Source organism: Fundulus heteroclitus, chromosome 4 (assembly GCF_011125445.2).
Source record: "Fundulus heteroclitus isolate FHET01 chromosome 4, MU-UCD_Fhet_4.1, whole genome shotgun sequence".
In the NCBI taxonomy this organism is placed as follows: Eukaryota; Metazoa; Chordata; class Actinopteri; order Cyprinodontiformes; family Fundulidae; genus Fundulus; species Fundulus heteroclitus.
This window is the reverse complement of record NC_046364.1, coordinates 6320118-6392206: the sequence shown is the minus strand read 5'-3', so window position 1 is coordinate 6392206 and position 72089 is coordinate 6320118. Positions and strand designations below refer to the sequence as shown.

Here is a 72089-nt window from a genome sequence, read left to right as displayed (position 1 = left end):
TCTGCTACTTTCTCCTACTACTCGCCTGTTTTGCATTACTTGCTGTTATTTCAGCTTTTAACTACATCTGACCTGGTGTTCTGTTTAGCTGTGGAACCATCCTAGAGAGCTGAAGTACTAATGCAAACCTTTTTCTACGACATAGAAAGTACTCCTGGATCAGTACTTCTGTGTTTTTTGTGCATATGCTTTGCCTTCTGACCTCCAGTCAGCCGTGGCAGAGGGAACCTACGCATGCACAGGGACAACATGCAAGCTCTGTGCAGAATGATCAGAGGCTAACTGGGACCTTCTTGTTGTAAGTCAACAGTGCTATCAACTGGGCCACTGTGTTGTGAATTACCACTATATAAATAAACTGAATTGAACTGAAGTGAATGCAGTGCACTTTTACATGACACAAGGTGGAGGAAGTCCCCACTGAAACTGCTGCTACCACCATGCTTTACGAATATAATGAATACTTTCAAACCTGGTTATCCAGTGTGAGGGTCACATTGTCTTGTGGCTGGCTGTCTATCCAGACTGTCTGAGTTAAGTCTCAAATGTCAGTTCTAGTCAAACTAGTAATTAGCAGACCAAAATGTAAATCAAATTGAAATCTTAAACCATTTCTGTGTTATTTACAATGCTGCAGCATTAATTTCTGTTTGCTGCCCAAGTGGGATCGGGCGCCAGAGTTCAGCATCACCCATAGGGAGGCCCCCTTCCCTTCCACCCACCCACCTAAACAGTTGTGTGGATGGTGGTAAAATATCCTAAGAAATTCAGAGGAGAAAAAGTAAAAAAGTTAATGGCATAAACAACATCAAAAACATTTGAAAAGAAAAATTTGCAAAACAACAGAGCTATTACTGATGGGCAACATCGGCTGACAAATTACCAACGTGAAACAGGAAGAGTCAAAGAAAAGCAAACGCAGTGAAAGAACCTTAAAAAAAAGAATACATAAATAAAATTATGGACTGCAATTGAACTAGCAACAAAACATTATTATTCTTGCATCTATTTCATACAATAAGGGAAACAAGCTTGGATCTCCGATTCGATTTATTGAAAATGATAAAATGTTTTATTCTCTTCGGTAAAAAATGCACTCCGTCTAATTTTTATGACAAAAGCCCCAGAGCCCAAGACCTTTACATAGATCATTACAATTCTGGGATCTAGAATATTGTCAGTATGACACCCACAATGGGGAGAGATGGTAGAAGACCCATGTCCACAAAAGGAAACAGAAGTCTTGAAGCCACAACTGTAATTCCACTGAATTCACCTCTGTGATTTGATGAATGCCCTTCCATGCCCACTTCTTTCACACGGGAAATGTCATTAATTCTGCTACACCCTTGTCCCTTCTCAACACCAGACTTTAACACGTATGTGCTACTTTTAAAGAAACACTGACACCCTCTCTCTCACACACACACACACACACGTCCATAAGGCCCCATGCCTTAGGGAATTGGATATTGGAAGCTATCGCTTTTGGTCCCAGGCTCTACTGTGACAGATGAAGGCTTTCACTCACTGAGAGTGAGGATGTCAACTGGCATTTACTTTGGCTAAAATCAGATGTGTCTGCCTTATAGCTTGCTTCGGTTTGAAAATGCTTCCAGATGTGGATTCGTACCATTACCCAAAAAAACGTACAGTTATTTTTGTTTCATCCATCATGAAATGCAGAATGAGTTCAGGTAAATGTTTCTCTTAAATGAAGATTAATTCATAGTTGCACATGTTTGTGTAAGGAATTGATGACATCTGGTAACTACTACTAAATAAGGGTAAGAGAAGCTAAACAAAATGTTGATTTAAAGTAAACATTTATCTTCAAGCTGGTGTATGCCAATTTTATCTTATCTTGTCTGATTTGTTCATATAATATTTGAAACAAGTACATGACCTGTGTGATTTATTGGAATTGTTTAGTAAACTTAAATAGAAAGTCGGGGTGTTTATTTTTTCAGGGTACAGTTTTAAACAATATAAATAATTGTTGTTTATTTATTTATTTATTTTTACAGATGATTAAGATTAACCTAAAAGTAAAATATTGAATAAAATACCTTAATGAAATGTTTGTGAACAATATAAATACACATTTCTCAACACAAGGATTTTAAGTGGACACAAACATATTCAATTTTATGAAATTGTTTCAGTTATTAGCAAGTGAATGAACTATGTATCAAAACAATGACCTCTGCCATAAAGTGTTGGTAATGTTAATAACAGCTGCTGGCAAGTTTACAGCAGGCACCCCTGCTCAAGAAACAGAATATGCTCATTTTAACTGCATACGCTACAATGCAGGTTTAGTTTTTATGTTTTATTTTTTCTAAGCAGATTAGGATAGGCCTCAATGATGTATGGGAGATAACTGATTACTTGTTCTGAAAGAAAAGCCATGCAATAACTTAATGAGCTGACCAAGTGAGAATTTTAAAATAAGGCGTTGTAGAGAGGTCATACAGGCACGTGGAGGCCACACACGCTACCGGGCCTAATTTTGACTTGTTTTAAGGCCATTACATCAAAGTTGGATCTGCCTGTAGTGTATTTTTCCACTTTAATTTTGAGTGTGACTCCAAATCCAGACCTCCATGGGTTCATAAACTTGATTTCCATTGATCATTTTTTGTGTGATTTTTGTTGTCACCACATTCAATTATGTAGAAAACAAAGATTTTAAAAGAATATTTGATTCATTCAGATCTAGGATGTGTTATTTTAGTGTTCCCCTTATTTTTTTAAGCAGTTTATATATGTTCATACGAAAGAGACAGGGCAAGAACCACTGCTGAGCAAAATGAACATTAAGGCTTGTTTGAATTTTTCCAAGAACACATCTTGATGATCCCAAAGAATTTTTGGGAAATGTTCTTTGGACCGACGAGACAAACATTTCACTTTTAAGAAGGTGTGTGTCTCATTACATCTGGTGTAAAAGTAACATCACATTTCAGAAAAAGAGCATCATACCAACAGTAACATATGGTGGTGGTGGTGGTGGTGGTGGTGGTGGTGGTGTGATGGTTTGGGGCTGTTTTTGCTGCTGCAGGACCTGGAAGACTTGCTGTGATAAATGGAACCATGAGTTCTGCTGTTTACCAAAAAATATCCTGAAGGAGAACGTCCGGTCATCTGCTTGGGTCCTCAAGCTAAAACCCGCTTGGGTTCTGCAGCAGGACAATAAAGCAAAACAAACAAGCAAGTCCACCTTTGAATGGCTGAAGAAAAACAACATGAAGTTTCTGGAGAGGCCTAGTCAAAGCCCTGACCTGAATCCTCCTGAGATGCTGTGGCATGATCTTAAAAAGGTGGTAATGCTTGAAAACCAGTCAGCCACAGGCAGACTGGTTTTGCATTGAATGGGCCACAATTCCTCCATGGCACTGGAAAAATCTCACTGCAAATTATCACAAATGCTTCACTGCAGTTGTTGCAGCTAAGGGGGTCCAACCAGTAATTAGGTTTAGCGGGCAATCAGTTTTTCACACATGTAGGTTTGGATTTCTTTCTCTCTTGAAAATAAAAACCTCAACTTAAAAACTACATTTTGTTTTTACTTGCGTTGTCTTTGACTAATTTTTAGATTTATTTGATGCTTTGAAACACTGCATAAATAAACACGCTATGTTTTTTTTATGCAGAATGATAGTGAGGTAAAATAAAATCTACAAAATTCACTGATACAATTGTTAGCAGCGACTAGAATCTCTAAGTTATATCCCCATAACAGTGTTAGATGTCATATGCATGTCAAGAGGCTGAATGGGAGAAAAAAGCTTTTTTGTCCTCAAATCACAAGCATAAATATGAAGTTTTCCAAATACTATTGGAACATTCATCAAATAAAGAAAGAAAATGGACAAAAAACCTTATGCATACTACTCAGAACAGCAGAGCATATATGATGCTGTGGACATGTTTCTCTTCCAAATTCATTGGAAACCTTGTTTTAATGCAAGGCATCGTGTATTTGTTAAAATTCCACATTATCTTAATTAAGAATCTGATGGTCTCTGCAAAAAATCTAAAAATTGGATCTTTCAGTAGAATAATGATCCTAAACATGCAGTCAGATTAACAAAGAAATGGTTCACGATGCACAAAATCAGGCTTTTTTTTGTGGTCATCTCAGTCCCTGATCCTAAATCCAATGGAAATGATTTGGGAGTTTTAGAGAAAAAAAGTACTGGATGGGACCCAGGACTCCGGACCAGCTAGAAAAAATGTAGAAAGTGGGATTACCTTCTTTGAAAAAAAAATCTAATTTTAATTTACATTTTAAAAACCACGTCAAAATTTATTATATCTATATCAATAATCAGTGGAAAAATCTTTGTTGGCATTAAAGTAGTCAGATTCTTCTTATAATTGTTGACAAGCTTTTTGTATGTTTCCACTTGTATTTTGATGATTTATCTTTGATGATGAGCTCCAAGCTTTGAGATTGGAAGGCCTCACTGTCATCTCACTAATCATTACTCTTTAAAGATTACTTTGAACATGATACTGCCTGGTTTCTAGTTCTGGGCTTAACTTAATGCATCCTTTGGTATGTCTTGGCATGTCTTTTGGTGTGTCCACAACTATTTCTAAAACTGTGCTAAAATACCTGGCGGATGGAAATCTGTCAAATCTTTAAAACATCAAATGAAGCCTCAGCCCAAAAGAATCTTCTTCACTTCTCCATGCTGTAAACAAAAAAAAAAAAAAACTTCAAATAAAGAAAAAAATTGTGACTTCCAACACTGAAACATCTTCGCCGTCTGTTCTTGTTACTAAAGGAAATTTAATATTTAATATCCTGTTGTCAGCAGAGGAGGTGCAAATTATTGAAAGGCTGCAGTACAAACAGAGGCAAACCTCGGATATTTGGTCTTCAATTGTTGGCTCTGCATCAAACATACGTTAAAACATCTGGATTGCTCTGAATTCTTTAATTCACATTAAGTAGCTCAAATTTTTTTTTAAAACACGATTCAAAATGTTGAAACCGGTTGCCTGCTTTTCAGGTCACATTATTTTAAATCTCAACAAAACATAACACTGAACATGCAAATCTTTGCAGCAAACGCTGCACAAGTCTTAATTTTAAAAGGTTCATATTGAAGGAGCTTGTCTGTAATGACAAATTTATCTCAATTTTATCAGAAAGTCCACATTTTGGTTTAACCGGGGATGTTATTGCTTAGTTCTATTGTCGAGCCAACTACAGAAGCAGCGCAGAGGGATGACAGGCTGTCATTATCGAGACACGGCGGTGGCAGTCACATACACCTGGCATATAAGATCAGCATTTTAGCAGTGTAGTAGAAAATGGGGAAATCTGTGGCTTTTCATGTAGCAGGCTATTTCCTCTCCCACTTTGTGCCACTGCTGTCAAGGTGAAAAGAAAAGCTGATGCCAGACGCTCATCAACACAAATAGAGTGGGTAATCTGCTGTGGGAAAACCAAGAAGCAGATTCACATTTGTAATAATCACAAATTGCAGCTGTTTGTGTTTATTTTGTGTTCGATTCAATTCAGTCCAGTTTATTTATATAGTGTCGTCCCAAGACAACTTACCAAAAAACAAAAAACGGCAATTCAAGCAAATCATACAGTCATGGTTGGAAAAAAAAAAAGGAGGACTCAAGTGCAGAGCGTAATGGTGACAGAAACATAATAAATAAACGAAACCTTACAACACACACAGTGATAAGGCAGGAAACCCAGGAACTAGACATTGTGCATGGAGAGAAAAACAGAGAAACATGGAGCATAAACAATAGAAGAAACCAGCAAATGAGAAATGACTATTGGGCAGCTTATATAGAAGGATTGAAGAAAAACATGACAACACAGGTGAGAGTAATCAGGTGAGGAACAGCTGAGACCAATGAAGGCAGAGAACAGAGGGCAGGATAATACTGGGCAGAGTGAAAACAGAAAGAAGTAAGAACCTAATCCACAAATATATGAACTGAAATAACAGCACAAGAGAACATGAAGAGACACCGAAAAGTATAAACATCTAAAAGCATAGGGGAAAACTAAAGAAGGCATGATCCAGGAAACCAAACAGCAAACAAGATTCCAAACTACATACACAAAAGAACATTAAAACCTAAACACCTTTGGATTGTGACACATAAAGAAAGATTTCAAGTAAAGTACATACATACCAAATTGCTATCAAACAATACTGTCAAGTTCAGTTTATTTCCTGTCTTTGAAAATGCCAACTTGCGTTGAACAACTGACTTGCAGCAGTCAGTTCTGGATGAGCATGAAGCAACAGTCATTTGCATTGTGTCATTGATTTTGCAGCAATCCCTCATACTGTGCATGCATGTAGTGAGAGCGAAAAGCAAAATGCCACTTTAACAGAAAGAAACCTTAAATACAACAGGGTTCGGTAGGAACTGCCATCTACCATGAATGACTGGGGTTTGAGAAGCCAGGGCAGACACATAATAACACACACAAGCACTGATCCATATATGCTTTCTATGTGAAAGTAAACATTTAATGGCAGGAGAATCTCATTTAGTGGCTTAATCTGGGAGATAAACAGCTGAGCAGATAAACTCTACTACTGTTGTAGGCAGCAGTGGTGCATCTGATGCCACGCTCCAGGACAGTGTCAGAGCTGAACAGAAAGTCAGGCCAGATGTAGCTACAATGAAGAGAAAAAAACTGAGAGAACATAAAAGCTGGAATAACAGCAAATAATGCAAAAATATGAGAATAGTAGCTGGATGTAGCAGAGGGAAAGTGGTCATTATGTTGCCCAGTAGTTAGTTCAGACTTTTACTATGACAACTCAAAACCTCTTATTTTGTTTATTTTTGAGCCACTGGTTTGGATTACTGCTGAAAACCCGAAATGCACTTAAGCTTGAGGTAAAAATATTACAACCAAACAAGAAGTGCAGCAGTAAGCAAGGGTTTTAAATCTCTATTTGGAGTTAAACTAAGCATTTTTAAATCATTTGCTTTGTCAGTGTTGTTCCATTTTGAAGACTTAGAAATGGCTTTTAGCCCTCTTCAGAATAAGTGATTTCACTCAATTTCTTTAGATCAGGGCACATTGTGTTGCTTTTTGAGATTGTTTAGCCTACTTTCTGATTTCGATCATGTTCCATTTAAGGGATTAATTTTACAGGTATGGACATTTAACCAAAAAGATTTGGTTAATCACTGCTTATTCAAGTTTAAACAAAAGGGGAATCGTAAGCTGTATACAACGAAATTTAATTTTGTATACACTCTGTGCATACAAAATGACAATAAAGTTTGTCTAAGTCTAGGTCTAAAACATTCTCTTGCTAACAGTATTGTAGCGTTGCGTTGTTTACTTCTTCACCAGACATGTTCCTCCAAAAGGTGATGCTGTTTTGCGGTGAATTTATTCCTTTGCAAATATGCGCATACAATGTGACGGGTGAGAAGGGGAGGGGTTGCAGATGTAGTGGAGGTAAAGAAGAGCGTGGCTTGGTACACATCTTGTTTTGGTCTACAGACAAGGCGCTACAGCCCCACCTAGTGGTAAAAATTTGCTTATTGCTTCTTTAAAGACTCTTCTCAGGGCGCCTGTCAAAGTCACACCTCTGACAGCTTAGAGACAAAGGTGTGAAAGTCATTTGAACATACAGATTAAAACAGAAGAGTTAGACAACAACAACAAAACAGGAGCGAATGACGACAGTGTTAGAAAATGTCATTTACAGAATAATGATTGCATAAATATTTTGCTGGAGGAAAAAAAGTGGCTAAAGGAGCTCAGAGCGGACCAACCGGACTAGCAGCAGGCCAGTGACCATGGGTGGAGATGCACCAGGGGCTTTTCCTGCCTGTGCTATGCCAAGCACAGTTGGCTAGCTGAATGTGAGGTTGGAAATACTTTTTATTGTTTTCCCTGCTTGCTTTTTCAGAGCGTTGTTGTGGACAACAGTGGGGTTCAGAGACATCTCTCTGAATATTTGCAAACGGCATAGTGTTCCTGAATTAGTGCCATCTATTGAGTGAACTTAATTATTTTAGAGCTTAAAGTCAGATGAATACCCCAAAAATCTACTAATGTCATTTAAGGAATAAGGAGTCATATAGGACGTTGTTTTGCCTAAACAGTGATGAAATTCCGTGGCATCAAAAACACCTCTCTTTCTGTCTTCTATACAGGCTGAGGGCCACAAAACCTTTAAGTGATAAGACAGAGGGGAGGGGGGGTGTGGAAAGACTTTTAGGGGGTGAGCAGGGATCGCTGGATTGATCAGAATGACAAATGTGTTCAAGTCAACCTGTAAAAAGGAAACAAAGTGTTGTGGAACAACGGCAACCTTTTTTTTTTTTTTACAAACGGCGGACAGCTTTGATCTACAACATCAAGTTGAAAAGAGCAGGGCTGTGCTGATAAAATAAATGGAAACCTTTGCTCAAAAGTCTTAAAAATAACTAATAAGCGCTGAGGTTGACAAAAGGCACTTTTCTTTGGACTCGTGGTCCCAGGGCACTTTAGATGACACGAGACTAAGGGCTGATCAGTGACACTCACCAAAACTAAAAATCCCAACAGATGGCTATGATATAGAATAGGAGGGAATACAATAGGATGCAACAGAATAGTCTTCCTATACAATAAAGTATATTTGTCCATGGCTTTGCAGTAATCCCTCATACCGAACAAGCATGAAGCAACAGTGGAAAGAAAAACTCCCCATTAACGGCAAGGAAAACCTCCAGCAGAACCGGGCTCAGTACGGTCATCTGCCTCGACCGACTGGGGGTTACAGAAGACAGAGCAGAGACACAACAACAGAGACAAACAAGCTCAGAAGCACCCACTGATCCAGGAATCTGTTCTACATTATATGGTAATAGCAGGTGATCTGTCTTCCCTGGATGATGTCACAGCTAACAAAACGTCAGACCAGGTGTACCTTCTATGAAGAAAAAAAGAGAGAGAGCAAAAAAGTTAAAAGCTGAAATGACGTCCAAGCATTGCAAATTGGAGAACAGTAGAACTCAGTAGAGTGAGAAAGATAGAACCTGATGTCCTGCAGTAACCTAAGCCTATAGGCTTAGAAAACATTAAAAAATGATGATGTACAAATCATGCATGTATATGTGTACATAAAAACAACAATGGGCTTTTACAAGAATGCAAAACCTGTGCAAAACAGCATGGAAGTAAATTCTCATTGAGTTTTTATGGTGTTTTGTGGTCAGTCTGGCTGCTGAGAGGAGGCATATGCAAAAATGCTCCTTTGTTCACCTAGGATGCAGCAGTCTGTCACTGAAGGAGCGAGTTTAAGACATTGTCCAACAGTGATGGTATTTTTGTCAGGGTTTTGCTGGAATTACTGTCTCTCGCCACCTGCACTGGTATCCTACTTACTTACTTACTAAGATACTTTAAAGTAAGGGGAAATTCATAACATTCAATTCAATTAAATTTTATGTATATGGTGCCAATTCATGAAACATGTCATCTCAAAGCAATTTCCAAAGTCAAATTCAATCCGATTATACAGATTGGGTCAGCTATTGTGAAAGCTCTCAGTGTATTTTGACACAATTTTATCTGAGTAATTTAAATTTCCCAGGTCCACATTTTCCTGGATAAAAGGACCGGGTCTGGCAGAATACCTGGGGAGTATTGATGACTGGGGTTATGTGTTCAGCTGCAATGACTGAGGGAACTTTTCTTGCAGTGTTCTGATATCAACTCACCCGGCATATTTAAAGTCTGAGTGTTGTTATTGGTTTCTACTTTAAACTCATATATAAGCAAACTTTTTGTGATTGAAAATGGACCAAAGGAAGAGGACCAGTTTTTCTTTCTCCACCTTGTTTTGTGAACAAATGGCGGGACACATGCTTCTTGGCCAGGCTTTGCTTGTTTATCCTTTGGTATCTTATTACTTCAACCTGCTGGACTGGAGGTGCAATACTATTTCCCTACATGGTGTTGTGCAATTATACACTGTTTAAAGTTATTTAATATTTCATAAATAACTCTGTCTGTTAAGTATTGTCTGGTGATGATCAGCTTTTAAGCTGATATCAGAACATTGGTTTAAAGGGATGAATTTGAGCACTAGCGATCTTTTAACAGCAAACCCTGCACACACATAGAATAAAGAAGTGACAACTTCTTCAAGTTCAAGAATTTAATAACAGAAATAGAATGAACATCCAGAGAACATCACTATATCTGAATTAACATTATATTTCAATTAACAGATCCTCTCTACTAGGCTAGTGAAACTTAACTAAACTACTAAGCAAAATGAAGATAAAAAAGGTCCACAAAAGACAAACAAAAGTGGTTGATCATAATCAGAATAATTCAGTAAATTCTGTTCACTGCAGATCTGATCCAAAGAGCATGGAATGGAGTTAAATTACCTTAACTAATTTAGAACAACATTTGGCATGTTTTCAATCGATTCACAATGCGAATCCTGAGTAAACAAAAGGTCATTTGATGAAATAACATTTTGTTTAAGTTAAAGAACCAAGGTTCATCTTAAAGAACATGGAATGAGCTTAAATTAGCTTTACTAATTCAAAACAACATTTGGCATGTGTTTCAACCCATTCACAATGCAAATCCTGAGTAAACACAAAACATTATTTGAGAAAATAATAATTTAAAGAATGATTTGCATAGTAAAATCATTTACTTGAGGGATGGTAGATTTTATTTAAGCGATTCTACCTCCTGACGCTAGGGGTCACTGCGCTGATTGGTCGCTAAAATCGATTACTCCTGAGTTAACCAACATACCTTTAAACTGACATTAATATTCAATATTAATGCAGGAATAAGGCTCATAGCCCTATTGAACGACGGTGGAGCGAAACAAGCAAGCTTTATGCTTTAAAACAAGCTCCTTTTGAAAGTCCGAAACCGGATGTAACCAGGAACTAAATAGCATTTTGGCTAGCGGATTTTCGACGCTGACTTTAAAAGCTTCGGCTTTTATTTTAGTCATAATGAGTGGGGCGAATAACGTAAACATTAATATTCCATCAATGTATGAAGCCCCTGTGGAGATAACATTTGTTATAACCATAAAACACATTTGAACCATATCAGCAATGCCATGGAAGAGGATGCTAGCATAGGCTAATTCTGTTAGCCCCTTTGTTTAAAGCATGATGTGGACGCATCACAAACATTTTCTAATGTATAACCTTTCCCTTTGGGTCTCTCTGTTCAACCTGCCGGTGCCTCATGTGAGTTCGGTCCACTTTGGCCATCCAAGGAAGGGGTGCTGAAAGGCAGGGAAAATCATTGGTCTGTTCAGCAGCGGGCTAGTGTGCAGCTCTGCAGCTAAAACTTACCGACAGAGTGGTCGGGCAGCTTGGAGGCATGTAGCCATGAGCTTGCCGAAGTGTGGAGCATCGGTCGAGGCCTGGACGTCCTGCAACGTCTCTGACCCTGTTGCAGTCACAATTTCAGCAGGTTTTTTTCCCCTCAGCATGGTGTAGTGGGTCCTTGCCAGCTTTTCAGCTTCGTCTGGAGTCCGCTTTCCTGTAAAGACTGAGGAGAAATAAACAAACCTGTTTTTGGTACGGATGGATTTCTTCCTCCTGCGCCTGACGCTGAAGTTAAGACAGCAGACTTAACTCTGACTTGCCCGGTTAACAGGGATCTCTCCCAGGTGCTGGTTCCTGTCTTTTGGGCCTGTGAGCCCTCATGCTTCAGGCCTGTCTCCCTCCTCCTATGTTTGAGGCAGGAAGAAAGGTGAAGACTCGGTGGCAGCCTTTTCCTGGAGTGCTCCAAGGAGAAGTAGTAGTCGTCTGAGAGTCTGGTTAGAAGTGAGTGTCTGGTCAGAAGTGCTCTGACCTTTTGTCTTTGGGGTGTGGTTGACAGCAGACACCCTGCTGAGAGAGAGGTCGTCTTTGCAGCAGGTTGGTGAAATTCCTTCTGGTACCTTCCCATGGTACATGGTCAGAATTCAATCTGACTACAATTATTTCATTGTGGTTTTAAAATGGCACAACAACAGCATTAGGCTGGTTTAAATAAATTTACCAGGATCTTTCAGAGCAGTGGAAACAGAAAGCAAAGAACTTACTAGGGATTTATTTTAACCAGTTAAAAAAAACTCCCAGGTTTTTAAACCTTCATGGAAAAGGGGCTATTGTGTTTTGTAACTAACTGAATAGAAAGTGTTACTGATTAATCCCTTTATGTATATGATGATAAGGGCGTGGATCTTGATGAAAAGCTTCAGGGGTTGTTAAATGGACCCAGTGAAGGCAAAAATCTCTGCCTACCCTTACAACTTTCTACACAAATGTGGTTGAGAGCATTGATGTTGTTCAGCTGTAACAAGGCAGACAAGGTGCTTTTGTAGAGAATACTGATGGACGCTGAGAAGATTACTGGACAGTCTCTCAGTTCTGAGTCTGTCAGTGTCTCTGCAAGACCAGAGTTTTGAACACCGTTAAAGCCTCACACCCTCTTCGGCACCTTAGCTTCAAAAGCAGAACCACCAGACTGCCACAAACATTGCTGCAATCATAACTAATTTTACAATTAGACTTTATAATTGTAATTATCTGTTTTTTATTTATTTTATGTTTTTAGTTTTGTGTTTTATCTTTACTGATTTATTTTACACTACTCTCTTGAAGATCTCAAAGTAATGCTTTCTTGTTTCTGTAAACAATTAGATAAAGTATGAAATGACAAACTGATTTAATTTCGCTACACACCACTGCTTATATAATGAGAGAAATAATCTTCCGGAAGCCCCTTGAGCCAAATTGTTGATGAACAACTCAGAATATGCAGTAGTTCTCAAGCCCGCCATTTCAACACTCCTGTTAAAATGCCGGGAAACAATGACAACATGAAAATAATAAATTGAAATGTTTTCCACTTTTACTGCAATATATATTCTGAAAAAATCATTAAGGGAAATATGAAAAAAATTATGACAGCTGCAAAAAACCTGGTTGTATGTGTGTGCACACACCTAGACAAATTGCTTGTTTTATGCCTTTTTTGATTCAATCCCAATGTTTAATATCACTGGATGCACATCAGCTGCAGTCATTCTGATTAACCTGAAATAAAAAGACATCACCTTGTAGAGAGGTTACATTCCACCGAACAGATTCGATCAGTTTGTTTCAGTTTAATAGGTGGAAAATGTTCTAAAATAATTTATCATAGTTTTGAATATTACATTACAAAAATATTTGATGTTCAAATGGAGTCTGCACCCTTTTGAGATCTACTATATCTTAAGGGTGCAACTTCTTTTTCATTATTGCTGTTGTAGTTGTATTACATTGATTGTTGGATTGTAACAGATCCTAATGTGCTAAATCCTCACATAGCATGTCCCCAACATAAAATATCCATTGTAATTAAGCTGTGCTCATCGCCAATCTTACAAATGTGGTCATTTCTGAAACTATGGACTCATAAAGCAAATTGACTCTTTAACAGAGGGAGAGATACGGAGTGAGCATCAGTTGCATTAAACTGCTGTAGGTTGGACATTACAGTTGTGTTGTAGGAAAGCTTTTGAGCTTATATGAGGGGAAATGTGGGCTTTTTTTAACTCAATAAAATGTATTTATTTTACTTTTTAAAGTTCTTTATTCAAATTCAATATTAGTGAAGGGTTTAAATAAATCTTACAAGTAGAATTTTAAACATTGTTCTAAGTTTCAGTCACCATTCTTTGGGCTGGCTTACATAAGAAATCAACATGTTTTTTATGTCACTGATGCAGTTTTCTCTATAAGCTTCTTCAGTCTTTGCAGCTTATGCCAAGGGACCTTACATGCACATCTAAAATACAGTCGTAATCAATGAGCCGCTCCAAAATGAATTTCAATTGCAAATGAGAGCTGTTTGAAATATGACAGCTTGTGTGCTGCGCTGAGTGGAGCAGCAAATCACATGTTGCAACAAACAACACGCCTGCAGGAGTGTTCAAATCTTCTCTTTCTTCCTACCCTCATCTTCTTTGATCAAAATGTTCCAGTAAACAATGAACAGTGGGTTGCGTTTTCTCAGAGCGGTGAAATGTAACACACTGAGGAGACGCCTTCAGTTATTTGTCGGCTGAATGTGGAAGTTGAGTGACAGGTTAAATCACAGAGGGGACTTTATTGTTGAAACCTAATTTCCTTATCTTTATTGTTTTAAGCTTTGCAAAATGCAAAAAAAAAAAACCAAACAAAACAAAAAAGTTAAAGACAACAGCAACAAAGCAAAACAATAACATTTATTTATTGAATTATATGTTATACATTTCATGATTTATTAGCGATATATTATTATTATTGGCAAAGATACTATAATCCAATTGCATTTCTATATATAAATACAAAATCTGAGGTAGGGCCTCAATAGTTGATGATGAAAATAAATAGATGCATTTCACATTTATGATATATATATATCTTCTATTTTTTTACACATCACACACATTTTAAAACATAGTTTTATAATATATCTATACTTAATTTTTAAATTAAATGAATGTCATGGGCTGTTGGAGGCACATATCTATATCCATAGGCAGCAGTGCCTCACATCGGACACACGGAAATATATGACATTACTCAAGTAATTAGAAATTTAACCTATGCACTCATAGGTCACACAATAAAGTGCCGAAAAGACACAACAGACGTAACAATAAGAATACTATACCATATGAGACAGACAGCAATGCTGTGGTGTTAATTTTGAAATACATATAATAACTCTACTTTTTCAAGAACATCTATAAGGCCAATGGTTACCTGAAGATGTGTTGTAACATATTGGCAAACATCAAAGAACAGCTACATGTTATATGGATGGCAGTATCTCAACTTCCTATACGCAGATGATCCATTCCTTTCTTTTCATGTTATATTTCAACTACAGTCTCACATAAAGTACTCATTCTTTGGTTACTTACACTCTCCAAAGGTGACTTACGGGCCAAGAGATTTCTTTAGCCGATATATATATATATATATATATATATATATATATATATATATATATATATATATATATATATAAATTATTTTTTCTGTTCTCTACATTGACAATGACAACCTTTACTTCTGTATCTCTATATTTAACTAAAGGTTGCCTAAAGCAAACATGCACAGACTTATATTGTGTGGAGAAAGCAGATAACTACACATGGACATTGAGTTATAGCAACACAAACTGCTCATGCAAGCTCTTCATTTGATATATTTTACAAATATATGTGGTTCGAAGGAAACCCTCAGCGGATATTTTTGTCTATCCTCAAACCAAAGGCAAAGAATCCCCATTTAAAATGGTAACACAGGGACATAAAATGTATATGTATAGATCCCACCTCTGAATAAAGTCACTAAATCATTTTGGCTATAAAGGGTTTCATCTTTAAAGTCTTGCAAGAACAAACTAAATACACTCTTCATACAACGTTTGCTGAAAAAAAAAATGCACACAACCTTTTAATCTCTGATTAGTAGAGAAGCCATTGGAGTTTGTTTCTTTTTTTTTGGTTGTTTTTTTTTTAGAGCAGATTTATGTTTAAAGTCAGCATTACATAACTTCTCAAGTTTAGAGCTAGTCCACCTAGATTCTCTCATAGTCAGAGAGAGGTTTTCTAGGATCTGCTTGTAAATCCTCCCCACCTATTTCTACAATCTGCTCAGACCAGTCATGCAAACATTTGATTGACATCTACGTGGAGATTGATTAAACATACAGAGACAAACACGCACACGAGTCAAAAACAGACATACACTTTTTTTTTAATCACAAATAGCGCTAAACGCACGACGTAGTAAAAGGAAGACAGTGCAGCGAGCAAGCTATTTAACATTGTATATTTGTGCTCATTAACTGATTATGTTTTGTTTTCAAACAACCTCTTACTTAGTATCTGTGCTATTTTCATGTCAAGGTCATGAAAAGACATGGCTTAGAGAAGTACGAACAGAGAGCCTTAAACCTTCAGCGATTGCTATTTCATCCTCTGCTTAAAAACACTCCACAATTGAAAGCCTGCAGTGATAAAAGCATCATTACGCCAATCATGACTATGCTTAAGCTAAAAAATCTAAATCCGGTTGGTCAAAAGCAAAAGCCAATAATTGCTTATAAGTGGGTACATGGTGTTTCTGCTAAGTTAATAGGTTGGCAGGCCTCATTAGTGGCCTGTCGTGACATTTCAAGTCCGATCGCCTGGGAAGCTGCACTCTTTTAATTTTTTTCAAACCCCCAGAAATACACTCACAGCAGCTCAGATATGCGGATGATGTCAGAACACCATGACTCAAAGGGAACAGGTGCTAAATTTCACTAATGCAAATGATTCTGATGGATAATATTAAGACTGTGACAGGTCCCGAAAGCTGCTAAAAGCCTTTCAGCGTTATCAAACAAAATCTGCACTCAAAACTTTACATGTAAATTAATTTTAACAGTTTTCTGTTCGGTGTACACCAACATAATGACACCCTGCACACAGCTGATGAAATCGGAATGAGTCACTCCTCTTACTTTAGAGTCAAAGCAAGGTGCATTTAAGCAAAGGCGAGCATAAAGCGAACTTCGTGGAGGAGTTTCTCCAGGAAAATCATTTTGATACCAATCTTTTTCAGCTTGGTGTTCATTGTGATTAAACACAAAAGAGGCTCTAAATTTCTATATTTTTTTTACCCCAGAATGTATTATACCTGCAGCACAGTAGTCTGACGAATATACCTGAGACCCTGTTTCAACGAGGACACACGGAGAGGCAAGATGGTCTGAAATGACACCGAGGTCTCCAATAATCTATCACAAACAACGACAGACAAAGTGTACTTCCTGGAAGGAGCGAGACCATCGTCTAGTCTAAATCTTAGTTTGCTTGCAGATAGCAGTTGCTTCTATAGTGAGGATGTGACAACATACACTTATTACTTGGAAATATTTTTGGATAATGTTCTCATGAGGATTGCACTTTGTACAAAAAAATTACATTTTAGCAAGAGTAACAGTAGGGAATACTTCCACACACAAAAATCTCACTCTCTATTTTGCTATACATATATATATATATATATATATATATATATATATATATATATATATATATATATATATATATATATATATTAAAGAGTATGCATGTGTATTGATAAATTTGATATAGTTCCTCTATGTAATGTACATTTTTATATATGGCTTGACCAAGTCACAACACATACTGTACGCACAGTATCCAACAGACATTTAAAATATATGCACATAGAGTGACTATGAGGTCATCTTCGTGAACCTGAAAGAGTTAATTGGCCGAGTGATTGCCAACGAAAATGATGGCTCGACTATTCTGATAGCTTTCTACATTGTGCTGCTTGATATCTACAGATAAAGCAACATAAACACAACCTAATAAAGAGACAGATAAATAAGGTGTCACATTCTGTCCCTTGGGTCTCAGAGACAAAGAGAATCCAAGCTTCTATTCCAATGCTTAGCTGTTAAAGGCCAAAGTGCACCACGAAGAACTGGTAATCAGGATGCATTTACTACTCTACTGGGACATATGAGGCACAAATTACAGATTTAATCTATTTCTGACAAAGCAAGAGCGACTGAGCTGGAGTTGATATGACTATAAATACATAGCGCTGGAAACATGATAACAAGCATACGGGGTCTATTTTTTTTTTCCTATTTTTTGAAGAGACGGTATTTATATTTCAAATGGAGTTTTGTACACAGATGGACCCAAAACCAAGATCCCTACGAGCTTATTGAACCTCTTTTTTTTCTGGAGTTTAATCTTCTTTTTGTTTTTTTCTGTCTGGTTCCATCAACATGATTCATTATCTCTACACACAAATGTAATGCCACACACACAAACACACACACACACACATACACAACACATACACACAACTCCTTAGGGAGCAGCTATTGGGAGTCTAATATTGCAAGTGCAGTCTGACTTGTGTCATTTTATGACACAATCTTTCTCTTAGAATGAGTTCCCTGGGAGGGGGCTGTGGAGTAATCAGTGGTCATGTGTGGGAGGCAATGATAGGCCGTTAACCAAGTACCGAGTAGCAGCAGGAGGAGCAGACTCCACTTGGACGGCCACCCTTTCCTAAAAGAAGACAGGAAGTGGTGAAGGAGTACAAGAAGAGGAAAAGCCAGTTTCCACTTCCATGACAAAGGGGGATGCAAACAGAGTGGAGTACAAAGCAGGAGAAAAAACAGAGGAGGAGGAAGAAGAAGAGGTGGAGGAGAAAACTGCCTGGAATCAGGCATCCACCCCAATCCCAGTGCCCCCTGCAGAAATTGGAAGATGTTGCTGCCAGAACAGCTGCTACTGATAGGAACCTAGCTGCAAGTCCTTTGGGGGCAGTTTGAGACCCAGGGAGCTGGTTCCTAATGGGTCCATCATGTTCTTGTAGCGATTTCCACGGTGCTTCATCAGGAAAGGTCCCCAGTCAGGCTGAGGGGAGCAGACCAACTTCAGACGCTGCAAGAGAAAACAAAGTCCCTGTTGTAGTTTAAGCCTTGCATCATGGGTAAATTGGCATCCTGCAGTGTTGTCTGCTGTCAGTTTGTTAACCGTGTCTGTTTTTCAGATATTCTCCTGCGTCTGCTTTATTCCACCTTTAAATATTGCCCACTAGAGCTAATATGATATTAGAAAATCATACAAAGTCCATGTTATAGGTAAATCCTGTATATTGGGCACTGAAATCTGTCAGATGACGGCTTCTAATGCAGTGACACTCTATTCAGTAAGTAGTTTGTCTTCTTTAAATGAAAAGTGGGTATTTATAACACTTTCCAAACTGTGATATTAACAATGCACACATTTACAAATTACACAAAGCGGCTTGAAAATTTGGGATACCACTTGAACTTTTCACATTTTGTGGTGTTACACATCTCATCTTTTTTTTTTTTCGGCTCTTATGTGATAGACTAAAACAAAGTAGTGCATGATTGCTAAGTGGAAAGAAAATGATACACATTTTCACACTGTTTTTACCGAACAAAAAGTGTTCTGAACACTTGTGTTCAGACCTCTGAACCAATACTTTGGAGAAGCACCATCAGCTTTAATCACAGCTGCAAATCTTATGGAGCATGTCTCTACAAGCTTTTCTCATCCAGAACTGATTCCATGGCAAATCTGGCTGTATGTTTAAAATCTCTAAATACTCCAGAATAGAGAAATGTGTTGTCTCTTCTGGGGGTAAAAGAAGAAAATAACCTGTCCCTGGTTTCCAATCTTGCAGATTGTCCTTGGCACATGATCTGGTTTAACTTTTCTCCTTTTCCCATGTGGTATCTGAGAACTATTGGAAATCTGAGGTGGGGTTGGTACTGCATTGACCTATGCTGCAGTGGGAGGGACCTGTGTGGACCTAAACAGAGTTCTGCACCAAAATTCTTGTGAAATATGAGATGTACCGGGTGGAAAAGATTTGTTACTGCCACCTCGAGTAAAATAATAGATTTTTCTGTTCCTGGAGGGCAAGTATTTGCCTTTAGGCTCTTGGTCCTGATGGAAGCTGTACCTCCACCCCACTCCCAAGTCTTCTGCAGCCTCTAGCAGGTGTTATTCCACTATTTCCCTGCATTGCACTCTATCCATCTTTCTATCAACTCTGAGCAGCTTCCCTGACCCTGCAAAGGAAAGCACCCTCCCTGCATAAAAGCTGGCCAGGGTGGCGTCTTCAGTTCAAACGGTCCGATCTGGCCTGAGTGACTTGATACTACGTTTTTAATGTGTCCTCTACATTGACGCAGACAGACCTCCTTATTACTTTCCTTCAACAGCAGCTTTCTTTTTGCCACTCTTCCATGAAGCACAGATTTGCGAGGTGCAGAGCTAATGGTTCTCAACAGATTTTCCCACCCGAGCTGTGGATCTCGGCAGTTCCTCCAGCGTTACCATGGGCCTGTTGGCCGCTTCTCTGGTTAATGACCTTCCTGCTCAGCCAGTGAGTTTGGGCAAAGGACCATCACTTGGTAGGTTTGCAGTTGTGCCATTTTTTTTTCATTTCAGGGTTATAGATTGTACAGAGTTCAATGAGAAGTCCAAAGCCAGGGATATTATTTTATAACTGAAAAATGTTTTAAACTTCACCAGAATTTTGTCTCTGGCCTGTCCGGTGAGTTCCTTCATGATGCTTCCTGTTCATTAATGCCTTCCAACAAACGGTCTTTTCAGTAAAAAGCTGCATTCATGCTGAGATAAAATTTTGTGGATTGCAGGCCTATACCGCATAAAGGTTTAATAAAGTTTAATGCAGAGCTATGCTTTTGCGAGGATCTGCACATGCAGCGATAAACAAGTGAAATACTAAGTGGAATTACAACCTCTTTTAAAATTCAACAGAGGTTGTTTTTTGTTTTTTTTTGTGGCGATTCTGCACATTCACCCCAGAAGGAGTTTACTCTGAGGGTTCTTCCCACTGTTCAAAACGATGTTCATATGAGGCTGCTTAAAGCAGGTTTGGGAAATCATTTAATCATGTTTAAAACGTGCATTTCACACGCTTTTTGAAACAGTCCCAAGAATCAGACATCTCAGTTGGATGGGTCTAAACTGACAGAGAGCAGAAAAGGGTAGAATATGTGCAATCTGTTAGGTTTGGATAGAAAACCTTTTAACCAATCTGACTGTAGGATTTGATTGAATTGACTTTGTAAAGTGCCTTGAGATGACATGCTTTGAATCGGCGCTCTTTAAATGAAATTGAATTGAATTAAAGTTGCTTTGAATTATACAGAAGGGTGTTGGAGACATAACAGAGCGGAGGTAAATTGAAACTGATGGCAAATAGAAACATGGCAGCTTCATTGTTAAACTGGATATTAGAAGCACTTTGGCTGAGGGATGCATAGAGGGTAATACGATAATCAGGAGAGAAAATTAAGGAATGACTTCATTAATTAACTTTAGATCAGAGGAGAGCTTACATTCATGGTTATTTTCCAAGATAACAAAAGGAATCTAGACAAAAATCTGTAATTGATGCTCATGTCAGCGATATTGAGAAAACAAAGCTGTTTGGACAAAAAGCCTGCGATCATCATCGGCCATTAATCAAAGCGTTTAGAAGAGACTCGGAAGGCTCCCAGAAATATGAACGAATTAATCCTCAGCCTGCAGCTTGCCTCTCCATGCTAATGAGAGAAGGGTGAGACTATTGATTTCCCAGTGTGAATATGTTTGTGTGTGCATGTGTGTCAAAAACTAAAAAAAAAAATCCGAGACAACATCCTGCCACAGTTTCATCTTCATTATTACCTCGACCATGGTGCCAGGGGCCAGGTGCATCTTAATGGCAAACATGATGGGGATCCAGATCACTGAGCAAATAACCATGAGCCAGCCCATAACCATAGACCAGGTGGGGTATGTGTAGTCCTCGTATGTCATCACTTTCCACTGGTACAGACTGAGTCCCAGGATGCCCTGCACAAATAGCAAACCAGCGGCTACTTTTAAAAACTTGGTTTCGAATGTATTAAAGAAGTTCATACAACAGGTAATTATTTATGTATATGGCTATGTTCAGACGTATGAAACAAATCTTCATTAATGGTAAACAGTTTAATCATAAGGTTTTATGCAAACCTTTCTGGTTGAAATAAAGGGATTTTGGGGGCATTTTATTCTACAGTTAGAATGATTGTTCAGGAATAAAACATTTTCCGGATAACATTTGATGTCCCTTTCGAGTAGAGATCCTGTGAAAATCACAACAAAAGTCAGTGAATTTACAAAGAAATAGCTGAAGAAATAAATCGAGTTGGTGCAACAGCCCAGTCAAAGCACAGACCACTACTCGATTGAAATGCTGTGTTGAAACCTTAAGAGAACCAGATCTAAATCAAACCTCAGCAAACCGAGGCAACAAAGTAAAAAAAAACAAAAAAACAGTTGATCAGAGGTTTTTCTTTGTGACCTGAGAGGTCATTTAAAAATTCAATAAGTTTTAGCAGCTAAAGTTGGTTTTACAGGGCATTGGATTTTGTGGTGGACTTCAGTTTCATTTTGGCTTAATTTTCCTTAAAAAAATAATTCTATGTTGAAATCACAGTCGTCTGGTTGGCACATTTTTAAATAAAAGAAATAACAAACTGAAACTCAATGCTAGACAATTTCTCACCTCACAGACTAAATCTGCCAGGTGGTTAGGAAAGGAAATAATTTCTCCTTTTTTTGGATGCATTTCTTTGCAACTTTTAATATGATCTGAACAACTGGTTTCTTAAAATATGGATCCTAACTGAGTTTAAATTGAACATCCAGCTGTGCATTTTTGTTCCCCTAACAAAAGGACAATGATAGAAAAAAACGCAGCTGGGTAATGAAGGATAGATTTCACAAAATATAATGTTGCTTTTTTTTTTTACAAAGTACATTAGAGATTGCGACAGCTAATTCTGTTTTGCTTGAGGGCATTTTAAGTGGCACGGCACTTCAGTAGATTAGCTGACATTAATGAACGCAACAACTTTTCGCTTAGATTCCAGCTGTTTATTGTTTTAAACATGTTAGAGTTCAGCCTTATATGTTTGAACTACACTTTGGCTAAGATGAACCCCCCCCCCCCACCCCCCAAGCCCTGATGGATGGCAAAAATTAAGGAAATGTTGACGATGGCAAAGATTCTATTACTAACTCTAAATACAATTAATCTGTGTATATTTACTTTACATTTGTCATCTAAATGTTTCCATACATATTTGCTACTCATGTAATGAGAAAATGTTTTATTCTGCTTGTGGCACTTTAAATATTGATTTGCTACTTTAAATTGTTTGAACAATTTTTTTTCTCTTTTGACTACAGAGCAATGGTGAGTTTTTCTAACTTCTTCCCCCTAGCTATGACTGTAATAAGGCGGCGGTATCAGGTGCAAAAATGATGAAGGTAACTTGCAGGAAAGTCTTCGTTAGAAGTTTTCCTACTTTTAATCAGAGAAAGGCGTCATTGGGACTGGAAAATCATCTTAATTTAATACAGAATGGACCTATAGTCATGATTTAGGGTTTGGCTTCTTTGTTTTGGACTTTTCTGGATTCAGCTCTGTCACCTGTCAGCCACAGAAACCATCCAATTAGCTCAGTCCACTCCTCAGTCATCAGTCCAGACCAGCTCCACCTGATGCCACTAATGGTTCCTACCTGCTCACCTGTTCCTCCAGCCTTCACACACCTGCCTCACTCAGCCACTCACGGTCAGATCGGCTCGTCATCTCGCTTGTGCTCTGCTGCCGTGATACTGTCAGTTCTTGTGTGCTCAGTCTGCATCTATCATTCTCCATTTTTCAATAAACCCTTTTTAACGTACTCTGTGTTGGCTAATTTCGGGTTCACACCCCCTAACCTGACACCTCTCCAAAAACCACATCCATATTTCAATGTTGCTAAAGTTTCCTAAGCTCCATGGACTTTTCTCTCATAAGGATTAAATATGTTCCTACAGCAGTGTAAAAAACTTAAACTTACCACTGGGTGGATGTATGCAATTAAAAGAAACAATTAACAAAAAGAAAAGAACTCTAATCGGTTTTCTTGTGTCTTTTAATGTCGATAAAAGAGTCTGTGCACTGAAATCAATTTTTGGGAGGGTAGGTTGCAACTTTATGAGTTACAGCAAAGAAAACTGACCTGATGCTGTTCGATATGTAACAAACTATATCTAAATAGAGTTTGATTAATTATACAGTGAGGTCTGGCTTTAATCCTTATAGTTACCAATGAATTTAATCACGCCAAGAAACAATCTGTTCATCTGTTTTCTAGACTCCAGTTATTTTGAAAGCACTTTGAAAGCACATATTATTTCTTCCGAGGCATATGTTTAATTTTTTTGCTATATCATGACTTATTTTTTATTTAAACATTGGAGAGAGAAAAAATAAATAAAGTCCCAAACTGTTCAACATGACTGAGTAATTTCTTGCATGTTTCTTCCAAACTTTTTTGGAGGAGGTTTCTGTCCCATATGCCAAAAACAGAATGATGGATGGTGATGAAAACAATGCATTAAACATTTTATTTTACATGGAATTTGTGACTGTATTGATAAACAAATCAATTTAGCCAATTTATAAGTGAAAATGGAACATGTGGAAAACAGAAGTCAGTTAGAAATGGATCAGCTGCAGGAAGTTCATAAATAAGCAGAGAAGCAGGACAAGCAGGCAGTCTAAGTTTTGCTCCATTTGTCAGCATCAGCTCTGCTAGGATGGTGCAGTGTTTTTTTTTTTCTTATGTTTATGTAAATTATACATATTTATTCAGGCCAGGGTCCAGCTCTGACATATTAGCAAAATCTGTGCAAGAGAATTTACAACGTCTGCTGGACAGCACCGAGAAACCAAAGCAGGTCTCACAGAAAGTATGCATATTTTACGCAGATAAAACTGTTTTCTGCTTAGTCCAAGATGCTTAAGTAGAACGAAATCGGCAGCTGCAGTGAAGTAGGTGTGTTTAGGTAGTTGTAGAAACAAACATTTGAAAAAGTGTTGGCACCACGGGAACAGGAAGGCGGAAGCCTTTTTCAGCTCCAGTGTTTGAGTAGCACTTTCTCACCTGTTACCTGTTATTGAATGCAAATGAATGCACTTGGAAGGTGAAACGCAAGTGTGTGTGTGTGTGTGTGTGTGGGGGGGGGGGGGGGGGGGGGTCTGGGGGAAACGAGATGATCAAAAACTAACATACCGTCAGGATTGTCGGAGTCACAAAGGCCCAGCACACTCTCCAAAATCGGTTTGGCTGGAAACCAATCATCATTTCGATGTCCTCGCAGAACCTCTGCAGACCTGTGCAGCACAAAGAAAACACGCAAAGAGAGATAAAATCAAAGAAGAGAAATGATGGGAAGACGGAAAGTGGAAACACAGAGAGTGACCTGGGTTTGATAAGGTCCCTTGAAAAGTAGATCAGCAAATTTTCTGTGTGTGTGTGTGTGTGTGTGTGTGTGTGTGTGTGTGTGTGTGTGTGTGTGTGTGTGTGTGTGTGTGTGTGTGTGTGTGTGTGTGTGTGTGAGGGAGCAGATGGCTTCATTCCTTCGTCTTTATTGACGGATAACCGTGAGTGACATGAAGAGGCCGAGTCACACGATCATTTCAATATGTAACCTGTGCTGATGCTCTGACACGCTGGAGTCAAGGCTCTTGCTTGGTAACTGCCACCTGACACACACCTGAGTCCTTAGCTCCTTTTACATTTCAAGTTGCACATCACAACAGAGACCCCTGGTGGTCACACGGGTAATGTCAGGGGACCAGCATGAAGGACGGTGGGGCAAATCCCAATTTCCGCTGAAAGGCCAACGGTAATCACAAAAGTCTCCCGGCTGTAATTGGTGTCCCTGCTGAAGTGTTCGGCTGCGTGTGTGTTCATGATGCCTCAGGCTGGAATACAAACAAATAATTGGACCAAACTCTGGTACACCACATGTGACCGTGAGGCGTTCGCTTCTCCTGGCACCCCTGGTAAAGATGTGTAAAAACACCTAAAACAGAGCTGCTTTGTTGTTTTGTTTTTGCTGTATGAAAATCTCACAGTGGGGATTTTGTTTTAACTCAACCTTTAATATGGGAACATTCATACTGTAGGAGAAAAATCTAATGTTAGAAAAGTAATTGTTTCTAGCAAAATACCTGGTGTCATAAGTATTTATAGCACTAAAAATCCCTTTAAAATTATCTAAACTTTTTTAAAGAGTGTGCTTCAGGGCTGTCTTAATTAGCCAACTACTAATTAGTTGATTGGAAGTGGAGATTAAAAACAATTTTCTATTCTACCGTCACAAACAGAATGGAGTTTGATCAGATTTTATGCGGAACCATGTGCTTTGATCAATTGACACCAAGATGGAGCTTTTCAGGCCCTCCAGGTGTTTTTTTTTGTGTGTGAAACACAGGATAAATATGTGGAAAACATGCTTATGCTGCATGTTTGGAGGTGGATTATGTGTGATGCTGCAGGCCTACTTCTCTTTCAAAGGCTCTGGGAACCTCGCGTGAGGTCACTCTTAAAAATACCAACAGATTTTAATATAAAAATCCAGTGGCCTTTACCGGACAGTTGAAACTGGGTCGTCATATCGGTATTTCGGCACGATAATGATCCAAAACAGAGGACCAAATCAGCACAGAAATGATTCACTAAACACAAGATCAACCTCCTTTCAGGCAATCCCACTCTATAGAAAACTGGAGGGATGAACTGAAGAGAAGAGCCAATGACAGGAGCCAGGACTTCAGGTGATCTTGAGTTGAGCAAAGAGAAATGACCAAAGATTCCTCTCTCTGAATGCTTCAACCTCGTGAAATGTTACAGGAGAATATTAACTGTCAAAAGTATTGACAATAAGTTGGAACTGGTTTTCTTAAAAAAACATATTTCTTAATGTGAATTTCTTTCTATATTTAGCAGTGTCAGATAATCCTGCTGTAAAAAAATAATTAATCTTAATGCCTTATACACATCTTTGTCAGAGGTATTACTACAAAGAAGTCACTACAACTAAAGATTCTGTGTATTGCTTTTCATTTTCTTGGACTCTATCTAAATGACAAAGCAGTCTTTATACACAATTATTAATAGCAAACATCATAAATCTACTGTCCTTGTACCTTTTTTTGTTGTTTTATCAAAATAGTTATGTGCCCTTATGCAGGGGTTATCAGAACAAGTCAGCTACAGCTTGCACACAGATTTGGTAAATGTTTTTTATGTCGGACGTCCCCTGGATCAACGCGGACTTAACCCACTACACCACAGAGAGACTTCTTTTACCAAAACAGGCCTCCTTTATAAATGAGATTTTGTATCTAAATAAGACAACCTGTCACAATAGGAGAAAAAACAATGGTTATAAAGTACAACACTACTGGTAACGAAATAACCCTTATTAAATGCTCACCCTCACAAAAAGGATGTAAAACTAAAAAAGGAAACTAAGTCTGGTGTTTCTGGTGCAACTCAGGAGCCACCAGCTGATCTATAACCATTCAGGCTTGTTGCTTAAAATGCAAAAGCATAAAAAGGTCCTGTTGCAGGTCATTTACTCACCGTAGAGGTAGGAAATCCCAGTGAGCTCAAAGATGGCAATGATGACCAAAGAATAGGAGGCTGCGTACGTGTCTACCAACTGGAGCATGTACATCCCGCTCTTTAAAGGTTCACACACACACACACACACACAAAAAACATTAGTAAGACAGTTGAGATATCCGTCTACATTAAAACAAATCTCTTTTAAATCTTTTTATTGTCCTTTCAGGTCAGTGCATAATACAACCAAGGACATCAAAGGTAAGAGCCCTCCATGAGACTGGATGTAGCATCCTGGAATCCTGGGCGCTAAAGGCCGTGACTTAGATATACATGCAGACAAACTTATGCTTAAGTCATACCTCCGTTATCATGGGAAAGCCCAGGATGAAGAAGCAGAGGCAGCAGATCAGCGTGAAGACCGGTTTATGTTTCCTCAAGTATAAGGGGTACTCGTCCGACACGGATGTTACGATGGTCTCGATGGTGGCAAACTGGAAGCGGTTTGAGGAAGAGGAGGGATAATGTAATGGGGCGGCAGAGAAGAGGGAATGAGGAAGAAGAAAAACCCATCACATATTTTCTCTGGTTGTCTCTCCCTGCTGCAGAATTGCCGGCCCGCAGCCAGCAAGTGCGGCTCATTTAAATGCGAGCAGCTGCTGCTGTCAAAATTTCCGCATCCAGTGTTGTGAAGCATTTTTCTTCATTTATCCAATAAACACTTTTTAAAGTAATTTAATTCACTTCCAGAACAGTTAAAAAGAACATTTATATAACTCTGAGCAGGAGAAGAAAACAAAAAAAAGAAGAAGAGAAGTTTGGATTACAGGGAAAGCGACCTGACATGTGGGAGTCAGCCTGGAGAAAAGCAAATATGACATAATGGTGAAAGAGCCTCTGAGCCCAGAGGAGTGCAGCGGATGAATATATAAACAGGCAAATTTAAAGAGGCTGGTGTTGTGAGAACATATGCATGAGAACACAGTGAAAACGCAGCGACACGGAGCTAGATCTGCCACTTCCCCGTTCCTCTCCTTCCTTCTGAGCTCCCAAAACTAATTTCCTGTCAACATCCCAAGCCTATTACTGCTGAGCTGCTTCCTACAACAAAGCCGGCAGCCCTCTCCTCCGAGCTGCCACTGCCAAGGCAAAATAACATCATCATTTACTGTTTCTGTTGACTCGTGTCCTAATGTGCCACTGTGCCCTCTGCTCCTCTGCTCAGCTCAGGAGCATCACAATGCACTTAAAGGAGGTGGTGCATTATGGGGGCCGTGTTTGCTCAGGATCATACTTGGAAGTACTCTGAACTCTAAAAAAAAAAAAAAAAGAAAGAGACTGAGGTGTTTGTTCAACGTAAAGTCAGGTAAATTAGCACGGTCGTTCACAAACATCCATACATTTTATACCGTCTTACTAAACTGTTTCTGTTTTAGATCAGGTAATATGACCGAAATATTTCATTTTTAATATTTGTTAAGTGAAATGTAAATAGGGCAAACCTATGGATGCAAGGCAACACCTCAGTCACGTATACTTCCTCCTTTTGCGACATCATGGGAAAAAATCAAAGGAAATCGGCCAAGATATCAGACAGAAACTTGTGGACCTCCAGAAGTCTGGTTCACCTCGGTTAAAACATTTATACCCAAGTAGAGGATTTCTGTTTTCCAGAAATGAACGTCATATATATAAAATAATCAACAATACCTGAAAATGTTTTTTTTTTTTCTTCTATTTGTTCCTTTTTTGTTCCCATCACTCTTAAGTCCACTAGATAACAGAGGGCAATGATAAATGGAACAAAAGGACATGTAGGTGACGTTCACAGATGAACCTAATTCACTTTAACGGTGATGTGTCTGTGCAGATTCTCAGTTATTCGGGTGATCGTAACAGCACACAGGCCTAAATCGGAGGCAACCGGACTTTCGATCGGTTCTTTCTGAAAACGTTTTGACACCTATACAGGAGTCTTTAACGGTGAGGTGTATTTTACTGCTTTTTAAAAAACTTTTAGATCTAATTAGCTCGACTCCTTCTAATCACACGCAGACAGCCTTTGTTCAGCTACCTGGAGAGTTGGAGCTCTTGAGCAGACAGTCACAGCAGGTAGCGTACACGGGTAATTATGGTAATTGGGTCAATGCCTGCAGTGTTTACACATCACTGGATGTTACCTGAAAAGTTGAAGGTTTACTCTGGAGCAAACAGAAGTTGGGAGATACATAGAGATAAGTTCAAATTCAAAAAAAAAAAAAAAACATTTATCGTCTTCTTCCCTAAATCCTGTTGATCCCATCTTTAATGCAGGATTCCAAATAAAATACCAAAGGTTGCCTTAACCGGGTTTGAAATTTGTCAAACAGGTGGGGCTATAGACAAAATGATGCATTTTGGGTAGAAATAAAAACAATTGTGAAAAGAAAAAGGTGCACCAATCAACGCTGGAAACCATTTGGAGTTCAACAGACTAAAAGTTGAAACATTCAAACTGTATGAAGCAATAATTGTTCTTCATAACTTGGGAAAATTGTCTCCTTCATGACATTCTCTTTTCTCTAAACAAAGAACTTACAAGTTTCACTGTATAACTTGTTTGTAGAATTAGCCCCATCTGTGACATAGGCTTCAACACACAATGACATCAGAGATTTCTTAGTAAAAAAAAATATATTAATCTCATTTGCTCCATTATCCACTTTTTACCATTGTTATTAAATCACTAGAACCATGAAGGGAGATAATGATCAAAGGCATCTATTAGGTGTTAGTTTGAAATGGAGAAATCTTAATTAATAACTTATCACTTAAGGCTAACAATAGTCAGGAATCTATTTTACTTTCAATTCTAGATAAACTTCATACAAATTATCTAAACACCTCATTATTACTATTTAAAACATTATTTCAAGCATTGTGGCAGTTTCTCCACTTGCTTTTTATCACAAAAGGTCAGCTCTGACTCATTTTGACTCTTTCCTAGCACTTCAGGAAAAACACCTATTTAAGACTTGGCCTAAATCGTCTCTAAATATACCAGGGGTGCCTCTTATATATTAATATAATGAGCAATATATATATATATATATATATATATAAGATTTTTTGTCACAATTTTTGTAATCTTTCATTTTAAATTTCAAGAATCACTAAAATAAGCCTTTTAATTTTACAAAAACTACAACAAAGAAGAGAACATGCTGCTATCATCAGTGTCTTTCTGGTCAGACCTAAATAACATGAAATACTTTGAATGACTTTTATTGCACTTGCTACTAGTCACTTCAGACAAGTATTTTTTTTTAAGTATGATTAATTGAGACAAAAGCTAAATTGAATAAGAAGTATTAACTGTTTGTTGGGGCAGAAACAATTTGCAAAGGTTAGTTTAACAAAGATTTCAGGGACTATGTGTAATTTATAAAGGCTGCTAAGTGCATTTATTTTTTTAAAGATGGTGATTAAAATATATGTTTTTTGAATACTTCATAGTAAACATGTCGAGGCTTGAGTCACACAAGCAGTGTTCCTCTCCTGTAATCAGTTGCCTGGGATCTTATTATCCCAACCATATCACTGAAGGGATGTTTTGTGTGAAGGTCAGTTACTATTTTGGAACAATGTTGTAAAGCTTTTCTGCCCCCAAGTGGCTAAAACAATCCCTGTGCTTTTTGTCTTCTGTTTCACATCTTTAGATGGCAATACTGATATTGACCTGAACACCGTTGTTTCTTAACTGTAGATTTATGACCATAAATTACACGGTGCACTAAGATAGAAAACCTTTCGCTGCAAATTTTAATTTTACAACACGTTTAAGTTTAAATGTGATAAGTGTACAATTTCTTTTATTCATTCATCTGGTATTTTGAGGACATGTAAACTGCAAATATGCGGCGCATACAACAGCACAAAGGAAGTCAAAAATGCACAGTTACCATGGTATCAAGTCCAAGAGTCAGGAGCATGAGGAAGAAGATGATTGCCCAAAAAGGAGACAGGGGAAGTCTGGTCAGAGCCTCAGGATACACCACAAAGGCTATGCCTGGACCTGAGAAAATGCACCGAAACATATAAAAGCACGTTTGGTACGCAACATGAACACAGATGTTTTTACATGATCTCCAGAGGAGATTAAAACAGGGGAACATGTCTCACTGGGCAGCATTCATCACCTGTTTCTGGCTAATGGCTCGGTTATCTTACCCTCATCTGCCACCTTCTCTATTGGCACCTTCAGTTCCTGAGCCATGAAACCAATAACAGAAAAGATGACAAATCCAGCAAATATACTGGTCGCACTGTTGGTACACGTCACTATAATGGTGTCCCTGCAAGAAACAAAAAAAAAAACAAAAGCCAGATGTAGCATAAGCAGATAATATTTTGAACTTGTAAAAGAATTGTAATAGTCCAGTAGATGCTGGAGCATGATGGGGGCCAGAGGTCTGCAACCTGTGGCTCCGAAGCCGCATGTGGCTCTTTAGACCCTGCACTGTGGCTCTTAATAACGTTGGCCAAAAATGCTGAAGAACCGATCAAGATTTAAAACGGAAGATCATTTTAGAAAGCTAGCTTTAACATGCATTTAGTCATGCAATATATGCATAACATTTTCACCAAGAATGACATTAATAGTGTATAGAATTACACTTTTTTATCAAGTATTTTCTTTAACAGTAGGTTGCAAACGACGTGTTTTTTCATCATTTTGATGCCACTTGTTATAACACAATGTGCTAAACCCAAAAATAATAGTAAAATTGTTGTTCTTTAATCTAAAAATATTAACAAATGTGCTACATTTAATATAAAAATTAGTTCTGGAGTTTCAAAGAGATGTGCAACTTTAAACAAATCTAGTTTTGCTGGACGGACGGCAGATGTGTCTCTTAGTGTTGTAAAGGTAGCGACCCCTGAGATAACTTAACAGCTTTAACAGCGCCCTCTGGTGGCAGATGGAAAAACGTCGTGTAAATCAGAAATGTGATAGTAAAAGATGACCACTAGGTGGTGCACCACCTCAAGCAAAGACATATTTCTGCTGCTTTGTTCTACTACTCGAGCCAAACCAGTAATTTTCCTTTGAACAAAACTAGTTTAGATTAGTGACAAGTGAAAATTGTGAAAACTGTGACCATTAAATAAAGAAAAACCACTGAACTATGGTGACTAAAAGTGATATATTTATTGCAACATTTCTATCACACGTACAGATCATGCATCTGTGGAGTCAGGTTTAATATGTCTAATAGATGCATAGTTTACCTTTTAAGTGTTTACCTGTAGCAGTTATTGTGGAACTTATTGTAGGAAGAGAGAGTAATGAGGCCTCCCCATGCAGCTGACAGAGAGAAGAAGATCTGAGTGGCAGCATCTTTCCACACCTGAGGAGGAGAAGAGGAGCTACAGGTGAATAATTTGTATTCATTTATTCTATTATTCTTGCTGCAGAACCATTGTGTGTTGTAATAAAATAAAGGCAGGGACACTGTGTACCTTTGCATCATTAAGTTTTTCCCATTTTGGTGTGATGAAGTAAAGAATGCCGTCGGCGGCACCTGGGAGGGTCACTCCTCTGATCAGAAGGATGACCAGCACCACATAAGGAAATGTGGCTGTGAAATAAACCACCTGGCCAGAGGGAAGAAAGAGCAACATGTGGGAGGTGTGAACAGAAAAAGAGACACGAACACAAACCTTTACGTAGTAAAAGTACCCATACTTTCTTACCTTTTCAGATTTATCACAGATTTATTGCTTAAAACCAAAAAGATCTCAATGCATTTCATTTGGATTTTATAACCAACACAAAGCATCACATAACTTGTGAAGTGAAATAAGAATAATAATCTGAAAAGTGTGAATTCTTTTCTATTTAGCCTCTTTTACTCTTATCCCACTAAACAAAATCAGGTACCACCAACTGCCTTCAGAAGTCACCTAATCAGTAAAGAAAGTCCGAATGTGTTTAATTTAATCTCAGTTTAAATGCGGCTCTTCTGTGAAGGCCTCAGAGCGTTGTTGGAGAGCATTAGTGAACAAACAAGCTGGTAAAAACCAAGGAGCACAGCAGACCTGTAGGAGATAAAGTTTTGAGTGCAGTAGTTTATGGGATGGTTAGGAGCATCGTTCAATCTGTCATCTGAAAATGGAAATAATGCGGGGAGCTGTTTGTGACAGCAAGCAAATATGGCACAACACATTGAAACCACAGTGGTGGAAGCTACATACGGAGCGATAATGGAAGAAAACCTGTTAGAGGCTACAGAAGACTTGAGACTGGGGAAAGGGTCTTTTATAAACAATGTTAAATAAAATTGTGTTTTAAAACACTTGTAAAAAGACTAAAATGCACTCTGGGATATGATCCTGCAACCTTCAGGTCGCGAGCAAACCAGACAACCTTAAACCCTCTTTGATCTTCATGAAAGCTCACAAAATCATGAACAGAAGGACACGACTGTATAAAAACAATATCTAAGTTGTCTAGTTCTAAAACAATATTTTTTGCTGATGTGTGTTTAGCTTTTAAAATCTTCCATAACTTCTGAGCAGAAGAGCAGAGCAACAAGGTCGACTATCAGATGGGAAACACAAAACTGCCTTTGGACAGTCCAAAAAAGAATAGAACAACCTTCCTACTCAATTGAAAGTTAATACAGACTACACAATCTTTCTCAGGGGGAAATGGACTTTAAAACACGAATTATGTGATAAATGACTCTTCTTGAGACGTATTTTTATGTGGCGAAATGTTTATTTATTAAGATTAACATTGTCTGTCTGTGTGTGTTGTAACTTATCTTGAATTTTCTTTTCCTTCTTACCCACCAGAGTGGCTGCAGATGAAAATTAGCTTAAGAAGCAAAATCTGGTGCAGCTACGTTATTAGAGTTTAATAGTTTCTATACATTGTCTGTAATCAAATAAATAAATATTAAATATGATATCAAATATCCAAGACAACCACTCTAAACATACAGCCAGAGCTACAAGGGAATGGTTTAGATTCACTCATAAGCATCTGTCAAAAAGGGCCAGACCTGAATTCCATTGAAAATCTGTGGCAGGACTTGAAAACTGATGTTCACAGATGCTATCCCTCCAAACTGACTGAGCTTGAGCTCTTTTACAAAAAGCATGGACAAAGTCTCAGTCTCTAGAGGTTTTTGAAAGCTTTGAAGCTTTTTGAGACATACCTCAAAGGTTAGAAACTGTATCTACAGCAAAAGATATTCACCCAGGGGGGGCTGGATACAAATACATGCACTTTACAGCCATGGACTGTTTTGTGTTGGTCTGTCAAATCCTGGTAAAATACACTGAGGTTTGTGGTTGCTGCACAAAAAAGTAAAAGAAATAAAATAAAATAATGTATGCAGTATGAATACTTTGGAAGACTCTGTTGAAAAACAGCTAAAACATTTTTATAACCATGCTTCTAATTTATCTGTATTTCTTTGTATGTGTGAGGACTTTTTAAACGTTCGCTGTAGTCTCTAAAACTACATTTTTATGGTGCAAAATATTTCGTCTCGAACTTTCTGTAGGCAAAATGATGTTCAACACTGCCTGACAAAAAAAAGTATGGTGGTGTTTTCTTGGAACAACTTTCCAGTATTTTGCATTTTTCAAAGGCCTTGTCTCAAAACCCTTACACCATATAGAAGCACTTTCTTCATTTAGGATGAATTCATGATGGTTAGACAGTTTCCTGCATCTCAGGAAAAAAAATGCAAAGACTTATGGCTGTCAGATTCTGTAAAAGTAATTTAGGAAGGAAGTTAGATCACTTTCATGCATATACTATTTTATCATTTCAACTTGGACAATAACACTAAAGTAGTTTCATACTCTGCACAAGGCATCATTGGGGCATCACTTTATCTGCTTTTCCTATGCACCATCAGTTAGGAACAGAATAAAATGTGACATACAGTGCTTTGCAGAAGTATTCACCTCCTTGGCTTTGACCTGTTTGCTACATTCTCGTGTCATTTAAATATTTTTTAATCTCACTTTATGTGATGGATCTGCACAAAATAGTCTAAATTGGTGAATTGAAATCAGAAAATATAAATATATATATATACTTTATAACATTTGTAATTGGCTTATTATGAAGCCCCTAAAAAGTTCTGGTGCAGCCAATTACCTTTTAAAATCGCATAATTAGTGAAGTGTGGTCCATCTGTGTGTAATCTCAGTTTCATATGGTCTGTCGGTATAAACACAACTTTTGTAAACGGCCCCAGATGATGCAGCAACATTAAGCAGGAGACATCGCACTATAAGACCAAGGAGCTCTCCAAAGAAGCCAGGGTCAAAGTGGTTAAGAAGACAATTCCAATTCCAGTAACAATTCCAGTTTGTGAGGCAACCAGACATGAAAAACCCAAAGGGGTGAATACTTTTGCAGTCTTTTTAGTTTTTCAGGATTCAGTCTTTAGGCCCTCTTACAAGTTAACCTTATTACTGATACTGACGATTGGTTTTCCTACAGGCCTTTCCCTTGTAAATCTAGGGCGGGATGTTTTTAACTATCAGCGACCAGAGAGCTGTTAGATTTGTTTGCTTTCTTTGTAGTAGTAGACTGAAATTATGAGGGTTTATTTTATTTATTTATTTATTTATTTATTTATTACTCTTCTAAATGGTCTGATGTACAGGGCCATGTGGTTTTAACCTGAACCTCTCAAACAATTTCTTCTGCCTGTGTTGTATTGAATAGCTTTATCCACTAGAGGGCAACATAACACAATCATTTTATACTCTGCCTGATTCTTGGCTTGACCAGACCAGGGTATGGTGTGGATCAATGATTTGGTATTTTATTTATTTTAAACAGCTATGATGAGGCTTTTACAATATGCAGTCTGAGTAATAAAGCCAATTTATAACTTCTCAGATGCAACAGAAATAATCCTAAGATCTAGACAAAGGAAAGTAATCAGAGGAAAAGTGTTTTTTAGTCTGTCTTTTTACTTTGCCTGATGACTTGATTCCTTTGGCTAAAGAAGCGTAGACAATGAGCCAGGCGAGGAGGAGGCAGCCTGCCAGAGGCCAGCGGATGTCCCCTGGGTACTCAATCCCTTTGGAAATATGCAACACGTTGTACCTGCAGGTGTAAGGCAACACATTAAACTCAACTTCAACACAGCTTAAATATCTAATACAGATAAACAATTTTTTTTAAATGTCAAATTGCAAATGTGTTTATGTTTTAGGAAGCCATTCCCATGGGTAAGTCCTACAAGTCAAGAAGGATTTTCAAGAAGTTTCTTAAATAAATCAGTTTGATGCAAATAAAAAATATGTAAAATGTCACTTTCTTTAACTAAAATATATTTGATTAGATTATTGTATTTTAAGGTTCCATTAAAGTGCCTTGCAAAAGGATTCATATACCCCCTGAAGTTGTTTTTTTTTTTTTACACGTTATAACCACAAGTTTCAATTTAGGATTTAGGGGCGTGGATAGCTGAAAGGTGGGAGGTGGAAGATATATGGCTTAATTATTTTTTTTATTACAAATTAAATTCTGAAAAACATGACATGTGCTAACCCTAACCCTAACTCTTTTATTCTGAGACCCTTAATTAAATTCCAGTGCAACAATTGCCTTTAATAGTTACCTAATTCAAAATAAGCATCCTTGTGTGTGTAATTTACTGTCGGTATAAATGCTGCTGTTCTGTGAAGGCACCAGAGAATTGTGAGAGAACATTAGAGAACAGAGCGCTCCGATGGGAGAATTTGCCGACAGGACAATTGTTGGTTGTGCACTTAACAAATCTGCCCTTTATAGAAGGATGGCAGAAAGCTACGACTGAAACAGTGCTCTGGTTAAAAAATGTCCTCTTTGGAGTTTGAGTAAAACTCGTGGTAGAAAGCTGATGCTGCAAATCACTTTAAGCAGACTACACTCTGGAGAAATATGGTGTTGGAGCATCGTGATGTGCTGTGGGAATTCAAACTTTTGGCCTTTAGATGTCTAAAACTGGTGAAGGTGGGAGTGCAAGGTATTGACTCAGGGGGGGAAAAACAGATATGCAGCACACATTCCATATATTTGTTTTAAAAAATGTATAATTTTCCTTCTACTTTCTTGGTGTATCACTTGAAATCTCAATAAAATAGCTTGACGTTTGTGGCTGTAACGCACCAGAATGAGAAACTTTTCAGTGGGTATAAATGCTTTTCGCACTGTACATATTTTAAACTTACAAAAAAAAAAAATGCCTGTGCCACAGAAAACAAATGATGTCTGTCGATGCACAGTTTTGTTTTAATTATTCCTGCTTTTTTTTGTTTGTTTTCATTTTATATGATTTAATGGTTCTTTGAATATAAATTTGGTTGTGTTTCTAAAAGTCCCAAAGTCATTACACTGGATTAAAACTAAAATATAAGAATGTTAAAATTTAAGCCCCTAGTGTTCATCAATCTTCATGTTAAAACCAAATGATGCTCTTTGTATTGAAGAAATCTTTTAATACTAACAAAAATAAATATTCGCCAGTAGATAGCAACCAAACTTTGCTGAGAAATTGAAAATATTCTCTGTTAGAAAACAGACTCACTTGAAGTATTCCTCACTAGGGCTGACGTAGGTCTTGTTGCTGTCCACTGTCATGTTAAGCAGCCTTGTCAGGTTTCCCATGGTGTTTGCGGACAGACAGAAGGTGGAGTTCTTGATGGAAAAGGTGTTTTTGTCCCGCAGGATGCAGGAGTCTGTTCCAATCAGAAAGCAACACATTTGAACTAGCAGAGATGTGCACAGAGGGCTGGAGATTGCTGCTCAGTTTTCCACGCAGTGTAAAATGGGAGTGAACAGATGGATGTGATTCACGGGGGGAAAATAACCGATATGAGACTGCTGCAACATGGAGTTGGTGATGTGAAGCCTCTGAGGCACAGAAAGTTAGAAAGAACTTAAATGCTTCCAGGCTCTACTTTTAACGCTTAACGTTTAGGTTTTTTTCTCAACATCTGTTGCAAAAAGTTTATCTTTTCCATTTAAATTAATTTAAATGAATAATGAAGAATAATCCTTTACCCACAATGTCAGGAGCAACAGACATTACTTGAAAATGTATAGAAACATTTTTTGGTAACATGCATTTTAAAATTGCACAATGTAATGAGAACGTGTTTTGCAAACCATGTGCATCATATTGCAGATCCTGCACAGAGAAGACTACAAATTGCATCCTAAAATCAAATGAGTAGCTTTATTTGTTATTTTTTTTATCGCCAGGAAATACAGTATGTGGCTTTAAGCAGGCACTGGTTTTATTCCGCCAGCAGAGGTCAGTGTCGGGCTCACTGCAGCACTGCAGCAGCTCAGTCCCGTACAGTAAATTTGTCAAGCAAGCAGTTTTACTGCTGAATTCACAGAATCGCAGAAGGCAAATATTACACTAAATCTAACCAGTTTTCATGTTTATTCGACGCACAACGGCGTGAACCGACTACATGTTCAGTTCTTGGCAATTTCCTTGCAGCAAAACGTAGTTTTATTCATGGTTTATCTGACAATTGCGACGTTTCAGACTTCTACAACTGCACTCGGCCTGTTTAAACATTAAACATTAGACCTGTTCGAGAGATTACCACACCGGGGAAGAATTTAAAGCACAGTTCAGTCGAATGCACCGTTATTAATTTGATCTAATACACGGAGGCCTCCGGTACATGTCCTCATCAGCCTGCACCCCATTAGAAAGGCGTCAGACAGATGAGTGAGCAGCTCTTAATTTGTCACTGAGAGCCACACACTGCAGAAGATCGCAGGTCAGGATTCATTATACTGCAGGACACCTCGGCTGAGGGAGTCATGACGCATTGCGCATTGTGGGGAGAGAGGGGGGCTTTTGGTGAACGTGTGTGTGTGAGTGAGTGTGAAGGTGTGTGTCTCACCTAACAGCAGCATGTCTTTGTCCTTACATTCCAGCGTGTTCCACTCATTCCTACAGTTAGCCCATGGCAGTGAGCCCTTCAACGAAGCGAACAGGTAGTACAGTGTCCAGCACATTATAATGTTATAGTATATGGCTATCAAGACAGATATTATCAACATGGCAATCCCGCAACCTAAAATAAATAAACGAGACGAAATATATGAATTACTCTTTAGGGAATTTGAGAGATTCGTGGTTATTGTTTTTATTTTCTGGTTATTATTATTTTTTTACAGTTCATTTTGGTTCATTAGTGGCGCCAGTTTACCTTGAAGAGCGGGAATGCACTTCCAAACCGATACGGGCCCCTGGCTGGCAAATTGGCCCAGCGACACTTCCATCAAAAAGATTGGGATCCCAGCGATGCCCAACATTGTCAGATAGGGAATCAAAAAAGCACCTGGGAAGCACATTAAACAAAGTCAGAAAACAAGCCCCCAAAATATATGATTTAAATGGAGTTTATGTGTCAGTAGATGATCAGACCAACTGATTTGCAACTCAATCTGAGTTGGTAGGGTAAGAATTGCATTATTATCATTTAATTAAAAATCTATTAAGTATTTTGACTGTTTTTTAATAATTTTTATTTTATTAAAATAATTGCTTCTTGGAAAAACAACCCTTTTCTCACCGTTTCACACTTTAACATTGCATATGTTATGTATGTTCAATAAATTTTACTGTCCCTTTTTTAAACAAATATATAAACTTAATTCCTGGTTTTAGGCCTTCAAGCATATTTCAAAGTATTTTTAATGTATTTTAATGTGTATTTATACAAAAAAATCTAAATCCGTTTATGTTATTTATTTAACACTGAAAATAAACCTCAACAAAAACCTTTATAATCCTTTAATAGTTGAGCAGTTTTTTTTTCCTCTTCTGACTCAGAGCTCTTACCTCCACCATTTTGGAAGGCAAGATAAGGGAACCTCCACACATTTCCCAGTCCGACTGCATAGCCAACCATGGACAGAATAAAATCCAGTTTATTGGACCAGTTTCCTCTGGCCTTATTCTCATCACCACCCTCATCATCATCATCATCGTCATCCGCCTAGAGAAAAAAAATGCAATCATTCTCTAAATTAAAAATAAATAAAGCCGTAGCCAAACAGAACCTAGAGCAAACTGCATGCTGAATAAGTAATCAGCCAAGGGTCTAATCTGTGGGGAGTTTAGTTGTCAGTTCGATCAGTTTAATTAAAAAGCACATTTAAAAAGAGCTGACCAAAGCGCCATAAAGCTTGTACAGTAGCAAAATAACAAAAGAATAACATCACAGACAGAAAAGACATCAATTTAGACAAGTACTCCACAAGAATATAACAACATAAACATATACTACTCAAAAAGAAGGCCCTTAATTTGCAAGAGATTTTGGAGCAAAGTAATTAAGTAGCCTCTTAACTCTTTTTGATAAAATGCATATTAAAGGGGCAGAATTACTTGTCTCAGAAAAGTGTCGGGTAGCCCACTATGTGCTGTAGAGATAAAAAAAAATAGTTATTTCATTTTTGTGACTTGTTAAGAATATTTGACCATAGGAAATTTTGAAATCAACATTTATATCTGCGTTCTTTTAACGTCAGCTTCACTATTTTACAAACTGTTTTCTACCACTTAAGAACATAATTTGGGTGCAAGTTTTTTTTTCTGCTTCACAACAGCCAGCAGAGCGCAAATGATCATAATTATAAAACTAAATGTTAGAATCAGACCAGAAATCGAAATAAACCCCAGCGTACGTGGAACTGTGTGTGAGAGGGATGTCCCCGCGGCGACGGGGTGACGAGCCGCAGTCTCACGTTCTGCCTCTCAGGCGGGAAACACCTGGGCTGCTGGGCTGTACCAAGTGCGTCTGCTGACAAATACCGCGAGAGTACGACACCAATACTGCAGTCCAAAGCGCTTTTTGGCTTTTCACATGTAGGGAAAATCTATTATAGCATGTTAACCGAAACAGAGATGTGATTGTAAAAGGGAGGTGGGTATTGTCAACAGCACCGAGTAATTGACCAGATAACAACCTCGGTTTTTAAATGCACGTTTTCTGCTGACCTAAGCGGGATTCAAAGTTTTGCTTGCATTTATTCTCGTGCAAAGGGAGTACGAAAATAAACGAAGAACCAACTGAGGAGTCCTAACTAAAAAACAGTCACAGACGCGTTCTAAGATTTAAGCATTTAAAAGCTCCGTGACCAGCCTCTACCCTGTCCCAATTACGCAGATTGGATAGTTTATCATAAATACCCGTTACGTTGTGGCTTCATAAAATCTCGAGTTGCGGCTTCATGCAAACTGAGTAAATCAAGCCTAATTGAAAACGATGTATTCAAGAATTGTTTCTAGATAATAATAAAAAACATGATCATTGACTAATCTATACATTCAACCGTGTGAAGACAGCTAAGTATAAAACAGAATCTGATAATGAATCACACGCCTCCTTTAATTGCTACGGTGTCACAGCAAAACGGCCAGATCTCAACCTGAACAACCCAGAAATGGCCCAAAGCCGCACAAACTCTGAATGTTAGAGCCGCTGCCAAAGACTTGGGATCCATTCATCTTTCTTTTCCATTTCAATCAGGAGCATCCGCAGCGCACCTGCCTCCAGCAGCCGCCCAGCTCTCCGTTAAGGAAACGGCTCATTTAGCAGACTTACCCCCGCTACAGTCCCGGGCTGAACAGACGTGTTCCCATCTGTTCCCAGTATGATGGTGGTCTGGCTCATAGCCGTCCAGGTGCCCGGGGTGTTGTTTTGTTCCGCGGCGCCCATGAGCGGGTCGCCGGACGAATCCTTACCGAAGGCCGAGTGGATGGCCACCGATCCGGGGACAGGAGGCGCCGGCGTGCTTTTAAACGTCCCATACTCCTTATTGGAGTCCGGTTCTCCCGGTTTATTTTCCGTGGGACAAAAAGTTTTACTCTCGTTGCACGGAGGCGGCGGCTGGGGCGCCGGGTGATGGTGAGGGGCGTGGGGTTGGCACGCCACCGTGTTGTCCGGTTTGTGTGCTGTAAGTCCCGCCGCTCCTTCTTGCTGCTGCATTGGGATGTAGCCCGCAGGAGCGCCAGTCGGTTGTTTGGCCATGTCTCTCTGCTCAGACAAATCCTGGAACAATAAAATAAATAAAAAAAAGTGACAAATCAGCGACAGCAACGGCAACGCTTAGGTAAAAACCATGAAGCCTTGAAGCTGCTGCCGCCCATCTCTGCAGCTACTGGGGTTAAAAATGCCCAACTCTCTGCAGGTTTCTTCCTGCGGTAGGTTTTAGGTTTGGGTACATTTCACTTTTAGGAGGTGCGTTTCTGTAGCCTATGAATGCACAGTATTTGTGTGTGTGTTTTTTTGAAGGGGGAGGGGGGGGGGGGTTGCTTTGCATTGCTTCTCCAGTTCTCGCTTTCTGCAAAATTCTTTAATTTTACGCCCCATTTCCCCCTCGTGTCATTCACACATCCACTGATTTTTATGGCCAATAGACAAGCTGCTGCGGGTCTCCGGGAGGCTTCGCTCTCCCCCGCAGGCATGCGAGATCACCGGCGTTACAGGGGTTGAGCTGGACCCGGGGCGGCGGAATTAAAAAATGGCTCCCCGGGATTTAACGTGGAGGGGGCGGGAAAGCAACCGGAAAATCCTCCAGATAAAAAAAAAATGTCGATTGATTAATGCTTTGTTGTGTCCGTGATTAGTGAAAAAGGTAACATTTTTTTTTTTTTTTTTTTTTTTTTTTTTTTTGCAAAGTTTCCCCTCTTCATAAAACGGAAAAAGACAAAAACGCGTAAACAACGTAAACTTCCAGATCCGGTTCCTTTGATCGGGACTATTGAAAACATCATGCGGGTCTTTGTAAAACAGCCTCAGCGAAGCGCCGACTGAAAAACAACGAAGGAAAGTTTTCTGCGTTTCAGCACCGAGGACAGCGCAACTGTTTCCGCGTCGAAAACTACTTAGAAAAACTGGCAGGATCATTTAAAAGAGCCGATAAAAGAATCTCAGCACGGATTCAAGCGCAGGTTCAAAGCAGAGAAGGTGTTTTTTTTTGTCCACTTACCATCGCATGCAGTACTCTGAGGTCTGGTTGAAAGCAGCTGTAAAAAAAAAAGCAGGAGAGGACTGGAAGCCGAAGTGGTTATTACCGCGCAAAAGCAGCAAGTGAAAAGCTTTTTCTACGGCTCCGTGGGAAAGATTGGAGTAGTTTGCGTCAGTGCAGCGCAAGGTGCCCTTCGCGTGACATTTTCTTGATAATAGGAGTTTGATAAATCATTAGGCTTGGATTCGGGATTTTTAAAGGGGACCAGCGGAGCCAAAGCGACGGGGGGCGCGTTTGTGCGTGCGCGTCTTGTATGTGTTCTGATTACGCACGTTGCATGCGTGAGCGCTGGACAGACATCGCTGAAGCTGATTAATACATCCGTGACTACGGACGTGTAGCTTCCACACGTGCATTGGGACATCCCACATGATCACAGGGTAGCTGCTCGACTGGGATGGCTTCTATGAGTTTAACGCACGAGTTTTAATTCAATGCTGAGACAGGATTTCGGGTATGGGCATAGGGCCTTTTTTAATAGTTGTTCTTTGATGGCATCGGCACCAAGCGTTCTCGTAGATTAAATTAGAACATACTTGGGGGCGGGGGAGGGATTGAGGAACAATAAACATGACACTTCAAGGTTTAAAAGTATTTAATTGGGGTAAAATCAAGGGATAAGTTCACAAAAAAATGCTGAAGAGCAAAAGCTAAAAATGAACTGAACTATAAATAGTTTCTTTCCGCCAAGTCGGTTTTACGCACAGCGCGCCTGAGGTTAGACGCGTCACCAATAGGAGCATTGATCAAGTAAAAAAAAAAAAAAAAAAACTTGGCAAGGTCTTTGCAGAGCTACTCATTTGTTGAAGGCTTACGCAGGAGGGAGATTTTTTTTTTAGGAAATCTCGCGCGTCAGGAGGAGCTAGAGCCAACCACTGGAGCCTTCACTGGAAGCAGTGACAGCAGAGCTTTCAGACACGTTGTAGATTCTAAAACACTGCATTGCGCATACTATTGTCCTGGTCTCTCTGTTACTTGAGGATACAAAAGAAAAGCCAAGAGGCCTTTTGGGATGTCTTTATTTTTTGTCTTTGTCTTATGACTTAAAAAGAAATGTCTATAGAACAATCGCCTCTTTCAGTCATAAACACAACAGGCTGTTAAAAAGTGAAATATCTACAGCAGTTGCTGCAAAAAAAAAAACAACAAAAAAAACGTATTTTGTAAAGTTGACTTTTTACATTGACACAGAAAAAAACTATTTTAATCCCACAAAAATAGGTTCACTCAGTTTGTCGTGCGCAGTTGATTTTTTTTGTAACTGTCTCTGGGTCAACCCCCCCCCCCCACCCCCCACCCACGTTTTCCCATTCCCTCCCTCCCTACTGGCATTTCCTACCCATAAAAAAACATCCAGTGCTCATGTACTTAAGTCACTGCATCACTTGTACTTGCATCTGACCTGTAAATTAATCTACATTACTTTCTAAAGATTATTCGGTCTGATTCCATTTAGGGCCAATTTACTCTCAAAGACGACAGATTTGGATCCCAGACAAAAACCAAAATAGATCCAAAGAGCCTCATTCTAAAAGGATGTAATCGGTCGGACTCAAACAACCACGTTGCCGTTCAGCAGACAATGAAAAGATGTCAGAAAATTACTTTAAACCCTCGGTTGTCAAAATTGGCGTGAAACGTTGCCCTTCTGGATTCTGACTTGGTACTGGTGCTGCTGACTAAACGCACAGAGATGTCGGCTAAGTCCAGATGGCTCCGTTTGGTTTGGTATGAAACAACTACAACTACAAAGATACAAAAAGGCGAAGGAACAAAACGGCCAGTGCTCCATTTTCGTACCAGCATGCTACCATTTTGTGATTTCCAACTTCCTGTAAACCTTGCTGCGCGTGTTTTTTTTATTGCAATTGCTTAACTTTACAAAGGAGATATCATAAAAGTACTTAGCCTGTTACAGCAATTTATTTTAATAGTTTATTTTTTAACTGTAACGAAGCATGGAATATTATCCCTGATAAAACTATGATAATTCCAAGCAAGCTCTTGCCGGTAGATTTCGTACCCAGTCAGTTATAAAACGACAGAGCTGCAAAAACATGACACGACGAATAGTCGTAGAATAATAATAGTACTACCATCAACAATAATTACAATCATACAGTTATAATTAGGACTTCATGGGATCTGGGATCTTTGTAGTTGGCCAATTTCTATATTACTTTCAGATGTTGCGGGAATGGTGCGTCATTTAGTCTTTGTCGCGCTACACTCCGGAAAGTAGAATATTGTTTGTGAGTATTTATATGAAAAGCAAACAAACCTGTTTTTAACATCTTCAAAATATGTGCCCTTGGCATTCTCCAGTGGGACGTCCTGACTAAACCGCGCCGACCTCAGACTCTCTCCCTGCTGGCTCCGGTGGGGAGAGTCCCCCACAGTCCCGTTCGGGCCCCTGGTTCATTTACCACGCACGCTGCTCTCCTTCCGCTTGTAAATCTCCCTCCGTTCCAGATAAGAGGCAGCGGCGGCTGTATTAGCCGCCACCAGGAGTTTAATTACATTGTCAACAGAGAATAATTGTAATTGATTTCTGCTTCTCTCCCAAGGACCAATGAGCGTAAGGTCTGACGCGCACACCATCACCCGCAATCAGTTCTCTTATGACTCCCAGAAACACTTTAAATGTTTTATTCATCACAGCTGCAGAATGCGGCTCGCATTTTTTTTTTTTACTTCTAAGAACAGACGTAGCCTACTTGGGTGTGCTTATTTAAATGCATTAAGTTGCATATTTTTGCTTTCTCACGCAGCTAGATCAGCTTTTGTAGTCTGATGGTTGTACTGAAGTCCTGCATTGACAGCATGCTGATCCTGATCGAGTAGGCGAACTAACCGCCTCATGGAGGAGGAGGAAGAGGAGGAGGAGGAGGAAGGTGGGGGTTTCCAGTGTCCCCTCGCGCTCGTTAATTACATGAGATGGCGCCGTTTAATTGACCACTCTCACTGTCGCCTGAGAGATAAGCAGCTGCATTCATTTCCAGCGCATGGAAGGCGGTGATTCAGCAGAGGGGGTCAACCAGAGACGCCTGGTTGCCATCATCATCATCATCATCATCATCATCATCATCGTCATCATCATCGTCATCATCATCGTCAACACTCTCCCCTTCTTGTATTCCAAGTTGGTCAATTTTTCCAAACTTTTCCAAAAAAAACCTGCCTTTTCATTCTGATGGATTGTTGAGTTTCTTCTTGGTGTAGCTGAAAAATCTTTGTCTAAAAGCCGTAACAGCAGTATTTTGTGGGTTGTTTAATATAATTAAATAGTAATTAAAATAAGTAAGGTTTTCAGTGAGACTGGGTGGAGAGCAACTGTGAACACTAATTTTCAACGCTTGTACCAGTTCCTCAATAAGACTTGGGTCTGGACTTTGACTTGGCCATTGTAACAGAAATACGCTTTGACCTGCACTGTTTCATGGCAGATAGTCTTTTGCTGTTTCAAACAGGTTTTCTTCCAGGATTTCCCCATATTTTACTTCCATCCAGCTTCTTAGACATGATCAGCTTTCCTGTCTCTGTTGAAGAAAAGCCAACATGGCGTAATCATGCCTCATCACACGTCCTGATTGTAATGATGTGCTCAGGGGGATGCAGTGTTAGTTTTCTGCCTCAGATAAGCAGTATTTAGCTAAAAAGTGACACTTTAGTCTCATTTGTGTTTCCTACATGGCATTGGTCAAGCTTTAAACAGGACTTTTGTGAATTTCTTTCAACAATGATTTTATTTTGCCACTCTTCCATATAAGCCCGTTTTGTGGAGTGCATGACTAATGGCCTTTAGGTCAATATACTTTTCCACCTGATCTCTGCAGCTCCTCCAGAGTTACTTATTGGCTATTTCTATGATTAATGCTCTGCTTTCTGGGCCTAGCAGTTTGGGTGGATGGCAGTCATGGTAGCTTGGCAGCTCTACCACACTCTGTTCATTTTCTAATGACAAGTGTGTTCAAAATGTTGCATTAAATGTGTTAAAAGTAAATTGCCGTCCTAGATTTCTTCCACAATTAGTTATACACGGCAAACAATATTTTTTAAACATGACCTTTCAGCAATCGCTTGTTAATCAGTTTAGCTGGATGGTTGGTAGTTGCAATACTCTGTTATGCTATGATAGATTGAACGGTGCTCTGTGAGATGCATCAAAGCATCCACCGTCTATACCAGGCGACTCCATAGTGGGGGTCACGACATGATCCAAATGATTATCAAAATTCCTGACTTTACAAAGTAAACAATGCACTAGTTTTAATATATCAAATTTATCTCTTTAATCGTGGACAATGCACTCTTCTTTTTTAAGTATTTAAAAGGATGTATTATTTTTCTTTCACTTCAGTTATACATTACTTTGTGTTTGTATATCACATAAAAACCCTATAAAGTACATTAGTTTCCTGTCATAACGCGACAAAATGTGGAAAATGATTGAATTTGACTTTGTAAAGTGCTTTGAGATGACATGTGCTGTGAATTGGTGCTATATAAATAAAACTGAATTGAAAAGTTCAAGGGATATGAATACCCTCACAAGGAACTGTAACTACAAGCTTTAGTTAGTGCAGTTGTCTTGTTACTCTTAAGATATTTTAGTTAAAACTGCATTAATTAAAACTTTAGGCTTCTGTGTGGATAGTATGGCTTCATACGTCACTCATTCTAGCACCATCATGTGGTCAAAACTGAGGCAAAAATCAGGCCGTGATGAAGAATCAGCACTTTCAGGATGCAACCTCTATCAAGTGGATAGTTACTTTTAGCACATGGTAGATTTAATTTCATACAAAAACGCTGTTTATTGATTAATTCCTTATTTATACAGGTGAGTACCTTTGACATAAGTACTCACATATTAAAGAGACCTTTTTAAGCCATTCTAAAACTACAATTTATAACAGACAAATATCATTCAAATATTAAACAATACTGGAAATAAATGCGTCAAACTGGACAAATTCAATCCATCCATCCATTGTCTGTACCTGCTTATCTGTGCATGTGGCGTGCTGTTGCCCATCTCCAGCGGCCATTGGGAGGGAGGCAGGGACACACAGGACAACTATACCCACGATCACACCTATGGCCAATTTAGAGAGACCAGGTAACCTAACAGGCTCCCTCCCACTCCCCAAAAACTGGCCTCAGTACCTGGAGGAATCCCCCATATGCTAAGGGCGAAAAATGCAAATTCTACGTACAAATACTCAGGCAGGGCTTTGAACCTAGGATCTTGTCCCCGCAAGGCAACTGAGCCAAATTAACCATTAAATCATTACTAAATCATCAAAGGCAAGATAAGATGTTATCAGTGGCTTTAAGTGTTGTAAAAACTGAAGACAGAGTACCCAACAGAGCATTATATTAATGCTAAAAACAGATAAAACAATTCAATGTTTATAGCCCCACAATGAAAAACAATTGCAAAAAAATAATCAGATTTCTAATATAAGTTTGAAGACAATACAATAACATTAGAAATACATCTGAAAAGATGACAATCCAGACCCCTAAACAGATGAGCAGCCAGCTCGTCTGCTCCATCCCACTGTAGATGATTACACTCATCGTCTTCACAGGCAGAAAAGCAGGACAAATATTTAATTGTAAGCAGAGGTGCTCAATGAAGTATGTAAAGAGGTTTAAGTCAGCCTTTTTTTAAACTAAAGTACCTTTTAGCGTTGTCCCTGGAAATCCATGGAAGATGGATGATGGTGCCGGTGAAGTCTTACGCTGCTCAGAGTAGGACAATAAGAGGTAGAAATTCTTGGCAAAAGCACATAATCTCTTCACAAAGAACAGTCAGCCTGGAGTGTGTTCCCTTTTCCCTCTGCATTGAAATTACAACATGTTTTAATACCATTTTTTGCACATTTGTAGAACATTAAAAATACTCATGTTTTCAAAGAAAATAGACTGCTCAAAAAAAATAAAGGGAACACTTGAAGTTACATTGTGCTGTTTAAGTGTTCTCTATATTTTTTGAGCAGTATAGCTTTTCTTTTTAGTCTCTTGTTTTCTGTTTCAGGTTTGTGCAAACTAAAGATCTTTTGCTGATACCCAAATCACTGGAAATGACAGTTTTCCATGGAGCACAGCTGACAGAATGACTAAAGTTTTGATTCACTGGGGGTAAAATTGGCTATAAGCAAGGATAAGGAGTAAGTATAGCCACTTCCCATCAATCCGTCTGAACTCATCGTGAACGGAGGTCACTATATATAAGGAGATGGAAAAGCTGTCCTGGAAATTTTCTAAAAGAATTTTAAAGGACAAAGAGTGTCAGCGAAAACATATAACCAGTGCTCTTAGACAGCCATTTTGCCAACAAGGGGAATCATTTGTGTGCCACTAAAACTGAAATTGAAAATGGCAGTGATAACAGATTAAGACAGTTTCTTCAACAGCAGGGTGTGGCAGACTGGTTGGAGTTCAGGTGACCGATAAATGAAGCCAAACAAAGACCTGTATAAGCGTACCAGAGAAGATGGGTTGCTCCTAAAATAATATGGAGATCTAACTAACTATTAATATTACAACAAAGAGCAGAAAACGTACTGGGTCTTCAAATACTTCTGATTGGACTCGGATTTTTAACCACAACGGAAAAGGAGTAAAAGTAAAACCATTTTTTGTCTTTATTTAACTTTTTATGTACAGTTGTATTAAAGCAAAGCCACTCATCATTCCCCAGATCAATCACAGTATTTTATGGAAATAATATTTCTACATGTCAAATCATTTTTAGTGCAGGTGTAGTAAATTAATAGAAAACAACAGACCCAGCAGGCATGTTGTGCAGGCTGCTGGTTGTCTGTAAGTGAATCATTAGCTGTTCCTAAGACTGCGCTCATCTGGACTGAGATGTCTCATGTTTCTCCAGCTTCTCTCTTCTAAAGAGATTAACGGTGAACTTTAAGCTCCAGAGTGTCAGCTCGCACCACCCGTCGCTGTTTGAGCCAAAGTGGACTTAGTGGGAGATGACCAAAGAGGACACCATTAACAAATCATAAAAAAGCCCGACTGGAATTTGCCAAACTACATGCTGACGAGCCACAATGCTTCTGGGAGAATGTCTTATGGACAGATAAGGCAAAAATTTACTTTTTGCCAAGGCACATCAGCTCTTTGTTCACAGATAGACAAATCAACCATAACAAGAAAAGAACACCATCCCTACTGTGAAACATGGAGGCGGCTCTGGTATGTTCTGGGGCTGCTTTGCTTCATCTGATACAGATGAATCTCTGCAGGGTACAACGAAATCTCAAGACTATCAAGGGATTCTAGAGAGAAATGTGCTGCACAGTGTCAGAAAGCTTGGTCTCAGTTGCAGGTCATGGGTCTTGCAACAGGATAATGACCCAAAACACAGCTACAAACACCCAAGAATGGGTGGGAGGAGAACATTGGACTATTCTGAAGTGGCCTATGAGCCCTGATCTAAAGCCTATAGAGCATCTTTGGAAGGAGCTGAAACATGTCTGGAAAAGGCTCCCTACAAACCTGAGACAACTAGAGCAGTTTGCTCACGAGGAGTGGACCAGAATACCTGCTGAGAGGTGCAGAAGTCTCACTGACAGTTACAGGAATCGTTTGATTGCCTCAAAAGGTTGTGCATATATATAAAATTAATGTGTTAAATGTATTCTCAAAATAAGCTTAAAAATAAGTGAAATATTTTATTCTACCATCACTGATTCAAATAAATTTGTCAAAATGTAGAAACTGTGTGAAATGCAAATTGAATGGAATGAAACACAACCAACAATTTACAAAACAAAAATAACTTTACACGATCTATATATATTTGACCATTGATCCAACTTATCAAGAGCTTTTTTTTGTATGACCTGCTTTGGTAGCTTCACTGGAATTACAATTTGATTGCAATATTGATCCTTTTTGTTTGTTTTTTTATTCTTTTGTGCCTAGGAGTCATCTTGTCTGTTCCTACACAATCAAACAGTTTTGCTGTATGTTAAGAGCAACTGGACTTGTTTTCCAGTTGCTTTGTTTTTTACCTTTTTTTGGAATGACCATGACCTGGATGACTGAGAATCTTCACCAGCGTATGTTAAGACGCAATTTTTGCTTTGCTTTCTGGTGCCCATCCCCAGAAGTCAATGCAGGATAGGCGGGGGACGCCCTGGATGGGTGGGCAGTCCATTACAGGGAACCACACGGTACAAACAACCCTGCACACATACAGTCGTGCCATTTGACTCACCAGTCATGTTTCTGGACTGTTGAAGGAACCTGGAGTACCCAGTGAGAAATTCACACATTCACAGGAAGAACATGCAAACTTTATGGAGAAAGACTCTGGTGTGATTTAAACCTGGGATCTTTTTGCTGTGAGGTAGTAGTGCTGACAACTCCACCAACATGTGCTTCTTTTGAAAATAATACAAAATTACTACCAAATGTTGACAGAACAGATGTTTTGCATCCTGCTTTATGCACTTTCTTTTCTCAGTGCTATTATTGATAGAACAATGTATTGTGACATTGGAGATAAAATGTATGCAATTCAACTCCTTTATTATAAAAGAGGATCAAATTAATGAAAACATTACAACAAAGTAGACAAAAAGAGACTTACTAAATTATCAAAACTTTGTCCTTTATTTTGTTCCACCGGGTGTCAGCACATGAAATGTGAGTAAAAATGGCGCCACAATCCGTTACATGGACAATATGACTGCTGACATCATTGGAGGCTGTATGTCTGCTTCCTGTCTGGAAGGTCAAAGGTGACCAAGAGTGAGCGAGGATCCTTCTTGTTTTTACGCACACTGATCTTTCCCCGGAGCTCTTCTCCTGAAGCAAACAAGAAGACAAATAACACACCGGGTTTAGACTGAGGTATAAAAATATTAAAGGATTTTCAGTTCAACAATATAACATTTAAAGCTAAAGAAGTGCATATACAGTGCACCTCCTGTTGTTTTAAATGTTAGGAAAAGTCGGTTTATAACAAATGCTGTAGAAGAACCAGCTCCATTTGTTAAAAAAAAAAAAAAAAAAACACAGAAAAGAATTTAACATTTATACCAAATGGTATTTTTTTCAGGATTATTTTGGAATAAGTGAACTTTGAGTCAACAGAAATAAAACCCATTCGGTTGTAACTGGTATTTACCTTCTAACATAACAGCCTACGCATCCACATATCAGATTCGAACACTATGAAAACGCATCAAAAGGGAGAAAACACTGAGTCAGACATCGATCAGAATGTTCCTCATAAAATGAAAGTCTTCCTGATGCCCTGCAGCAGTCCAGGGCTGCTGAGCTCAGACCTCTGCAGCATGAGCGCACTGCTGCCTATGGAAACGATGATGTGTGTAAAAGCAATATGCTTTAATGTATCTTAATAAGCAAGATTGTGCATGGAAATGCAGATGCTCTCATATCTCCAGATGGCAGACAGAAGGAAACACACCTACAGGACGACGCAAGATTATGACGCATAATCACGCCGATTAACTTCCCGTTTGACTGCTGGAGGTAAATGAATGTTTAGTGAAACGGCAAACAAGCGTCCTCTCCCCGCTCTGCTGTTCCGCCCCAGCTCCGCTGCGCTCGTTGCTGCAGGTTAGAGGAGGACGAGAGGAGAAAAATGCTGACTGTGGAGATTTGGCCAACAACACCTTTGCCGTCCCTGCTGCCGTGTCTCACTCGTTACTGTGCCAACGTCACTGTCAGACAGCCGGCTGCTGGCGCCGCGCTCTGGGTCCGTCGCCCCACTGCAGAGAGCGCAAACCTCAGCGTTTGCAGTCAGGGCAGTTTCAGAAAAGCCAAACAGATGTTAATCTTTAAATTAAATCAAAGTGTTGGTTTGCAAAATCTTTACCTTTCCAATATGAGGACTTGTGCACATTTTTATTCAGCCTTCCATGCAGAGACTCAAACTGATGCCCGTTTTTGCAAAATAGTTCCAGCTCAGATTGGATCGTTTGCCAACTTTTAATTCTCACTACATATTTCAACTTGGATTTACATCTGGACCTTGACTGGGCCACTCTAACAAGGCTATTGCAGCTCTGGCTCTATGTTCAGAGTTATTGTCCTGATGGAAGGCGTGCCTCCATCACAGACTCCAGTCATCCCTAACCTGAATTGTCCCATGTTCATCCCCGTCCTCTGTCCCATAAACTCTGACCAGATTTCTGATCTATTCTGAAGAAAAGCTGTCCCACAGCATGTTGCTGCCACCGCCATGTTTCACCGTGAAATGGTGTGTTAAGGTCATACGTGTGGGGTTTATTCTCTTCTACACATAGCGTTTTGCATGAAGCTCAGAAAATGACATGATTTCATCTGACCAAATATCTTCTTCAACATCCATGCTGGCTTGTGGCACGCTGTAAATGTGACTTATGTTTTTTTTTTCAAAAACCTCTCCCATGGAGCCTGGATTTTTGGAGTGAACGTCTGGTAACAGGATCATTGTAGCGTCTCTGATTAATGCGCTTCTTGCCAGGCCTGTTCAGTTTAGGTGGACAACCATGTCTTGGTAGTTTAGCTTGATGTTGGTTCACCAATTTAAAAAAAACCCCAAAAAAACCAAAAAAAACTTATGAGACCTTCACATCTGTATTTATAATAGCACTAAATGACATGTGAGCTCTATTTACTGGTTAGGTGATCAGAATACATATGCACACACACCTAGTTTTTTTTTTATTGTAAAATATTTTAAAAACCATGTATTATTTCATATTTCCAAAATTTCGTACACAGTTATGCACAATTCAGTCTTGGCCTAACATATAGAATACCAAAAAATTTATTTTAGTTTAATGTGATAACATTTTGAAAGTGGTATCGATGTTTTTGCAAGGGACTGTACAGCGGAGCATCAACACAACTTTCAACTGTGTTGTAAGGGGAAAAAGGTGCCCTAAAAACGTTTTAAAATGCTTTTTTTTGACTGAACTCTTCTCAAGCTTGCACTACAAAACAGCAATCATGACAGCAAATCGACGTAGTAGTTTACCAGGTCTCCCTTGAAAATGAGAACTAGCATCTCAATGAGACTACCTTTATATTTCAAGGTTTAATAATAAAAATAATAGTAAAAACATTTAGGGCTAATGTGGTAAGTTTGTGACCTTTGATTACGTTGTCTTATGAGATATAAAAAAAAAAAGATGCTGCGACCAGAGACCAGCCTTTTGCCCTAAAACAACCTTGCAATTAGCTGTCCAAGTATTTCTCTGTGTTTCAGATTGAACTGGCGAAGCACACAAATAATCACTGACAGAGCGCGTTAAGTCATGGTGCAACTACAGCAGCCCTGCTGCAATCAGTCAAACTAAAGTCCCCATGGAAAAGGAGCCTAGGAGCCCTTGGTGAACTGGCCACTCAGATCTGAACGAGTTAACCATGTGTGGAAATGAGTCAAGGAATGGAGCCGGGCTTTCACTGCGGTGTCGTACATCACCATGCCAGTGTCATTAAGCACAGCCAGGCTACTGGAAACAGCTCGTCTCAGCCAAACACAACTTTGCTCCATGAAATTACAATTGGAATATACAGCCCTGAACACCGACGCATGCAGATTGTAGCCATTTATATTACAACCTCTTTGCACACAGTCCTACTGCATCTGCACCCACGTGGTTGCACTGGGTGTTATTTGAGGAGTCTCCCTTTCTGCTGTCACGACCTGCATGCTCGGTATAAGGGATTGCTGCAAAGAGCCAATGCGAGCAACTGTCCATTACGGCTACATGCTCCTCTAGGAGGAGGGAATGCTGCAAGTCAATGACTCAATGCAACCTGCAGAGTTTCCTCAGATTGAAAACGTAACAGCTTTGTTTGATAACCAAGACAGTTTATCTAATTTATGTATTTGACTTTGAATATGTATGATTTAATGGGATATTTTTATAAAGTGTCTTGAGATGACATATGTTGGATCTGGCTTCATATAAACAAAGTGAAGTGAAGTGAATATAGGGGTATTGGATGAAGCAGGATACATATACACCCCTCACCTGGTTAATGGTTTTCAACATGTGCCAACTCCCATATCGACATCACCTTTATGTATTTATTAACCTAAAGGCACAATTACTCAGTTTTACTGCATCCCTAAAGCTCTAACCCAGCAAGCATTTTCTTGTTGAAAATACATCTAAATGTCAAAATCTAGGCTACACATGGTCGATACCTAGTCTAAAAGAGAAAGCGTTTCAATGTCACGACTTAGTTTTAAAAGTTTTTCACAAGTCTAACTGTAGATGCGTTTTAGACGAGATTAACTAGCAGGGAAAAATGTGATTCCGGCAAATGTCAAACTTAAGACCTCTCCATTACTAATCAAAAACGTTCTATCTGAACCATTTGTCAAATATCTTCCACTGTGCAAGTTATTCAATTTCAATTACATTTTATTTATATAGCACCAAATGATGAAACATGTAATCTCAAGGCACTTTCCAAAGTCAAAATTCCATCAGATCCTCCAGGTTGGTCAGAAAGTTTCCTCTCTTAGGAAACCCAGCAGGTTGCATCAAGTCTCTCCAAGCAGCATTCACTCCTCCTGAAAGAGCGTAGAGCCACAGTGGACAGTCGTCTGCATTGTACATGGCTTTGCAGCAATCCCTCATACTAAGCATGCATGAAGCGACAGTGGAGAGGAAAACTCCCCTTTACCAGGGAGGAGAACCTCCAGCAGAACCAGAACAAGGCTCAGTGTGAACGCTCATCTGCCTCCACCCACTGGGGGTTACAGAAGACAGAGCAGAGACACAACAAGAGAGACAAACAAGCACAGAAGCACACATTGATCCAGTAATCTGCTCTACATTAGATGGTAATAGCGGACGATCTGTCTTCCCTGGATGATGTCACAGCTAACAGAACACCAGTCCAGGTGTACCTTCTATGAAGAAAAAAGAGAGAAAACAAAAAGGTAAAAGCTGAAATGACAACAAACAATGCAAATTGGAGAACAGTAGGAGAACTCAGCAGAGTGAGATAAATAGAGCCTGATGTCCTCCAGCAGCCTAAGCCTATAGCAGCATAACTATAGAGGTAGCTCAGAGTAACATGAGCCGCTCTAACTAGAAGCTTTGTCACAAAGGAAAGTTTTAAGATTAGTCTTAAAAGTAGACAGGGTGTTTGCCTCACGGACCAAAACTGGGAGTTGGTTCCACAGGAGAGGAGCCTGATAGCTAAAGGATCTGCCTCCCATTCTACTTTTAGAGACTCTAGGAACCACCAATATGATGGAGATTGATTATTAAGGGATTTATATGTTAGAAGAAGAAGAATTTTAAATGCTATTCTTGATTTAACAGGAAGCCAATGAAGGGAAGCTAAAATAGGAGAAATATGATCCCTCTTGTTGATTTTCATCAGAACTCTTGCTGCAGCATTTTGGATCAGCTGAAGGCTTTGAACTGCATTTTGTGGACTTCCTGATAGTAAAGAATTACAATAGTCCAGCCTTGAAGTAACAAATGCATGGACTAGTTTTTCAGCATCACTCCTGGACAGAATGTTTCTAATTTTGGCGATATTCCTGAGGTGAAAAAAGGAAACTCTGGAAATCTGTTTAATATGGGATTTAAATGACATGTCTTGGTCGAAAATAACACCAAGATTTTTTACTTTATTACCAGAGGCCAAGTTAATGCCACCCAGATTAAGTGATTAATAAGTTTATTTTTTGAGGACTCTGGTCCAAAGATTACAACTTCAGTCTTGTCAGAATTTAAATGCAGGAAATTTAAAGTTGCATCTAAAGTCATTCATCTTATGATGTCATCAAGACATGCCTGTAGTCAAAGTAATTGATTGGATTCATCAGGATTTATGGATGATATATGATGGAGTTTGATTATTAAGGGCTACATACGTGAGACAGACTATTTTAAATTCTGTTCTTGATTTAACAGGAAGCCAATGAAGGGAAGCTAAAATTGGAGAAATATGATCCCTCTTGTTGATTTTCATCAGAACTCTCGCTGCAGATAGAAATAATAAATTTGTATCATTCATATAGCAAAAACTATTTTTTTTTATATCTATTATTTTCAACAAAAATTATACTCCATTTCTCATCTGCCCCAGTCCCATTTGACCAGCACAGAGTCTGCTCCATGTTCTGAACAACGCTCCTACAGTAATGCTCCGTGTTGCAGTTCTGGTTGGGATCATAAACATCTAGCTGTGAATGCACATCCTGTGTAGCTCAACAGTTTAACAAAACCTTAGATTGAAATGTGTGTTTCCATCATTCTGCTAAAAATCTCATTTTAATTAATGTTTTGCCAGTTTCTTGCTCATAACTATAAAATACACCACAGTTCTGCTGATATCATTACCACAATCTCACAATTTAGGATTAAATATTTAAATTACTTTATAAGACTAAATCAGAAAAAGTCATATTTGAGTTTGAATTTATGCTTTCTTGTATTTTTGTGTGGTTTTACAGATTATTTTATGGATCTTGTTAATTTTTAGTTCTAAGACTAAGGTTAGATGGTTTTTTTTGGACTAGACTGTAGTTTTTAGTCTAGATGAGATGTTCAAGCGTAAATCAAAACTAACTACAGAATATGATTGACGCACATCTAAATGAGGTCACTATAAAGCTCCTAAGTTGAAAAAAGGTCCATTTCTCATTATAAAAAGGAACCGAAATGAAGGGAGAAAAGGTAACCAGTAATTAAATCAAAGAATGATTTGTTAAACAATATGAAAACCCCAGAAAGTTTACAACCAACTCTACAGGATCCTTTGTGTCATCTAAATATCTAACAATATATTTCTGGTTCCTAGCTCCTCTGTCTTTAGTGCATAGTCAGTAAAAAAAGAGAAGTCGTACTGTACACCACAAACACCAGCTTCCACACAAATCCATCCACATATCCATGAATAACAGCCACAATAAACTCTGAGCTCGACTTTGACAGTTCAAGGACCTTCAGGGTTTAAACAACGGAGGAGGAGGCTGAGGGCCCGAAGCGGTGTTTCGACTGTGTCTGGACAAAGCAGGGGTGGGGTGGGGTGGGGGGGTGGGGGGTGCTGAGATGTGGAAGAGCTCCACCTCCACTCAGGACAGAAAAGGTGAGTCATAAAAGGGGGGAAGCAACAAAGACCACATGACTGACCAATAAAAGGCTGCAGGAGAACTCACACCCATATTTCTGCTGTCCTGGGCGGCCCTGAGCCCCTCTAACCAGGAGGACGCCTCACCTTGAGCATAATGGGACTTTAATTTACAAAAATGTCCTTTTTTCTAGTGGAAATTAGCAGGTAAAACTGTAAAAAAAAAAAAAAAAAAAAAAAAGGGGCCCTCCTCTTCAATACGAGAGCCACACAAACACACCAGAGCATGACAAATGATTTGCTGTTTAATTTATTACGCTGCCAGCCGCGAGGATTTGCTGGGATGTTTTGTTCCAGGCTGCTGGCTGTGTTCTCACTCTTCCAGCAGCACCTCCCACCGTAGCGCAGTGCAAGAGTTAATTACTGTTCCCCTCGTACCAACGCATCAAATAAGATTTGGTCGCCATCACAATAAATCATCACAGCCGGAGCCAATATTAAACGCCACTCCGGGCTTTTGATGATTAGCCCTCCTTAAGACCTGGAAGTCCTGAAGATGCTCTTCAGTCAACATTCAAAAGGGAGACGCAACAGAGTTTTATCTTCTTCAAGGTCACTCACGAGCTGTTTTCTGCAGGAGGAGGAGAGTTTATGGAAGTGGATAAGAAGTTTTGTGATGCAGTTTGTGTGCTGTAAAGTACACCATAGGAGCCTAGCAGGCAGCCGATGGATGCCGTTAAAAACTCTATTTCTGGTTTACGACTCCGAAAGGAGGCTGAGGACAGTTAGAGTGAAGAAGCACATCAATACCCCGCTTCTCACTCCAACCCTCATTTTCTCCTTCCTGTAAACTACTGTGCACTGCTCATGCACAGGTGCAACTAAAGAACTCTAAATATAATTGAAAATTTGATTTTGGTTATTTAATCCATAAGCAAAACTCATGTACAGTTTTTTTTTTTTTTTTTTTTTTACACACTGACATATTTCAAACTTTAATTCCTGTTCATTTGGATGAGTATGGCTTAAAGTTCACGAAATTCTGTTTTTCAGAAAATATAAATATTATATCAGACCAATAAAAAAAAAAGTTTTTATGTATCTGAAAATCATGTCTGCATTCTGTGCAGTATATGCACTCAGTACTCGGTTTATATGAAATATGGCCTAAATGCAGATTGGCCTTAAGGCGATCAGCCTTTGGGTCTGCTGAGGGGTGAGAGAAACCCAGGGTAGCTCTAATGAAGCCTTCAGCTCGTCTCCATTGTTCACTCTGCTATCTAACATCTTGCGCTTAACAATAACTTGTAGATTGTCTTTTGGGTTTAGGTCAGCCCAGCTTAATGACGACTAACACTCGGGTCATTAAAGCAGGTATTTGTAATTTTGGCAGTGTGGTCAGGTGTCAAATCCTGCTGGAAAATTAAATCAGAATTTCCATAAGGTCTGTCAGCAGAGAGAGGCATGAAGGGGTTTAAATTTTCTCGGAAGACAGTAGCTTCTTGACTTTATACAACACAGTGGACCGCCAGCAGGAGATGACATCATCATGATTATGAAAACTTCACAACAGACCTCAAGCAACTTGGATTCTGTTCGCCTCCACTATTCTGGAACCTTGATTTCCAAATCAAATGCAACATTTACTTTCATCTAAAGTAAAAGTCTAAACAGAGGACTTTGAACCCCTGAGCAACAGACTGGTCTCTTTCCTCCTTAGCTCCACAATCCTCTCAAGGATGCAGTTATCTCTGTTGCTTGTGGAACTTTTTTCTATCATACATTTACCTTCTACTGAATTCTCTTGGATACAGGACTTTAACAACCAGCTCCATTAACAATACCCTATTGTGCAGAGTCTCAGCAACTGTCTGCTGGCCAAATATGTCAGTCTTCCTCATAAATGGATAGGCCACAACATGGCAAAAACATAACGTTTCTGCACTACACACTGCAAAAAGGGAACTAAAAGTAAGTAACATTTTCTAGAAATTAGTGTATTTTTCATTGATTTGAGCAGCTAAATAAGACCATTTGCCAATGGGATTAGTAGTTCTACCCCTAAAATAAGATATTTAGATATTCTGCACTTGAAATAAGATGATGGAGATGCATTGTTCCTACTTTAAGTGCAAACATCTTATTCCATTGGCAAATAATTTTATTTACCTGCTCAAATCAAGAAAAAATGCACTAATTTCAAGAATAATTTACCTAATTTTAGTTCCCTTTTTGCAGTGCAAAATAGGCCCTATGAGGTTGTTCAGTAAATGTCATGGTGCATGAATTGGTAACATTTTCTTTCGTCTCCAGATCCAAAAAGTTCAGGATGAAAATTTTCAGTGAGGCTTAAAGAAATCCCATTCCTCAGAGGATGTCCTGCTCTGTATGGCACTGGGGCGGTGGAAATGGATCCACTGGGTCTTGAAGGTTGAATGGTTCAGGCTTACTAAAGCACAGCCCACAGAGGCTCGATTAAATGGGCATCTGTGGGGTTTCAAGGATGGGCCAATGCCATAGAATCCTTGGTATATTACACTAAAACCAAGTGTTTGTACTTTTTGAAGTTAACAGCAGTTTGGCTGCATGTGTACATTAACTCATAATACCTGCCATCCTGTGGGATTATGGATTCAATCTCCTGTGGAACCAACTCCCAGTTTTGGTCCGTGAGGCAGACACCCGGTCTACTTTTAAGACTAATCTTAAAACTTTCCTTTCTGACAAAGCTTCTAGTTAGAGTGGCTTAGGTTACCCTGAGCTATCTCTGTAGTTATGCTGCTATAGGCTTAGGCTGCTGGAGGACATCAGGGCCCATTTTTCTCACATTTTGCATAGTTTATTATTTCAAAATTTAAGTTTCTGTTCACTGTCATTCTTTTCTTCATAGAAGGTACACCTGGTCTGGCATTAGCTGTGACATCATCAGGGGAGGCAGATCATCTGCTACTACCATCTAACGTAGAAAGTACTCCTGGGTCAATGTGAGCTTCTGTACTTTCTGTGTCTCTGCTCTGTCTTCTCTAAGCCCCAGTGGATCGAGGCAGATGAGCGTTCACACTGAGCCTGGTTCTGGTTCTGCAGGAGGTTCTCCTACCTGTTAAAGGGGAGTTTTCCTCTCCACTGTCGCTTCATGCATGCTCAGTATGAGGGATTGCTGCAAAGCCATCAACAATGCAGACGACTGTCCACTGTGGCTCTACGCTCTTTCAGGAGGAGTGAATGCTGCTTGGAGAGACTTGATGCAACCTGCTGGGTTTCCTTAGAGAGGAAACTTTCAGACCAACTTGTATAATCTGATTGAATTTGACTTTGGAAAGAACCTTGAGATGACATGTGTTGTTAACTGGCGCTATATAAATAAATAAAATTGAATTTAATCATAACAGGGTTTCAACATTATTCTAATGTAAAAATGTAATGCTTTTCCACACTAAAAATGTATGCATGAGTATTTTTTTAGCCCAAGTATAAAAAAAGGTTCACTTTGAACTTATTGTTGATATTTCTACAGTCGTCATTAAATAGGAAGTCTGGAAAACAGAGAGACCATTTTATGGGGAAAAATGGTTGATAGCTGGTTGGATCGATACAGCGTTTAGAGAATTTCATAGAAAATGAAGTATGGAAATTAAGCTTTTTTTAAGTGTACATTTCTTTGCTCCGCATTGACAGACGTAAATTACGCTAAAACCTAATTACATATTTCTCAAACCTTTTCCAGACTGGGGGGAAACTATACAAGCAAAAAAACAAAAACAACTACTAAATAAAATGTCAGATAAGAAAAAAAAAAGATTTCAGTTGATATGGTGCCACAAATATTTTGACATGGGGTTGTGTATTAAATATGACTTAAGACCTTATGCAGAACAAATACATAGTAGTAAAGATATGGCATAAACAAACAAACAAAAGTGTATTAGGTCTTAAAAGCAAATCTGTTTTATGCTTCTCCTTGTAATCTATTGTCGTCCTTTTCCCCCTGAATTGTTTATCTGAGGGAGCAAAGAACAAAGCATCCAACAGCATTTGTGCAGCGTCAGAGTTTTTGACGTTCTTATCTAGTAGGCAGCAGGCGGAGGCTGAGCGTGGCCACAGGCTATCGAACATCAACCACCTCTGTCGCTGTGCGGGTCATTTATTACCGTAGATTTCATCTGATACCTGCTCAGTGAGTGGACAGCCAGTCCTGAGGCTCATTCATCTGCACATCAGGGCCTTTCATTGTGTAAAGAGGGTCTAAACTTACATATGCAATCCATGTGTAATATAATGACAAATCTTGGTGAGACAAGTCACACCATTACCAGCAGAGACATGGTTTACCTGTTAGTAAATCGTTATACAGTCCTTATCTCAGTTATCTTGAAACACATCAAACGCTGATCTTATATTTTCAATCTTTTTGTATTGCTCAGCTTTTCTTTTGAGCTGAGGGGGACTTGCTGCTGTGTTTCAGATCATGGTCCTGTTCTGTTTTTGTCCATTTTAGCATAATTACTCTCACTGTGCTTCATTGGAATCCCAGAGCCTTAGAAATGACTTTACATTGTAACAGATATAATTAACTGCGCTGATTTTTGAGATCTTCGAGCCTGCTTCATTTGTTATTTCAGTAACTTCTTGATTCTACAGGATCACTAGAGAGGCTGACCAAAAGTAAAGGTAAACAAAAACAAAGGCTGTTAGTAATGATTCATTTATCATTTTACTGGGGAGACTTGTTTTTAACATAGATCTAGGTTAGTTTGGATAGATTATTGTCCCTTAATTAAATAAAACATAATTTGAAGACTGTATTATCTGTTTACAGTGGTTATCATGTTTAAGACTAGATGATCACAGATGATCAAAAACATTCAGATAAAAAAATAAAAAAATCTGTAAGGGAAACTTTCAATGACACCGTATTTATTAAAACACATTAATCCATTTAAATCTGAATCCTAAAATATTAAGATATGTGATTAAATACGTTTGGCTGATATGTTAATTGATTCTGTAGCTGATAGCTCCAGCATTTGCCAGTGCTTTTCTGTTAAAAACAGTCACAGAAGCGCACTTCCTGACTGTGAGTTACATAATTTACCTCCATTTAAGACGATTTTTCAATTATAGACTCATATAGACTAATAGATTCCGACTATTATAATCATTTCAGTGAATATTATCAATATCTTCCTGGCCATTTATTATCCAATTCTTTTGTGACATGATTCAGGAGCCTCCGAGCTGATATCAGATGACGTTTTACATTCTGCCTCTGATGGGTGATTTGTGTTGATTCTTCCCTATCACTGTAGGTGACAGATTCTGGGTGTCAACAAGCCTGACTGGATATCTGCCACAGACAGATTACCTGCTGCTGCAACTTGCAACGATGCAACCTCAATGCCCGAGAGATACCGATAAATAAATTGCGACTGTTTGGTTATATGGTGCAGGTAAAATAAGTGTTGAACACATCGGCAGGTATAAAAGTAAATATATTTCCAGTGGTGTACTAACACTCATTAAACAACTCTGTAAGAACCCACCCGGTTCCCATATGCAGAAAAAAAACAAAGTTATGTGCAGAGGTGGGTAGTAACTACTTACTTTACTGAGTTACATTTACTTGAATAACATTTTGAACAAAATGTTCTTTTAGGAGTAGTTTTACTGCACTGTACTTTTTACTTTTTACTTGAGTCATATTATTACTCAAGTATCACTGCTCTTACTTGAGTAAAATTTCTGGCTATTCTAACTACTGCAAGTAACTTCATGAATAAAGAACATATTTGTTTTAACCAAAAATGCACCAGAGACAAAAATCTAGAGTTTAGGTTAATGTGAGACTTCTGATTTGTACATGATCTTTGTTATTTGAATGTGATTTTCTATCTGCTGAGCTCATTGAGCCATTTGGACGTACGTCCAGATGAACGTACAGTAAACAGTGGATATTGTCACTGGCAGTACTTTGCACTGTTCTAAAATGATGTCTATACTTTAACTTTCAAGTCTTATGTTGGAAAAAAAAAACAATTTAGAAAGTGTTTCTATTGTCTTTAGTGTTTTTAGAATATTATATGTCTTTAAAATACCATGTTTTTACACATAACCTTATATTTTTGTCTGTCTGATTACATACTTTTAAACTATTAAATCATCAGCTGTTATGATTTGTTACTCGGTACTTGAGTAGCCTTCTTACTAAATACATTTTTACTCTAACTTGAGTAATTTCTTGGCTGACTACTTTTTTCTTTTACTTGAGTTACAACATGTCGAAGTAGTGCTATTCTTACTTCAGTACAATTTTTGGTTACTCTACGCACCTCTGGATATGTGTAAAATAATGGAATGAAACATAGATAAAGCAGGTATGAAAAGGCATGGAAAGCCATGACAACCTGATACCCATCAGTAATTAGAAAATCAACCTGCCACCTAGTGTAAATGAATGTCCGCTGGTTCAGTCCCAACTAAATTATTGGACTCATGGTCCAATAATTTATTTATCCTCAATAAAATTTTGTTACTAGAGCTGGTCCAGCCGCTGAACTTAATTAAGTTCTCCCTTTGGGGGATGATAAAGTTTATCTTTTATCTACAAACTGATAAGTTTGTGCTCCACACTTAGGTTGTGGATTAGCCAATCAGGCTGAATAAGCTGGTGAGGAAGGCCACTTCTGTCCTGGGCTGCACTCTGGACTCTGTGGAGGAAGTTGCTGAGAGGAGGGTGTTGTCCAAGTTCACATCCATCATGGACAACACCTTCCACCGCCTGCACCAGACTGTAGAGAAGCTGAGCAGCTCCTTTAGTGCAAGACTTAGACATCCTGTTTGTAAAAAGGAGCGCTACCGCAGGTCATTCATTCCTGCTGCTATCAGATTTTACAATGCTGCACTGTAACTGTGACCATAACTGTAATAAGTAATGTGCAATAACTAATGTGCAATAATCTAATTAAAACACTGGGCCACAATCCGTGCAATAATCCTGATGTAGTGACTTCTGCTGCTATCAACACCTGAACATAAGTCAGTACACATGTATGTATGTATGTACAAATGTATACAATGTATATGCACATATATACGCGTAGGTACGTATGTATGTAGGCGCATAGATATATGTATATATATATATATATATATAAGTATATATATATATATATATATATATATATATATATATATATATATATATATATATATATATATATATATATATATATATATATAGACCACTATGAATGTAAATAAGACACCATATGCCCACTCCCATTTCCTTTTTTGTATTTTTTTGGTATTCTTTTTGATCCATTGTATATATGAAGATTCACTGTATATAACTGAATGCACCTTCCCTACTCTGCACCTTCTTGTATGAGCCGATGTGACGAGTGAACTTCTCCATTGTGAGATCAATAAAGACTATCTTATCTTATCTTAGCTCTCTCTGTTTCTGCCATCTTCCCTGCTTAAAACTCTCTTAGGCTCGCTGAAAGTCCTCCTCACTACTCCTAACTTTTCTTTTTTACTTTAGGAGCTCTCTTAAGGCCTGAACTGCTTTGTCAATAAGTTTTGTCTTTCCGAAGTAAAATTCTAAGGGAAATCTTACAATTCAGGATATTCTAAGATTTTTTTCCAGTCACAGGATTCTTTGTGAATTCAGACATAGATGTCCACTGTGTGTGACGTGGTGGTACTGTGTGGTTACTGACCTGCTTTAACAGGCATGGGCTTCTCTAGGAGGAAGACGGTCTGTTTCCAGTGAGTCTTTGTGACTTGAGGACCAGTGGAGAACATCACCTGGCGCAGAAAAAGACAACCAAAAACAAAGAAAAACATAAGCGAAAAACATGAGCGAATCCAGGGCATGTTCAGTAAATAACTGGGGATACATAGTTTTACTGAAACATCCAGCAGAAGCAAATATTGTTTATGTTAAAGACAGTCATGTTTCTTCTTCATAGTCATTGAAATACTTTTCGATAAAATTCAACTTGCCAATGTTAGAGTTAATATTGTGAAAAGCTAAGTTTTAATACTAAAATATGGTAATAAATTATCCATTTTATGTTGTAACAGTCTGTTTTAATACTACTACATTGTAAAATAAATGATAGCTAGGTCTGCGTGAAAAATGAAACCTGAAATCATTATACTCTTGAAGCTAAAACACATTACTATTTTTTTCACACGGTTCCTGCTTCAGTCCCCAGTGGAAACTGTAATTTACTGGTTCAGCCACTGCACGCGCCTTGGTTCCCAGGTACAATAGAACGTGCAATCAAAAAGCACGTCCATGTTTCTCACAGAGCTTGGCATCAGCTGCTCCAACTGGCCAGGCTCTGCTGGGTAAGTGCTTGTATCAGCAGTTGGCTAAGACACTCGTCGATTGCCAGTGAACGCCTCAGGGAGGAGAAACACGCCAAAGCGTGAACATAATTGAGTTTCTGTTAAATGGCTTGGATGTTGCCGCTGCTACCGCTTACCTTGTTGCTGCAGCCTTTGTCGAAGAAAATGTCAAAGTAGCCCACAATTGCCTGCAATGAAATATGAGGGCTGTGTTAAGTTGTGGCAGTAAAATAAACCCCTGAAATTGTTTGACTACAGCTGTGACATGCAAGCTGAAAAGCCAGATATCAATACGCACAAAAAGGAATATGGAAGGTATTAAAATCAGTTTCATTGAACACATTTTTCATTATTTACATGGCTGCTTCTTCATATAGTTGACAAGAGCAAAATGTAACAACTCTCATTGGTTGACCATGCTTACCACACAAAGTTTTTATTTAACGTTATAGTTGGTAATCCTGCTCAGAAACGCTGTTTGTTATAATGGATAAAACGGTCCTTCCATCTTGAGACTAGTCAATACATTAAGTATTCAAAAAAAGGAGGTTAAAAATTTTTAACTCTGTGGGAGCTGCAGGCCTGTAAAATCTCTAACCAATCCCTGCTGTAAAGTCTGAATGGCGGTGATTGGTCAGTTTTGGTTTTGCTTCTGCAGGTATCGCCCAGTGTTGTAGTACTCGAGTCCGAGACTCGAACTCGAGTCCGAGTCATTAGCTAAATTTAGAGACTCGTGACTTGACTTGGACTTGAGCACTGATGACTCGAACTTGGACTCGGACTCCTACATTCAGATCATTCTGACTCGGAAATTGAGAAAAAGACTCAACTTTTTTTATATCATTAGGCTATAATTTTAATATGTCATTAGAATATTATTTGGTGTATGATTTTAATATCTAAATGTCGTACCGCGCACGTGACGTCACCATCTCATGAGCAACGCCCCTTGCCGCTAAGGTTGGGCAAACAGTGTGAGAGCGCACGTAGCAACCAGCCATTACACATGCAACAGACACAAGGATATGACCGACTTTACAGCTGTTAAACTTTCACAAAAGAATGTCCAGGCGCCCATTTTACTGGTAGAAGTGTGGAACAACATACCAACGTTCAGCTCAAATGATGGCTTGAGTGTCGAGGGCTCGGGAAGACGGGCCGAGTTGATAGGAAGGTAAGTCGTTGTTTTTCTCCTGCTCAGCGTTCATAGCGTCATCGGCCGTTTTTTTTCTGTTTGTAGTCACCGTCCAGGAATCGGTATAAATTTTCCGGCCCGCCGAACAATTTAGTCCAGCCCGGTGGCCAAATGCATTATCATTATCCAACGGCTGTATCTCCTCGCTGCATCGACCGATCCGCACCAGATTTGTTGTGAGTCATGGGGGAACGCTGCCGAACGCGTTTGTGGGAATCGCCCGGTGGACGAGCGAGGAAAATGCGTAACAGCGTCTGCGGTGGCGGGCGGTCGGCGGTGCGCGAACCCAGCCGGCCGGCCGGCACCGCGGCGGTGTGCGAGCCCCGCCCGCCGGCAGGCACCGCGGCGGTGGCCAATAGGCCGGAGTGCGCTTGCTGCGAGGGCCGATCGACGCCGCTTGCGGCTTTAACATCCTTCATATGCGGCCTATCAGCGTACCTCGAGTCGCTGTTGCGCGTTCCATAACAACAATGTTTAAAAACCATGGTTAGGAGACGTCTTAGACTTGGAAAAAGCGGTAGTTTTACCGAGTAAAACCAAGGGTAACTACAGCGAAAGAGTTATTAGTGCAATGGAATGTTACTGCTTCATGTCATACATCACACGTCAATAGTGACTCGGACTCGACTCGGATGAGTAGTGGACTCGACTCGGACTCGACTCGGATTTTTTTTTTTTATGACTTGGACTTGACTCGGACTTGAACACTGGTGACTCGAACCTGGACTCGGACTCGAGGCATAGTGACTTGACTACAACACTGGTATCGCCTTATTTATTGATTGTCCCACATGCCAAACATTATGACGCACTCAAATAACCCTAATGTGCATTCTCCTTCCATGTTAGTTTCTGCTTGCTGGCTGCTCACGTGCACTTCTAGTGTTTATGTATCAGGTTAGCTTAGCCGTTAGCTTAGCCGTTAGCTTTGGTGTTAGCCATTTATTGTAGCCTCCGCTGCTCTCACCGTATACTTTGAACATGGCTGAGAGTTGCAAGAAGCAAACTGCATTCATGTTTATGTGAAGAAGAGGAAGGCCTCAGTATAAAGACATAAGACCAAAGTGGATTTAGGTGATTTTTTTCCCACGATCCCCCTGAGCAGAAGAGCAGGGTTGAATGAAAATGTGTGAGAAAATAACCACTATCAGAAAATCTGAAGAGAGTTGCTTCTAAATGCATTGCATTGACCAGATCCTTGTTTACAAGGGGAAAAAAAATCTGTTTTCACAAACTTACCTTTTCTGCTCTTTTGCTATACAAAAAGCAACACATAGCACTAGGGTTGGCAATTCTTCCGAGCCAACAGGGCAGGTTTGCAAGGTTTCTGTCTATTTTTGCTCTAATTTCAGCTTCAGTCAATGTCCACCCTTTGTTAATGAGACTGTTTAGTCATTTAGCCACGTCACTATTATGTATCTGAATTACACATTAACCACTAGGACAGAGCCATTGCACTACAAAACTGTAAGGGAGTCATGCTTTTGTTGCTAATATTTAAATAGATTACAGGGGTTAATGCTAACCAGTATGTGTATTCATTCCTTGCTAATACAAGAACATAACTGAGCTATTTAAATCCCTTACAAACATTGTAGCATCGTATTTAAAGGGGACATATAATGCTTTCCAGTTCCTCCTTTTCACATTGAAATCATTCAGTTGTGGTCCATATAAAGTGGAACTGCCTTGCTTTGGTCTGAATTCCTCATTAATTTACCCTCTTGTCCCCTCTTTTACACCTGTTCTGAGAGCAACTTGTTTTGGTGTGGTCTCTTTAAATCTAAAGGCAACACTTCACACTTCGCCCCCCTGTCCAAGTCACAGAGCATTCCACTCCATCCCGTTCAACCATTTTTGGAGTATACCGGGGGACGGTGTAATGAGCAAACGATGAATTATCTGCTTGTAGCAGAATGATGTTTGGAACAGTTTAGATTTCCACCTCCCTTGACAAAAAACCCAACATCATCTGAAAAAATGCTACCCCACAGGATGATACTGCTGCAATAATGTTTCATTGTAGGTCTGGTGGTCTTTTGCTCCCACCAGGTGTATTTATTGTACCAAATCTACTTTTTTTGGGATCTCCCACAAGAATTTGGTATATTTTAGACAGGCCTAGATGTTAGAACAAGATTCTATGTTGATAACCATGTGTAATGTCTTTGATGACTGTCTTTGGATTACTATTGGTAGCAAAATGCTGTACATTTTATTGCATCCTTCTCCTGACTGACACCTTTGTATAATGACATGGTTTTGAACTTTTGTGACTTATCTTGACTTTGTAAAGGGCCTTGAGATGACATGTATCAGGAATTGGCGCTATATAAATAAGATTGAATTGAATCTGCGAGCAATGCCTTTAACCAAAGGACATAAATGTTGGAAAAATCATATTCATCATATCTCATAACATGTGGATACAAAAATACTGGATGCTATAGCTGAATCAAAAGGTGTTTTAACAAAGTAGTAGTTTGATGCACCCACGTAATTGCACTTTTTTTCTTTATATGTACACGTTTCTCCTTGCAGACGTCTTTTTTTCCCCAGCTGAATTGTATGTGACATATATCACATGAAAGATGCAGAAGAAAAATAATTTGAAATGCCTTTTGGCCCATTTACTTTGGCAAAAAAGGTGTTTATACCTTTTAATTTCAACTTACGTGTAAAATCTGGGGAAAATAAATCATCCAACTAATACATGCTGTAGGCATTTCTCCTCAAACCTCACTTATATATAAAATAAAATCTGTTCAGTAACTTGTTTTATTATTCAAGCTGAGTCTGCAACATATCCCATGTGCTTTCCTTCATCTCATCTGGCACTTGTCACTGGACAACAGAAATAAATTATGAGGCAGCCACCAACAACACTAAGGACATTTCTGCTGATGATAAAAAAAATAATATCAGAGCTTGCTACAGTTCATAAAATTAGCAAAGGTGGCCATTTTTGGTGAAAGCATTGCAATCATAACAAAATCCTCATGAGAGAAGGGTAAATTGGTTATGGAAAATAAACACTTAAAAGGTGTTTGCTCCAGTGGAGTATAAATGTCTGGATAAGAAAATTACACAAGTGAAAGATTCTTAGTTTCAGTCTATAAAACTGATAGTTGGAACCAATCTAGTGCTCCATTTGGGGTTTGGTCCTATCATTTTCTATAAATTCCACTTTTAAACTACACAACTCTTTACAGTTGGGATTTCATTTGATTCTTCATCTGAGAAGAAAGCATTTCATACTGCTAAAACAAACTGAGGGTACATCCAAGGCCAGAATACCTTTAGGTGACAATAGCCATATTTGTGTAAAAAAGAAAAGGAAAAAAAAACTCCCGCAGGCTTGTTTTTCCTCCCCTATAAGCCCCCCCGAAAGAGAAAAGCCACTCTATCAATCTCAAGAGCACACTTGTAGTGGCAACGATGCAGAACTAATAGCTTTTAATCCTGACGCAGCTGACAACTTGGAGGCCAGCTCTCCTAGACAAAGAAGAACCGAATCAATGGAAGGAAGGAAGAGACAAGAACATGGGACAGAGAGGTGGAAAAGAGGAAAGAAATATGTAAAGACGGACAGAAAATTGAAAGACAATGGAGAGTGGGATTAAAAGAATCTGCAACGATGTAAATGCAGAGAAAGGGTTTCTTTATAGGGAATTTAAGAGGTTTGCACAGCACTAAGAAAGAAGCTCAATCCACAAAGAGCTACAATAAAAACAAGTTTTTTTTTGGCATAATGGAAAAGTAAGGATTAAAGGAGAAAGTTGTGCAAACTCAACAACCAGTGTCGACAAAAGCTGTGTTCAATACCTTCCCTTCATCAACGCTTCAATCAACCTTTATTGACTGAGACAAGCAGGGGCAGCACCGCTAGCTCACAGCTAAACAGCCAGAAAAGAAGCCAAAGTGGATAAAAGAGCATGTCAACCCAATGCAATTATGGCTTTTAATGAACACTACAGAGAAGCTCGTTGCTGAGGTAATTAGGAAATTAGCTTTAATTACTCATCAGGCAGAGCAGATTCACCTCTCTCAGTCAGAAAGGCAGAGATCATCCTCAACGCGCTTTGCTGATGACAAGGCCTCGTAAGCGAGATTGATTGTCACTTCTTCGTTGTGCAACTTTCACCAGACAGCGGGGATGGGCAATTACATTCTGGGCTGCAGAGTGAAACTTGCAAATATAAAACCGACTAAGCAGTTTGGCAACTCGACACTTCATTAAAATCACATTTGAGCAGAGGAATAAAGAAGAGAAAGAAATGTAACAGCCTCAGACATTAAACACAGAAGAT

General features: G+C 39.0%; 2 protein-coding genes across 3 annotated transcripts in view; both read right to left on the bottom strand.

The window, feature by feature from the left end:
• Positions 1–17695: 17695 nt before the first annotated feature.
• Positions 17696–43433, bottom strand: slc6a5 (solute carrier family 6 member 5). Of its 2 annotated transcripts, XM_012870775.3 has the most exons (16): positions 43098–43433; positions 41711–42157; positions 39943–40099; positions 39308–39439; positions 38999–39172; positions 37660–37810; positions 36062–36194; positions 32573–32707; positions 32357–32460; positions 31280–31404; positions 31012–31124; positions 27433–27564; positions 27089–27188; positions 24728–24828; positions 21300–21467; positions 17696–18506 (listed from the first exon to the last, which is right to left on the bottom strand). In XM_012870775.3, exons 1-16 carry the CDS (start codon positions 43098–43100, stop codon positions 18351–18353), a joined length of 2331 nt encoding a protein of 776 aa, XP_012726229.3. In that variant the 5' UTR covers positions 43101–43433; the 3' UTR covers positions 17696–18350. The 2 variants fall into 2 exon arrangements, with proteins under 2 accessions (XP_012726229.3, XP_035991864.1); XM_036135971.1 differs by lacking the exon at positions 43098–43433 and having other exon boundaries at positions 41711–42697.
• An 8326-nt stretch (positions 43434–51759) lies between these two features.
• prmt3 (protein arginine methyltransferase 3) overlaps positions 51760–72089 on the bottom strand; it is an 80791-nt gene continuing 60461 nt past the window's right edge. Inside the window, exons 14-16 of the mRNA XM_012870786.3 lie at positions 66722–66772; positions 65948–66035; positions 51760–51977 (exon numbers count right to left, since the gene is read on the bottom strand). Of these exons, the coding sequence (XP_012726240.2) occupies positions 51868–51977; positions 65948–66035; positions 66722–66772 (249 nt within the window). The 3' untranslated portion in view covers positions 51760–51867. The remainder of the gene's footprint in view (positions 51978–65947; positions 66036–66721; positions 66773–72089) is intronic.

Coding starts and splice junctions, on each gene's coding strand:
- slc6a5 (XM_012870775.3), bottom strand. Junction 31,405..32,356: donor TTCCACAATAACTGCTACAG/GTAAACACTTAA, acceptor TGTTTCTTGCAG/GGACACCATTATAGTGACGT. Junction 31,125..31,279: donor AGAGAAGGTGGCAGATGAGG/GTAAGATAACCG, acceptor GCATTTTCTCAG/GTCCAGGCATAGCCTTTGTG.